Below are 72089 nucleotides of genomic sequence, written 5' to 3' on the forward strand. Positions count from 1 at the left end.
TCGAACTGCTAGGTTGGCAGAAGCTAGGGCTGACAGCGGAAGCTCATGCTGCTCCCCGGAATCGAACCTGCGACCTTTCGATCAACAAGCTCAGTAGCTCAGTGCTTTAACCCACTGCGCCACCGGGGGCTCATAATGCATATCAATTTTAATGCAATTTACTCTGACTTTCACACTGTCTTTTTAATATATTTAGAGATGCTTAAATAAAAATCCAACCTGCAGCTTGTCAACTGTTATATTTAGTAAATGATTTCATGCCCCAACATTACCCCCACCCCCTTTAACTTATTTATTTTTATTTATTATAGTATTTATTTATATCCCCCTTTTTCTCTCGATATGGAGATTCAAAGCAGCTCACAAAAAGTGTTTCAATTCAACTTAAAATATACAAATATTAAAACAGAATTCAGCAACAATAATACTAAAACAATCCAGGTTAAAACCATAAAAGCAGATAAAATCACATCACAAAATCACAGCCCGCCTACATAAATGAGAGGGAACCAAAGCTGTTACCAAAGCTGTAGTGTGTACTTTTCCCATATATGAAAGGAACTAGCATAAAAGAAACAGGTCAGTGGAGAAAGAACCATGCCACTATTACATTATCCTGCCTTCTGTTTCCTGACAAGTCCAAAGGACTCAAATGTAGTGAGAACATGACCTAGGAAAAGAGACACAGAAGCAAATCTGCAAGGATGTGAGGTGGCTGTTGTATAAAACGTCTGGACAATTGAAGTTCATGTAGACCAGAAACAAGTAGTAAATCTGAAACAACTATTTCTATTCCCTATTCCCTAGAAGCATAAGCGCAAGGGAAGCATAAGCGCAAGAAGGAAATAATATAGTTTAAAATCCTTAATTCTATTTTCAATTTATTCCTCACTTTTTGCCAGAGTTGATAGGGATAAAGTTAGAAAAACCAACGCACATAATAATATGAAATACATTTGGAAGACAACAGTTTTGGGAAGGCTGATCTACCTGGATCAGTGATGTATGTAAACGATATTCACCTTTCCATCAGAGCCCTGGGGATTGTGAAATTTAAAAACCTTCAAAATTAATCCAAGAACAAAATTGGACTAGTAGGGCAAGCACACTTATGCTTGATCCAGATTCTTGTAGTGCATTGGCTATGTAGCAGTAGGATTACATTTCACGTTGGCTGCAATAACAGTTATAGGAAGACCAAGCATGCAGGTTGAAAATGCTCCTAAAATGACACTGACTTGAAGTGGCAGCTGTGGACAGAAGTGCTCCAGTTCAGCTTAGGCTAATATGGCATTTGTTTTATATAGAAAGATCATGATAAACCATTGCCTGAGTAATATGGAGACTGGATTTCTGCATTGTGTTTTATGTGACTTTTAAAAAAACATTCAGAAACTTAAACGAGAAGAAAATCCAGTCAATAAAAAAGTTGAATTTTTGAGCAAAATGACTTTAAAAATATCAGTGCCCCTAATCTCTTTTGGGTCTCAAATGCAGCTTACCACACCAGCATCTGGATCAGTTGAGAATTCCCTTCTGCAAATCCTGACATTATGTTGGGAAGAAAATGTGAAAAGGCTGTTTGCTGCTATTTATGTCTATATTGTTGTACTCAGCTCCTGGAATTCCATTTGACTCCCTATCGTGACAACAACTAAAGTCTTTTTAAAAATATATAAATGTTAAGACTCCTTGGCCTCGCCAATACCTGATTTTATTGTACCAGCTTTTAAAAATAACCATACACATAAATAAATAGAAAATTTGCATTTTAATGTCACATTGAATTTTAGTACATTTCAATCCAAGAAAAAAAGGAAACTGACAGACACAGTAATGAGTACAGGATTATACATATGTGTATTACAATATGCCTTGTTATAATACAATTATGGCTGAATGGTAAAAACAACTTGAGAACTGATGGAATCCAAACTCATCTGAGTAGCTGTCAGGAATAGAGCACTAAATGCATTTCCAAAATAAGCACTAATGTTTACTTTCAACACCTTAAAAACAGCATTAGACATTGGCCTTAAAAAAAGTAAACACCAAGCTAGCTAAATAAGTGGAGAGTTGGGTAAAGAAACATTTTTCCCCAGGGTTTCATATGATAAAGGGATATATTATTTCTACAATATACATGGCTAAAATCCATGTTGAATGTCAAACTTGTAATATCCATTAACAACCTCTTCTAGGGAACTGTGTTCTAGAAGATGTTTTTTCTGCACGAAAGCAAGCAACGTAGGATAATCTTATGCAAAAATATTTTTCAAACTGTTTTAATTTGACTGAAAACTATAGGCATGGCATCATTATAAAAAGTCTAAATATATCAGAAGCTCTCAACATTTCCAGCTACACTGATTTTATAAGTGTTTAAAGGAGAAACAAAAGGACAAAGAAAAATGGTCAATTAGCTAAGCCTCGTGTTCAAACTACTTACAGTGATTTTTCAATGGCAAATGCCCATGCTGATTGGGTGACTTAATAAATCTGAATACCTTTGTGATTATTTTGTATTCAAGCACACCAAAATGATCCAGGCTTGCAATCTTCATTTTAAGCATTCTGCATTTCTTTCCCAATCTTGTAGCTAAGGATCTTATTCCAGTCAATCTTTGTGCGAGTAACTGGCAGTTGTCGGCGTAAGGCCTTGAAAGTAGTGTCCGACATAGTTTGATAATTTTCACTTATAGCAGTCTGTTCACAGTAAAAGAGAGAAGACACATATTAAGAAAACATGGTTTGATAAAGAGTATAAACAAAACAAAAAGTGTATTCAATTATGCCAGGACAGTTATTTTTTAACAGAACTAGGATAAAGCTCTTTCTTCTCAAAATCTTATATATGTAAGATGTGGAGGGGTGCAAGAAAGAGGAGTGAAAAGAAAGTCAGTCTGCATTTGCAGAAAATTCAACAGTGCAATATTAGATTTATGTTCCCAACTGCATTGTCTGTTACTATCGAAGAAAACCAGTTTCATGTCTATATCAGAAAAAAATGCTTCAGGTGACAATAAGTGTAACATGATTGACCAGAAATCTTAAGACTCTTCAACTTTCACTTACAGCAGGCATCAAATGGAGACAAGGTTTTTGTATTTTCTTAGTGAAAATTAGGCAGACATGGGTCACTAAAATGCATTATTGTTCATAATAAAGGTGTTACATATGCATCAAAATGAATTGGGTTCATCACGCACCTTATAAAATAACAGTGACTGAAAGGGGCATCCAACAAGTGCTGGCTTTTAGCTCAAGAAGAGGAACCAGAACACTGTTTGAATTAACAGGCTGTACTTAAGAGTATGATATGACCAAAAACTACATTTTGAAATTTCTTAAGCTATACTTCTGTTCCAGAAATTTGTGTTAAAACTAATGCTGCTTTCACTTTACTATAGGTTTAGTATTCATATGCCATTTCTCAGCTTATTCTGCTCTGCAAATAACTCTGATAGCACTCCAAAGAACTTCACGAAAAAGATATCCCAAATTGCTTCTGAAGGTCTGTAAACCCCAGAGTTCATCTTAAAACAACCCCACAATCCCCCCTCCCCAGAAAAAATCTGACAGAACTCAGAATCATAAATCTGGGTTTTTTTTTTATTTTAGAATCAAGCAGCCAAATAGAATTATATGGGGCATCTGCACCTATAATTGCTCTTCTCAATCATAAAAATAAACATGACTTATTGCATAAATTCTTCCTATTTTTTAAAAGAGAGTCTCATGGTAAATCACCAGTTTAGATAAAAGGTACTGCATCTTTGTACTCATAAAGCCTATTCTAGGAAATTCTTTTTTTTAAAAAGGCTGCATTTGCATTGGATGCAAATCTAGCAATTTTTTTTTTCAACTGTGTTGTGACCACTCGGGCTTCAGCATTTTGACACATGTCTATCACCCATTTTTGGATTCTTTTAAACACATATTATACAAGAAATAGAATGTGTGCGCACGCACACACATATTACAAGCTTATCATATACCTGGTATTCGTTTTCCGCAGCCTCTACAATCTTTACAAATTCCTTTGCTGTTTGGGCTTCATTCTGAAAGAAATGCATTTTTAAAATCTCATGTACCATACTACTGAGATGGCTCTATTTAAAGTCAAAAGCCACTTGAGGTATGATAATTATGAGCAATTACAGAGACTTTTCACTGTTCATAGCTCTGTCCAAAACACATTTTCAGAGAGATTTACAATCGATTTTTAGTGATCTTAAGGAACAGAGAAAGTACAAATGATTTGTTTTTATTTTCCCCTCTATTTTCAACTTTTTTTTTGGAGATATTCTTCCACCATTTAACCATGTCAAATGGAACACAGCAGACAGACTTTGTTCTCAACAAGTCAAAGGAAAGGGGAACACAAATCAGAAGTAGCTGTGGTTCTGGTTTCCCTGTTCATTAAGAACACCGCCACGCAGTCTGCCTTTTCTTCACTACTGAGTGAAAGGATCCAGCAGACATTAAGGCTTGACTTTATAGCTCATAGAGTCATATCCCTATTTGATTCACTCGCTAATGAGCATAGTCTTAAAATGAAAGGGCAATGAGACTTATGACAGATCAGATATTAGGATCACATTCTTTGGTCTATCAAGCAAAACCCTGATTTTGCATTTTGCATCTATATCAGTGGTTCTCAACCTGTGGGTCCCTAAGTGTTTTGGCCTACAACTCCCAGAAATCCCAGCCAGTTTACCAGCTGTTAGGATTTCTAGGAGTTTAACACCAAAACATATGGGGACACACAGGCTGAAAACCATTGGTCTATATTATTGTTATGTTTATGTTTATTTATACCCTGTTCATTATTTTCACAAGGAGACAAAAAGAGACTTGCATTAAAAGCATTTCAATACAATTTTAAATCTACAAATATACAAACAATAAAACAGAATTATTTAAGCATATGCATCATCAGAAAAGTGTAGTGACAAAACAATTGTGGTGACCTTCAACATAAGAAGCATCACAACTGATCACAGTACTTTAGCATAACTTTCTAATCGTTTGTTTTTGGGAACTTGAGTCAGCTTTCCCTCACAACTCCTAAAGCAGCAAGGATTTTATCAACCAGACTATCTAGACTTCAAAAACTATAGATTTCAATTATTTTTCCCATTTTCTGACCTTTTGACTTCCAAAGCAAATTGAGAAGAAAGCTTCCTTCAGTTCACAGCATCCTTGTCTAGATCCGCATCAAAATGAAGCCATCTGAGAAGGCTTTCTTTCAGTTTTACCCATTCTCACTGCACAGGAATTTAGTTCTCCAACTAAATTCCTGTGCAAAATCTTTACACATATTCCCAGATACACCTTGTGCAAAAATAACCTTGTATAAGTTATCTAGTTCCACATGAAATATTACCATTTTTTCCTTATCAGCTGCAATTTTTTTCCAAAAAGCAAATTATTTTTGAATGAAGGTAGACTTCAAAACTAGATGTAATATGGCACAAAAATTGTTGTGTCTCCGACATACTATAAGTAAGTCTTTTTAAAGTTCTAGAAAACGTAATGCACATTTCTACCAAATCATACTTGAAAAATATGAAAATATCTGTAAAAGTTAACTAATTGCAGGTGTCTCCCATGTCATTGCTGTAATTTTTTTTTTAAAGTACAACTATGGACACTAAAGGTTTTTTAAAAATCCATGCAAAACAGTGAGTCACAAAAAACCACTGACAGCACTAGCTAGAGAAAGGCTTCATTCTCTAAACTGCAAATTAGATATTGGTCTTACTGACAATTCTACTCCCACCCCAAGGAAGTGCTGGCAACATTTTAGGGGGAGGGGGGAACCAGTTTAAAGCTGCACTTAAATGAAAACAAGAAAGAAGAATTTACAACAGTGAAGCTTTCTGAAGAACACAATGACTCGTCGTTTACACCTGTAACTTTATCAATTTTCCAAAACACTGAAACACATTTTCCAGCAACTATTTGGATTTTTTTTTCATTTGGGAGTTGCAGTTGCTGGGATTTAGAGTTAGCCTACAATCAAAGAGCATTCTGAACCCCACCAATGATAAAATTGGGCCAAACTTCCCACACAGAACCTTCATGATCAACAGAAGATACGGTGTTTTCTGATGGTCTTTGGTGACCCCTCTGAAACCCCCTCATGACCCCCCAGGGTGAGAAACACTGCTTTACAAAATTGATGAACACCTTAATTGAGAGATAAACTGAGGATCTGTAAAATGATGAGAGGCTACAGTAGGCTATGCCTACTCATCTGCATAGTGTGTTGTGTAGTATGTGGCAAAATCAAAGTTTGCTTTTTGGAGTGTTTTTTTTTTTTCAAATATTTTTGAGCCATGCTTGCTTGAATCCATAAATGTAAGACCTGTGGATAATGTGGGCCAAACGTATACCAAAGTTTCCCAGTAATTAGTTATGGATGTCGTCATGTTTTTTATATTGAACTTTAACATGTAGCAATACACTCCATATTTTAATCAGACTGTGAACTAACTGAAGATAGCAGTAATGTGAAATATCAGCTGGTACTAGCTTTATAAACATTCTTCAGTGAATAGTATTTGGATATTCAGGGAAGAAAAAGTGGCAAATGAGGCTCTGATAAAAACACATTATCAACCAGCCTGTGGGTTATGGAATAAGTAAAAACCACAAAAACTGAATGCTAATGTCAAATTAAGCGTTTTATTTCTGCAACTACTTTAATTACAAATGACTGCAGCACTTCATAAACTAACAAATTATAGCAGCATAAAAATGTAGGTATATATACATACATAAACACATACAGACAGTACATATTGCCAAAACAGACTAATATGACCCCCTCCTTTGACAAACCTAAGTAAAAATGCTTCCTACAAAAAAAAGAAGAAAGGATACTCACAGTAATTGTTAAAGAATCCTGTATATCTTTATGACTCACTAGCTGAACATTTCCGTCTTCATAATAATGAACCTGTATACAAAGAATTAATAATGATAGCAAATCTTCACACACAGAAAATATTACCGTGGACCAGTTAATAGTGTTATGCTCCATTTAAAATCCAGATAGATTAACATTAATTGAATTCAAGATGTCAACAGTTCCAACGCTCAGCATAAGAGTTTTTGTTTATTTGAACATCACAGACACTAGAATTAGCTGGTTCTTTGCTTTCCCTTCCTGTTTTGATTTTTCATTATTTTTTAGAAGTGTGTGTGTATGTTGGGGGGTATATCTTAGCCCAAAGTGTATCATTTCAAGGATCGTTGATGGGGGATTTTTCTGCAAAACGTTATACCCACATAATGGAATGTAAGGTAAAGCTTTCCCCTGACATTAAGTCTAGTCGTGTCCAACTCTGGGGGGTGGTGCTCATCTCCATTTCTAAGCCAAAGAGCCAGCATTGTCCATAGACACCTCCAAGGTCATGTGACCAGGATGACTGATGGAGCACTGTTACCTTCCCGCAGAAGCGGTACCTATTGATCTATTCACATCTGCATGTTTTTGAACTTCTAGGTTGGCAAAAGCCGGGGCTAACAGCAGGAGCTCACCCCGCTCCCCAGATTCGAACCGCCAACCTTTTGGTCAGCAAGTTCAGCAGCTCAGCAGTTTAACCAACTGCGCTACAATGGAATGTACCTTCCAGGATTTCCTTAAATCATAGGAGCTGCCAACAAAACAAAACAAATTATAATTTATATTTTATAAAGGATCCATGCCTAGTTCTTCTTAAGGACCAGTGTCTTCCAAATAAACTTGTGAGGCAGTTTAAACAATATTTATAGCCTCTTATTTGAATTTGTTTCGATGTAGAGCTTGAACTAAAAAACACCCACCCACTCATAAGTGTTGTGAGAAATAATAATTATAATGATATTATTATGATAAATGAAGCAAATTACCTGAATTTTCAAGATACCAGCCACCTGAGTAGTTGAAGGGGTGATTGTAAACTTCCATTCTGATCGCCAACGACCATTCCTTAAAAAGAGAAAGTTCCAGATAAACAAACAAAAAAGAATTGAGACTCATATCCTAAATGTTTATAACTTTGAAATATTCACTGTTTTGGTTAAAAGAAAAAAGAAAGAAGGTGTTTTCTAGAAAAATATTAGTACATTTTCTAATCTAACAATTATGTAAATCCAGAACACTTTGAAAATGTAAATTGTTTATAACACTACATGTGTCAAACTAATTTATAAAGCAAACTAGTATAATGCAATTTAATAGGGTACCACTCCTGTATCCTGTTAACCCCTTTGAGTCCCCACAGGGAGAAAGGCGGGGTATAAATGAAGTTAATAATAATATGTTACAGGATTTCCTGCAGATACATGAAATCACATGTAATGGCAAACATTTGATTTTCACACTGGAAAGAAAATCGAGTGTTAAATATTATTCCTCCATTCCTGCTCACCTACTGCCCACGGAGGGGAGAGTAACTGATGTTCTCCTGTTTTGTCACCTGAGATAAAAAGAAGCAGCTTCCCATCTTTCTCCCTGGTGATGAAGCCCCTGTTGTTTCATCTGAGTGGGGGTGGCAGCTTCCCATCCTCCCTTGTGGCAAAGCAATAGTGGTAGCAGTGATTCTTCCTGCTCCCCACCCAGCCCACAGCTATGGTATGAATGAGCACACAACAGCCTTGGGCTTCTGAAGTTAGCAAGGGTGGCAATTCTGCCTACTTCCTCCTCTCCACAAATCTGAGGCTTTTGAACACACATTCACATAACAACCTTGGGCTTGACAAGGAAGTTGGCAAGGGAGGGGGGTAATTATTTTTACTTCCCACACATGCTTAAGGTTGTTGTGTGAAAAACAAATAAGTGAAACCATGGATGTGGGGGGTCTTACCATATACTTAAACCACATCTTTGCTACTAAAATTAGTAGGGACTATACAACTCCTGCCTTTTTAGATCTCACTCTTTCAAAGCTTGCAAAGCACAGACATGTTTCATTAATTTGGTGAGGGGTCAGCTTTTTTATCTATTCTTGGCTACAAAGCTCAATTTGGGCTGGTTGCAACCAGGCACATGGTCTGACTCCAAAGGCTTGCCTGCTGAAAGAGTGGCCCCTGCCCTGAATTGGTTTTGAATTAGTGAAAAAGCTTTTTTAGCTTTATCACTCATTCAAAAGTGATATATTGTGTGTTATGTATATATTTCATTTGTCAAAATGCCTTTGCAAGCTAAAACCCGAGTTCCATTTTCCAACTTTCTGACAAGAGCTCTGGTCCCCAACCCCTCATATAAATGGAGGCTTCCTGTAATGCAAAAGTTAATTTTCCACATATACACATTTTGGAGACATCATTAAGAAACTTCTCAAACATCCATAATATTTTTCTTATTGAAAGGTAAATTCTATGGCAGGAATCAAATAAGTGTCCATTCAATGAATGAAATAACATTCAATGACAGAATAGTTCCTCCACATTGCTATGCACTGTTTTCCTAAAAAGTCATTCAATGCTGAGTTGATTTCAGGGCTAGACATAAAACCTGAACAGACAAGAGGAGATAAGGGAAAAGTTCCACCACATGAGTAAAGTCTGCTTAAGTAATATTCAACATCACCCAGTAGTTTTAACATGAACTATTTTCTCATCAATATCCACTACAGTGAGTGGAATAAAGTGAAATGAATAAAAAGGAACTGATTTACAAGTAACCAATATGGCAATGCATACTAAACCGCTTTGAGTCCCCCAGGGGTGAGAAAGGCGGTATATAAATACTGTAAATAAATACTCACCAAAAGTTTTTTGCTTGAAATTGATGGCTTTCTATGCATACAATAATTGTTTGATGTCCGTCAATTGTTTTTCCATATACCTTAATCAGAAAAGAAAGGTTGTTCTAAATCCACACCTTCAATGCAAGACTGAAAAGTAGTATACTGCTCCCATTTTGGAAAATAATATACATTAGCCTCTAGGCATGACCACTGCTTCTACTTTTAAAACATAATATGTAAATTAATAAGTTATAATTCCTATTGTGGGGGGGGGGTTTTGTCCAAAAAGAAAAAGTCAGGAACAACTTTACAGCATCTGCAATATTTTTTCAAGTTAATGTCAACAGGAGGAAAGACCGAACTACCAGCTAACAAAGTTGGGGAAAAAGACAAACTTTTTTTTATTGCACTTGTAACTTAAAATTGTTTCTAGCTATCAGTGAATCAGCTGCCTTAAAATTAATGTTTCACTGTAATTTTAGCTTAGAAAAGAGTTAATGGTGGCAAGATAGAGATGGTTGCCAACATTTTTTTAATTGCCATCTATGACTTGGCAAACCTATTTGTGAATACTTGGAGATGTATACAATCAGTCTACAGGACAGTTATTAGTGAATTACTGGTGCATTTTGTAGTATTGTTAAACCAATGGTATTTTGAAGCTGTGCACTGTCTGCTTGGCTTGCAGACAAAGGCCTTATTGACAGGTATTATGACCAGGTCTTGTGTCATGAGTAATACACAAATAAAGACTAAACACATGCCCATATTTTTTTGAGTCTAGTGCATCATCGATTGTAATGTACAACTTGATTTTGAGGTGTACATTACCAAAACATGGATTTGCCGTTGATTTTTGCATCTTTTCTGAGCAGGGTGCAAAGAGAAGCAATGCCCTTCTGCCTGCAGCCTCAGCTTGGGCAGAAAGGGGGGAGGGGCTCTCAGGTCAAGGCGAAGCCAGCTTGGGCAGGAAGGGAGGGTTGAGTGCTGCTTCTCCCAAGGGAACTCGCCAGTCTCAGCTTGGTGGAGAAGTGCAGCTTCCCAATTGGCTTCCTTCACATCCTGAATGAGGCCAGTTGGGAAGCTGCGCCCCTCCATCAAATCAAGGTTGGCAAGATCCCTAGTCTCCATCTGCCAGGGATATAGGCAAGCATTACATTACATGTGCAACTGTAATGCGCCATCGAACATAACACGTATTTTGGTTAAATAATTGAGTAAAAAATATGTGTATTTCATATGATAATTCAAATCCTCCTCCTAAGAATGATTTTCACCCACACATTTTCAAGAGTCTGCAACACTTACTGTGCAGACGCCACTTGGATAGTGTTCTTTCACGTATGCCTTCATTGCGGTCTCTATGGAGTTTCTCCATGACTCAATTGCATTTTCAACTTCGTGGGGTTTTGGATCAGTAGCCTCCTTTCTTAAATGGTCAAACTTAAAAGAGATCTTGTTTTTTGGATCCAAAAATTTTCCATTACCCATGTCACCATGTTCTGTTATTAAGACCTGGAAAGAAAGAAAAAAAGAAAGATCATACAGAACATGAACATAGTCAAATGAAACATAAATAAATAAAAATAAAATGGAGAAACAGTGTTATACATCAATGCTTTTGGAATAAAGATGCAGCAGAATAGCCACAAAACAATTGGAAAGCAACTAACGAATGACCCTGTACCTATGGAAAAAAACCAGAATACTTTAGATGCTATCAATAGACATGTCAGATGAAAAAGTCAGATGTTTTTGAAATCACTGCAAAAGTGAATTGAATAAAAATAAGAGTAATGTGAAATATGGTATTTATGGATATGATTTAATGTACACTAATGTGTAGCCAATATGGTACCACAGTGAGAGCAGTGTATGGAGTGGGGAAAATTCTGCAAAATTTGCAGAAGTACAAACATGTTTTAAACATCTAAGGAAACAGAACCTCAAGAATTGAACATGCTCAGTCGCCATGGAACTGTGACTGCCGATTGGAGGGCAAGTAGTGAACAGGAACAAGGAATAAAGCATCTAATAAAAAGCATGAATGGCTTGCACTTGTGGAATTCTCCACTCTGCAATGCTGTGTTAATTTCCCACGTGTTACTTAATTTTAAAAAATAGTACATAAAGAGACAAATTTCTGGGTACCTTAAAAACTGCTTAGAATTTTCTTCTTTCATTCATAGAATGAAGCATACCAGAATGAATGGAACTTAGTTTTTCTCTTTGTGAAAGGTATAATTCACAAAGTGGTGTCATGAGTAGCAGTTGGTGGTTTTAGAGCCCTGGAACACGACAAGCTGCCACACTCCTTGCTGTTTTCTGGTACTAAGAACAGATCTGCATCAATTCTCTTATCTGACACTGTGGCTGAATTCATCTATTCCCCATGATCCTCAGGTGACAACAACCAGAAGTGATAGGAAAATGTAGTCCTGACTCAACTACTCTTCGTTTTGCTCCATCCCACTATCAGAAATCAAAGAAGATACAGAGCCATGCCAATAACAATGCAGAGCAGCCAGCTGACAGCTGCACTTGCTTAACACCAATGATGCTGATAATCAGCTCATATACCTTTCCTTCCAGTCTCACACCATACAACTAGAATAAAATTTTGAAATTTCATAGATGTGATTTTGTGTGACAAGTAAAATTAGAAACAAAACTTAATGCACCAGCAAACTGAACATTGGAGTAGTTTTCAATTACAGACTGAATGAACAAAGCTCTTTTTGAATGGGAGGAGGGAGTGACACAGAAAGTGACATTGCAAAACAGCATATAAATAAATAACAGAGAACCAGAGCTATATGGCAATGATCATGATAGAATAACAGACCTTCAAGAATTTCCTTTTACAAAGACACAAAAATAAGCATGTCCACCTAATTAGAAACACTGCAAAAATTAAATAATGTATCTATGGAATGCTATGGAATCACTCCATCACTAAAACTGCTGATGAGAGTGTTGAGAGTACTGTTATCACTTTAATTGCCATCGCTCTATTCTACAGAATCTTACATTTTGACAAGATAACAGCATTTGGAGTTCTCTGGTGTAGTTTAAGGGAAAATACCTGAACACAGAAACACATAAAGAGCTTTCATACTGCTATGACTGTATATTACAGGAGGCATTGTTGCAATCTCTGGGCATTGAATGTTTGCCTTTTATGTTTGGAATCTGCCCTGAGTCGCTCCGGGGAGATAGAGCGTAATATAAATTTATTATTATTATTATTATTATTATTATTATTATTATTATTATTATTCTCCCCCAAGTGAACAATTATTATTTGAAAAATAGCAGGTTCTAGATTAGCTACTTACAATAGTTAGGCAGTTAAAAGCATCTTCCAGCCTGAGCCCTCCAATCTGGATTTACCAGGTAACTGCTATGGCAAGCAACCAGAATCTGTTCTCTTGTGGAATGTGATGCACTAGAGTGACATTTCCACTCTCCTCCTGCAAGCAATCTCTGATGGAAAAGAATTATGACAAGAATCCTATTCTTGGCTGTCATGCTGAGATTGTTTTTGGGAGATGGAGGCATTCATTAGTCAGCCACATCCCAAATGATAGGAAAACAGATTCATGTCACTTGCAGCTCCTGATGTCCAGTAAGTGCAGACTGAAGGAGACTTTAACTATCCCTAATTTACTAAATATGAAGTGCTCACAAATACAAACAAGTCACATATTTGTAAATTCTAGATTCACAAATATGATTCTGAGTCCATAATCCCCATCGACTGTTTAGATGCATTCTACTGTGTCCCTACATTAAAATTAAATTCACTAAAAGTATACAACGTTGCTTTGAACTTAAGTATTTCTAGTCATACCTGTTCATCATAGCCTTCCAATTTTACTGGTGTAAACTGGTCCAAGTTGTACTGTGCAAAGGCACTAAAAAAGTAAAAATAAGAGGCATCAGATGAGAACAATACTCTGGAGACGTGCTTTCCTACACATTAACAAAATACCTGCACCCATTTGTTTATAGGCTGTGAGAAACTGTCTTTACCACTATTCATGTCTCATGCGAGGAATAAAACTTGAATGGTAATTTAATTCAGGTTCCTATATCAATGGGTGTATGTGGGTATGTACTGAAAAAATAAACAACCCAGTTTTGAACAGGGATTAATTTCTAGAGCCCTAAGCAAAAATCACTTTGAGAAAGTAATAGGTCCCCGTGCTGTTGAAAACTGTCCACAAATGGTTCAGTTAAGTATTAGCACACCAAAAGAAGTCAAGAATCAAGCAATACTTACTGAGCTGCTCCTTCCCTGAGAAGATTATCATTATTAAGCAACAATCGGACATCTGAAAAATACTGAGCATTAGTACATGTCAAGCATACTTTACATAATCAGCAAATATATTTTATCAAAAGATAAAGGTATATATAAAAACCTTATATATGGACCAATCACACTAAACTAAATACTTGCTACTGAACACTTATTTTGATAAAAGTGCCTTTTCGGTTTCCAAGATAGTGGCATCAAACTCAAAAGTTCCTGAAATCTTTCCAGAACTAGCCATAACTATGCACTTGTAGCCTAGGAATGCACAAAGAATGACTGAGGTGATGCAGGTTGGTTTTCTTCAGGCTTATACTTGAATGAGAAGCCATTGTAGACAATGACTCAGAATTAGGATGCCATGCATCAGCTATATTGCCTGCACAGGCAATAATTGCTATCTTGTGTGATAAATTCCCATAAGTGAATTTTTCAGTGTACACAATAAGCTGCTTAACATGACTACTTTTGTGACTACTTTTTAGAAGACAAGTCAGAATTCACTGTTCAAAAAGGAGATGACTGTGCAGAGAATTCACATGCAACTGACCCTAAAACGACAGAAGTTAAAGCACTTATTTCTATCCATTCTGTGCTAATTTTATCTCCAAGACATTGTTTATGATGATGAACTCCATTTTAATCTAAACATTTTAGTACAATTTCATGGAAGAAAATGCAAACAAAGGTACCTTCCTCTATTATGCAAGGAAAACCAACTAATAATTTTCTGGAATTTGGGATGCAATTTTTAGAGCTTGCCACAATGTTCCAAAACCATATCTTGTTTAATTTTTTGATTGAATATATATGAGAGTATTTAAAATTATGTTGGTGGAAGTCATGCTGAATGAGACAGACTGCATCCCAATAAAATCTAATAAAGGAGTGGGTGGTTATTGGCTTAAAGATGCATAATTATCATTTTAGTATCTTCTCTTCATAATATTATGTCATAAGATGTTAAAAGTATCCAATGAATGATCCATTTTGAGGGAAACCAAGGAACAGGAATATATCTGCACTTTCACTTTTGTAGAAGTTAAATTAGAATCTCTTTCCAACTTAATGGTTGCCATTTTATCTAATTAAAATAACCTTGGTTTTACTAAATGAATTGTATATTTACAGATTTTATTGTGCCATATTAATACTCATATGTATTTGAGCTTTAAAATGAGGTCCATTGACTGAATCAATACATTTGATTTAACCTACCACTATAGTTTCTCCAGACCTTTAAGATGTTCTGATTATACTCTGCTCTCAGTTTGATGGTCTACAGCAGTGGTAGTGAATCTATGGCACTCTTGACAGAAGCGGCATGCAGCATCCTCTCTTCTGGCATGCGCACCTCCCCCCCCCCCCCCCCCCACTCCTTGCAGTTTGGGCACATTCTCTTAAAGGTTTGCCACTGGCCTATACGATATTACTTCAACTAACTGAAGAAAAGAAGAACAAAGAGTGTTTCAAATGATGGACCCAATTTCAAAGCAGTATATTTCATGATGGAAACATGAAAGATACCATTACACAAAAGTTACAAACGGTTTAATGAGTTATCAAGTTTTACTAGCCATTTTGAGTCTAAACAAATCTAAAAAATAAATAACTCCACTGAGAATATCTCATTAGACCTTATGTTTGTGGGATTGCCATTTAGAGAATGACTGAGGCTAGAGGTCATTTGTATGCTGGGAGAGGCATCTAGCAGTAATCATCAGAAACTCTATGTAGAGTTTCATTCATGGACAGTTCACGTTGCAGAGACATAATGATTTCAAACCAGATCCATCTTTTTTAAAACACAATCTATATCTAACTAATCCTAATTACCTGTTCAACATGAGGCTAAATCCCCCAGCATATTTGAAAATACGGTTTATGAAAAACTGCATAATTTTATTTTAAAGAAGCTGATGTACATTAGTCATCTTTCTGAGATTTTCTAAAGCTAAAAATAAGAACACAAAGTATGTGGAACCAAGCCTATGGCCACATCTACTTTTATCACTTAAACTGGTATAAAGAGGGGGGAGGGATCAACCCCAGGGCAGCCACATGTGCTAATCTGGGATAATGAAGGACTATTCCCCAACTTTGGGCCTGTGGGAAAAGTTGAGCCAGGTCCAAAATGGAATTGACCACAACTCTCCCCACTAGCTTTCCTGTGTTTCCTGGACTTGGGTGGTCTGGGGATATGAGATGGCAGGCTCCTTCCTCCATGTTGTGGCAGTCTCCAGTTGCAACACAGGTTCTACCTTCCCACAATTGTGTGAGATGATGTCAGCAGGGTCAAAGGGATACTTTGGGAAGGGAGGGGGACCAGAGATGCCCCACTCCCCTGGTTGAAGTCTCTGTGGGTAGGACCTATGGAACCAAAGGGGGGGGGGGGAGGATGACAGAGTAGCTGTCCAGTGGTGCTGAACTGCAATGCCAGGGGGTGTCCTAGATTATTATGGATAAGTGTAGATCTGACCTATGCTATGTAACAAAGGAAAATTGCTAAGAATATTGCATATCTTTTAAAGATAAAATAGATCCCCATTAAGCAGTATAGAGTGCTCTGCTATATCTTGAAATTTTAACTTGGGACTTTAAATAGATTGAAATTCTCAATCACAACACACCATTTCAAAATGAAAAAAAAAAAACATTAGAAAATTCTTCTCCTTTTTATCTCCCCAAAATGTACCTAAATTAATTAAGATCCAAGTTAAAAGTAGCAAAAATACTCACCATTAAACACCTCATTGAATTCCCCTGGAGGCGCATGAATGATGAATTTTGCTGCTATACGCACCTAAAATACAAAAATAGTAGTATCTCTTTCAGTCCTTGTAACCCAGTTTATAAAGGAGGAAATCTTATATAATTCTTTAAAATGTCAGAGGTCCAAATGAAAGAAATAAACTTTGCTTTTGAGCATTTAATACCCTAAATGATATTTTAATTTCATTATAAAGTCCAAAGCTTTGTGCTAAGAAATATAGTTGGTTATGTTTTTAAAAAGCAGTCCAAAATGAACTATCTAGGGCAAGTTCAAGTAGAATGCTCTTTGGGATAAGAAAACTATCAGTCTACTAAGACCAAATCATCTGACACAACAAATACAATTCCTTGCTAAAACAAATAGCAGCTTCAGAGGAGGAATTCCTTTCAGGATTGCAACCAGGTAGCTGTATCAAGTTCCAATTTTACAAGTATTTTGATCTTAATCCCCATGGCTGATGCTATTTTTTAATCATTAAACGGTTCTGGCATAGAATCATGTCAAATACATACTGTAATAATCAATACGGTGATCTACAGGTTAACATTTCAAACCTCTAATGCAATGAAGCATTTAATATTGGGTTTATTTTTGTCCTTAGATTACATTTCTAAGGATCCATATTAAATGCTAAACCAAACACACAAAGCACTATACATAATTATTTAAACCACAGTGATACAATGTTCATGTCCTATCCTACCATTATAAATAGCTGAGACAAAATGTTCTCAAGCATGGTATCAGGAACAAAAACTTACTAATTCTATTGGGCATAGATACAAACGAGACCTAGCGCTCCAGCCAGTCAAAGAAGCATTTAAAAACATCTCAAAATAATACCAAAAAAATGAATGCCTATACATCAATATATGTCTCAAGCAAATTGAACTAATGCCTTGCTATTTTTAAATATTAGGCTGGTTTTGACTTGTGAAAGTAACATCTGTTGTGAAATGGCAATAGGAAAAATTACAATGAAGGGAGGAAGAATTACAAATGAAGAACACGGCAGAAAGCTGTGAGGCTGCCACATCACCTCAGTGGTTCTCAACCTAGGGGTCTTTTGGCAATTTCAGAAGGGTCATGGCAGCACCTCCTTGGGCCCCTCCCCCTCCTGCAGACCCCATGCGCCATCTACAGGGCGGCAAAAAGGCCCCAAGAGGCCTAGGCCTTCTCCCGGCGTTGGCAAGAGTGCGAGGGTGAGGGCTAGGAGTGCATGCCCAGGGGCCAGTGGAGGGAGCGTATTTCCTGCACTGGCCCTCTTTCCTGCGCTCTTGCCAATACCAGGAGAGGGATGCTCTTTGGCATTGGCAAGCATGGGGGGAAGAGTGGTGGTGCAAGAATTGTGCACTCTCCAATGGCCTCTGGGCACGCGCTCCCTGCACCTGCTCTTTCCCCTGCGCTCCTGACAATGCCGGAGAGTGTCCCTCTCCCAGTGTTGGTAAGTGCGCAGGGGAAGAGGGCTGGTGAAAGGAGCACGTGCCCAGGGTCTGTGCAGGGAGCACATGCCCTGCACCTGCCCTCTTCCCCGGTGCACTTGCCAACATCAAAGGAGGAGGGCCACTGCAAGTGCATGGGGGAAGAGCCCGCCATCAGGGTGTTCCCTGCCTTAAGGGTAAGCCTGGGGGTTCTGGTGCCATGGCTCCACCAGGCGACAGTGCCTCCCTTCTAGGCTGCACCTCTATAGGGACCGGCAAGGAGGCCTCTCCCAGCAGCTGTGCCTCCAAGCCGCGGGAGAGAGCCCAGTGGTTTTGATGTCAGAGCAGAAGCAACTGAAGATACTGCAAATCCCATCATCTGTTTAACATCCTCCCCCAAACCCCTCCATTATTCTTGGTCATGGGAGTTCTGTATGCCAAATTTCATTCAATTCCATTGTTGGTAGAGCTCAGAATGCTCTATGATGGCAGGTGAACTATAAATCCACACAACTGCAGTTCCCAAGGGTCTATTTCCCCAAACTCCACCAGTGTTCAAATTTTGAGAATATTGAGTATTTGTGCCAAGTTTGGTCCAGATCCATAGTTGTTTGGGTTCACAGTGCTCTCCGGATGTAGTTGAACTACATTACCCATAAATCACTGTCAGCTCTTCCCAACCCCCTCCAGTATTTTCTGTTGGTCATGGGGTTCTATGTGCCAAGTTTAGACCAGGTCTGTTATTCGTGGGGGTCCCAATGGTCTGTGGAAGTCAGAGCTGAATTGGTTGCAGGTACTGCAAATCCCATCATCCGTTGTCCATACTTCCCCAAACATACTGTTCTTGTGATTAACCACTATGCTTTAATTATGTTCAATTTATAACAATGAAAATACATCCTGCATATCAGATATTTACATTACGATTAACAACAGTAGCAGTTATCAAGAAGCAACAGAAATGTGGTTGGGGGTCACCACAACACGAGGAACTATATTTAGGGGTCATGGCATTAGAAAGGTTGAGAACCACTGCCTTAGGTAGAAAGGTTTTCACTTGTGACAGTTATGCGACTCTTTAGTGACAGCACTATGACACAAGCTGGCATGGACAGGGCTACACACAACATTTAGTAAAACTGCAATCAGGTTCTATCGCTGCTTTCCCTTACCCTTCTATTTCTCTCCTGCCCATATTCTGCCTCAAGCTGGCTTTTTTTGCAGATCAGAACTGAGCTCTATAAAGTGTTTATTCACAAAGGCATTCAGAAGATGAAAACAAAAGCAAAAGGGCTTTTCAAAAATTCATTGAATGATATGCATTATCAATTTTAGGCTTTATTGCTTTTAATTTGTAGTTAAACAGGTCAAAACCTGAAAAGTGCAATTTGCAATAACCAAGGTTGCGGCTCTAAACATTAATCTTTCGGAGTAGGCCCAATTATTGGAATGAAACATCACTTTGGGTAAATATGTTCAGATGCAAAATAAGTTAAGGAACAAGATTAAAAATATTAAACAATACAGTGCCTTAAATTTATATAGGAATAGCAGTTAAAACATTTCTGGTATTTTTTTAAAGAAAAAGAAAAAAGCCCTATCTCCTTTTCTATGCAATGAGGCTCTACCAAAAGGATACTATTACTATCCTACCTCCTCTTAAATAGTAACAACAGGTAGGTAAAATGTTTCTAAAGTTATATATGAAATGGCATGAAATGAAATGAGATAGTTCTTATAACCAGTAGTCTTCCTGTTCATGACCACAACGGAAACTCATCTGGTTATGGCAAAATCTCCCAGCATGTTCATGCCTATATAAGGCAAAGAGAATGTGCACTCCAACACCATTATCAGTTCTTAAAGTTAAACTACAGTAAGATAGATCTGAATTACCAAAGGTACACTTATTTAAATAGTTACAGCCTATAAAATGGCCTTAACTAGAAAAAAAGGAAATATTTAAAGAAAACATAAATAAAGCAGATCATATTAACTACTAATTTCTAATTATTAATTCATATCTTGCTAATAATATGTTATATATGATATGTTAGGCTTGGAAATAACTTGACAGCACATAGCAACTAACAATTTGATACAAACATTGACTATCTAGCAATTAAACAACTTGCCTAACCCACCTTGAACACTAGATATCATGGAAATAGATCTGCATATGACTTTGAACAGAAGACCCGAGGCAAATTTCACAAAACACATAAAGGCTTGTGAACTCTTGGCTTTGTGCTCTCAATCTCTTTCCAAATGCTGGTGTTCCTCCCACTGGCAGAATGAGAAGCAACTCTGCCAAGAGAAAGCATCCCTGGGATGAGTTTTATAGGGATGAGTTGGGAAAGCACAGCATCTCCTTCCTGTCTGCTGTTTCTTTGTATTAAACACCTCATTTTACATGTTCCACGCATTTCACTGAGACACACGAACTGCACTTTGTCTTATAGATTGTGACACAAATCACATCTAGTTAGGAAATGAGAGTCAATGTGATACCATGACATGACATTCACTTTAGAATCATATACAACCCGAAGAGCCATCTAGTCTAACTCCCTGCCAGTGCAGTCATCCACCACTAAGACAACCCTGAAAGGCAGGAACTCAACCTGTTTAAAAATTTCTATTGATGCTATCTAATGAATAGCAGAAAATATGCGCTCAGTTCTACATGACAGACTTTCAGGTCTTTGAAGATAGCTACTATATCACTTCTTCATCTTCACTTTTACAGACTAAATATGCCCAATTCTCAAACATTCCTCATAAAATTTGGCTTCTAGACCTTTTGCTATTCTGATTGTTCTCCCTTGGACATGTTCCAGTTTGTCAATATCTTTCTTCAAATGTGCTGCCAAGAACGAGACTCAGTATTCCAGGTACAGTCTGACCACAGCATAAGGAGTGCCATTATCCGTCAATTTGGGAACATAGTGGCACTTCAGTTCTGTAACCATACCAATGGCTGGAATATGGGAATACTTGTCAGAGTGGAACATGAATCAAAGCATTTACACATGTATGAAAAAGTATAAATGTACAGAATGTGGAGTAACAGAACAGAGATCTTTGCACACATTAAAAAAATGTACACAGGGGGAAGACTATAAATGCAGGCAATGTGGAAAGCACTTCAATGATAATGGATCATGTCTTAAACATCAAACAATAAAAATGCATGACTATGGAAAAAGTTTCAGCTGGAGAATGATCTTATTTTACATGATCCCACAAAGGGGAGAACCTACATAAAATACATGAAATGTGGAAACTATTGTAGCCAGTGTGGAACTCTATCTACACATCAAAGAAGTTATATAGGGAAGAAATTATACATGTGTGGCATGTGAAAAGACTTTTAGTCATGAAAGACACAGGGAGAACACTTTAATGAAGAACAGCATTCAAAAGGACCTAGATCAGTGGTGGAGAACCTATGGGATGCATGCCAGAAAGGGGTCCACAGTGCCCTCTCTCCTGGCACGTGCGTCATCATCCCCCCCCCCCCCCCCAATATCTGACATAGATAAACTAGAAAATTTAGCGTAAATAAATAAAATGTAATTCAACAGAGTGAAATGTAAACTTCAACTTTTAGGCCACAAAAATCAAATGCATAGATACCAGATGCATTTGTACTACATGTAAAAATGTCGTAATGATTATTGTGGATTCTAAGTTGAACATGAAATAGCACTGTGTTGCTACATCAAAGGAGATAATTACTATGCTATTCTGCATCAACAAAAACATAGTTTCCAAGTCAAACTAAGTAACAGTCCCAGTATATTTCATGCTGATTAGATCTCATCTGGAGTACTGTGCTCACTTCTGGGTACCTCGTTTTAAAATGGGCATAGAAAAGTTGGAGCAGGTCCAGAGAAGGGCAACAAGGATGATAAGACATGGAAAACAAAACATACGAGGAAAGGTTGAAGGATTTGGACTTAAACAGTTTGGCAAAAATAAGCCTGAGAGATGAGATGATTGCACTCCTTAAATTCCACAAGGGCTGTCACGCGGGCGGGGGGAGGGGGGGTTCTGGTACTATAGAGTGTAGGGCCAGATCAAATGGTCTGAAATTACCAGTGAGTAGATTTTCACTGGACATTTGAAAAAAACTTCCTGACAGTAAGAGTGGTTCTTCAGCAATGAAACCAACTGCTTAGAGCAGTGGTTCTCAACTTATGGATCCTCAGGTGTTTTGGCCTACAATTCATAGAAATCCCAGCCAGTTTACCAGCTGTTAGGATTTCTGGGAGTTGAAGGCCAAAACATCTGGGGACCACAGGCTGAGAACCAGTGGTTTAGAGAGATGGTGAGGTCTCCTTCTTTGGACAACTTCGAAATGAAGGTGCTACCTGCTAGGGATGCTTTAATTGGAGGTGCAAGACATCATTTATACCAGGATGAAAAATAGCAAAAGCAACAAAAGTTTGTGCTAGAATCCATTATAAAAGGCAGCCTTCTGGAACTAAACCAGCTATTCTACAACACAATGGCTCTTAAGATTGTACTGCCCAAGGCTTTCATGGCCGGAATCACTGGGTTGTTGTAGGTTTTTTTCGGGCTATATGGCCATGTTCTAGAGGCATTCTCTCCTGACATTCCGCCTGCATCAATGGCAAGCACCCTCAGAGGTAGTGAGGTCTTAAGATTCTCCTTACTTCTCCTTACTCTTCCTTTTTAATAAATCACTATTTCGAACATTACCCCTCAAAAGACAAATTTATCATTTTGGGGAAAAACATGTAGTCAGGAAGTGAAAAGAAGACCAACATAATTCAACCTAGTGAGCTAAGTTTCAATACCTTTCAAATGTGTATTAATACTAAATTCAATGGGATTGTGCATTTATGTATATGTTTTTTAATGTTTCTGTATGACCTTTAAGATAAAACATTTTTTAAAACATTCTTTAAAATTTAACATATTCGAATCCGGTTTTAAAACAGTTATAATAAAAATTTCAAATACTGCATGCCATGCAAAAGTGCACTATTTTGTCCTTCCGCTGGAATGGGACAAACCTAGCTTCATTGGCTAGGAAATTCCACAATCGAGGCACTATTACAGAAAAAGCCCTGTTATCTACCAACTAAACTTCATAAAGTGTGGGGAACAGGGCCTTCTTTGAAGATCCCAAACTTCTAGCATGGTCAAATAATAATAATAATAGTAACAACAACAACTTTATTTATACCCACCATCTCCCCAATGGGGACTCAGGGTGGCTAACATGAGGCCAAGCCCTTCTAAAAATACAATACATATGGGAGGAGGTAGTCTTTGAGATATCCTGGTCCTGGGTTATTTGGGGTTTTTTTTGTAGGTCAACACAAGTATCTTGAAACACTTTGAACTAGGAAATAAACTAGAAACCAGTGTGGTTCTTGTAAGACTGATATTATATGGTGTCTAAAATGACACCAGACTGGCTGCTGCATTTTGCATTCACTGCAGTTTTCAAACACTTTTCAAGGACAGCCCCACATACAGTGCATTGCAGTACTCTAATTGGTAACTAAAGGAACAAGACTATGGTTAGACCAGTCTTTCTCAGGAAACGGCACGGCCAGCCCAACAGGTGAATCTGGGCAAAGGAGCTCCTGGCTACTGCAGCAACCTAGCTTTCCTGAAGAAGTACTAGGTTCAGGAGCGTCCTCAAGATATAAATCTAGCTTTTCAGAATGAGTCCAACAGGCTGTGATTCCAATTTCAGGTTGGTTGTGTAACTGAGCAGTAGCACTTCCACCTTGTCTGTCAGTCCTTTACTGCATCCAGACAACAATTCAGAACTGCCACAGACTGGCATCAGTTCTAACTGGGGCTAGCTATAGGGATCATACCATGCCCCTATTAAAGCAGCTCCACTGGCTTCCAACAAATTTCCAGGCCCAATTCAAAGTGCAGCTTATCACCTATAAAGCTTTATATGCTTCAGTCCCAACCTATCTTCGAGGCCGCATATCCTTCTATGAGCCGTTGCGGGGTCTAACATCTGACAGGGAGGCTCTTCTCTTGGCCCCAGCACTGTCCCAAATACAGTTGGTGGGGACAAGAGAGAGGGCCTTCTCGATGGCAGCCCCCTAGAGGTTAGCCCCTCTCTCCAAGTTTTCTAATCCTGTCTAAAAACATGGCTTTTTAAACAAGCCTTTGATCTTGAGTAGATTTTAAGGGTTAGTCTGAGGACTTAGTGTTTGCTTCACTTTGACTCATTAATTGGAAACAAGCTTTATCTGCAGTCATGACTGTTTTATGAATTTTCATATATTATGTGATTTTTATGTGTGTTTGCGGTTGTAATCTTATGTTACTATTGTTTTAATATCTATGTATTGTTTATTTTATGTGCAGCACTTCGGAGTGCTTTGTGAGCCACCCCAAGTCTCTCCGGGGAGATGGTGGCAGGGTACAAATAAAATTTATTTATTTATTTATCTATTATAATAAGTAAGAGATAGAGCGGTATTACCAGCACACCCAGTAGTTTCATACAGATGTTGAAAAGCATAGAGGACAGTATGGACATCTGTGAAACTCCACAGGCTAATGATCAGAAAGCTAAACAATAGTCTCCTAGCATCAACCTTTGAGACTATTCAGTCAAGAAGGTCAGGAACTGGATCCTCTGAAAATGCCAGTCACAGATACAGGCAAAACATAAGGAGATAATGCTGCTAAAACATGGCCATGCAGCCCAGAAACCACACAACATCCCGGTGATTCTGGCCATGAAAGCCATCGACGAAGACAGGAACTAATGCAAGATAGTGCCCCCGACTTCTATATCAGTCAAAAGGCTCAGAAGGGTATCATAGCCAGGTATTGAATGCCACTGAAGGACCAACAGAAATGCACTCCTTCTGTTCAACTGCTAATGTAAGTCATCCACCAATGCAATCAAGGCTGCTTCTGTCCCATAACTAGGCCAGAAATCAGATTGGAATTGATCTGGGGTCCATTTCGTTCAAGAAAGCCTGGAATTGTATGGCCACCACTTGCTTTAGAACCCTACTTGGAAAGGAGATCAGAAAATGGCTGATAGTGAGGTCCAATAAAAGCCTCAGAATTGCATTTTTAGAGATGTTGGAACATAGTGCTCTTTCAACTAATCATTGCAACCTTCACCATCCAACTAGCTGATCTTTCTCTGACAACTTTAATTACCAGGATAGTCATGGGTTTAACAGCCAAGTGGTTAGTTTCAACTCTTCAAGTAATTGTCCACATTGTCATGTTGAACAAACTGAGGCCTATTCCCCAAAACCAGTCCAATACAATTGTACACCCTGACTCTACCTTCATAATAAGAGTCCACATGAGAATAAATCTGAGCAATTTTCTCCATATACCATGTAGCAAATTTGTCACAACACTTTTCTAAGGGCACCTCCTCAGCAGTCTGAGGTCTAAGATGTTAGCTATGTGCTAGAAGACAATAGAGGCCTAAATACACTAAAACACCAGATCCTGCCTAGTTTTAGCTGTTCAGGGTCAGCCCTAGTTAGTACTAGGATGGGAAACCATCAACAAATACCAGGTGAAGTAGGATATATTTTAGAGGAAGGAACTAGCAAAACCACCTCTAACTATTCCTTGCTTAAGAAATTTCTATAAAAAGTCATCATAAATAAAAAAGGCAACATATACGCACATTATAAGAAGCATTTTTAGATGATATTTTGCCCTGGTAGCAACAAAATATCTAAAATGGGCCTTAACCCATATTCAGTCACAAATTCATCCTGAGTTTCCCTCCACTGTTGCTCTAGTCACCCAAACATTTCAGTGCCCTGAGCTCCACAGAAAACTAAGGAGCCTATGCTCTGCAACTATATATAGGATGCATGTGAACTGTGTCATTTTTAAAGGTAGGATACATGAGATGTTACTGCCATAGATTTCACAGCTGCTATAGCCCATTCTGCTAAAGGACAAGAAGTCACAGCCACTGACATAACTCTAAAAGTACAGGGACCTTCTCACATTTAATCTGGAAAGTTTACATTGCAAACACCCACACCAGCAATATGGTAGAACATAATATTTATATCAGCTTCTTTTCCTCCCCTTTAACACTCACTACAGCCAACTTAAAATATTCCAATTTTAATGTTACACAAACAACCAATACACAGGAGTCTTGACATTTTACCTGTTCTTGTAACCAAACAGTTCACTCCAGCCAGCAAACTGGAAATAAATTCTGAAAAGGATCATATAGCAGCCGCAGCCCTAACCCTAACATGCAATTAAATTCCTGGGAATTCTGAATCTATTCCAGTAAGAATCTAACTGTTGTAGTCTTTGAACTTGGCTAATAGTTTTCAAAGTACATTTCTAGACATCTTGGGAGTTTTAATGAGTTCAACATGTGTGGTTTTATTTATTTATTTATTTATTACTGGTGCTTTTACCCCGCCCTTCTCAACCCCTGGAGGGGGACTCAGGGCGGCTTACAAAAAAGGCAGAATTCGATGCCTATACATAATAATACAGAGTATACAAAAATATAAAAGAACGATATACAAATGCAATTAAAACGATTATCATAATAAAACATCCGCACTGGTACCTAAGACATTGTATAAACATCATATAAACATCATATAAAAGTCATTCTTATAATCAGCGTTTCGATTCCAGAGTTCCATAAAACCAATCCGTTAGTCATTTCCTAGCCATCAGTGGAGTTCTTCTTTATTTACCCGCTTGTCCAAATGCCTGGTCCCAGATCCATGTTTTTAGTTTTTTCCTGAAGGAAAGGAGCGTAGTTGCAGATCTGATTTCCCCGGGGAGAGAGTTCCATAGGCGGGGGGCCACCGCTGAGAAGGCCCTGCTCCTCGTCCCCGCCAATCTCACCTGTGATAGAGGCGGGGTCGAGAGCAGGGCCTCCCCAGAAGATCTTAGGCTCCGGGGTGGGACGTAGAGGGAAATCCGTTCGGACAGATACACTGGGCCGGAACCGTATAGGGTTTTATAGGTCAAAACCAGCACCTTGAATTGTGCTCGGAACTGGATTGGCAGCCAGTGGAGCTGACACAACAGGGGGCTGGTATGCTCCCTGTATGACGCCCCGGTGAGCAATCTGGCTGCCTCTCGCTGGACTAGTTGGAGTTTCCGAGCAGTCTTCAAAGGCTACCCCACGTAGAGTGCGTTGCAGTAATCTAATCGGGATGTGACAAGAGCGTGGACCACCGTGGCCAAGTCCGACTTCCCAAGGTACGGGCGCAGCTGGCGCACAAGTTTTAATTGTGCAAAAGCTCTCCCGGCCACCGCTGAGACCTGGGCTTCCAGGCTCAGCGATGAGTCCAGGATCACTCCCAAGCTGCGAACCTGCGTCTTCAGGGGGAGTGTAACCCCGTCTAACACAGGCTGTAACCCTATACCCTGTTCGGCCTTCCGACTGACCAGTAGGACCTCTGTCTTGTCTGGATTCAATTTCAATTTGTTAGCTCTCATCCAGTCCGATACAGCGGCTAAACACCGGTTCAAGGTCTGGACAGCCTCCTTGGTGACAGGTGAGAAGGAGTGACAGATTTGGACGTCATCTGCATAGAGATAGCATCTTAGTCCGAAACTCCGAATGATCTCTCCCAGCGGCTTCATGTAGATGTTAAATAACATCGGGGACAAGATAGAACCCTGTAGGACTCCACACAACAACGGTTGTGGGGCCGAACAGGTGTCACCCAATAACACCTTCTGGGTCCGTCCCTCAAGGAAGGATCGGAGCCACTGCAGAGCAGTGCCTCCGAGCCCCATATCCATGAGGCGGCCCAGAAGGATACCGTGATCGACGGTATCGAAGGCCGCTGAGAGGTCCAGCAGAACTAACAGGGACACACTCCCCCTGTCCAGTTCCCTGCGCAGATCATCTACCAAGGAGACCAAGGCTGTCTCAGTTCCATGTCCCGGCCTAAAGCCAGACTGTGCCGAGTCTAGATAATCAGTGTCTACCAGAAACCCCTGGAGTTGTGTTGCCACCACACGTTCCATGACTTTGCCCAAACAGGGGAGATTGGAAACTGGCCGATAGTTGTCGAATTGAGTGGGATCCAGTGATGGCTTCTTCAACAGCGGTTTTATAATAGCTTGTTTCAAGCTCGCTGGAAATTTTCCTTCCTGTAAGGAGGCATTAACCATCACCTTCACCCACTCTGCCAAACCCCCTCTGGCTTCCTTGACCAGCCAGGATGGGCAAGGGTCTAGGATGCATGTAGTGGGTCGCACCTCTCCAAGGATCCTGTCCACATCCTCAAGCTGAACCAATTGAAACGAATCCAACAAACCTGGACAAGCAGATGCTCTCGTTACATCCCCAGAGACTGCCGTTAACATGACGTCAAAACCTGACCGAATCCGCTCAATTTTATCCGCGAAGAATCGAGCAAATGCTTCACAGCGAGCCACCGAGTTGTCTGAGGCCTCGCTTTTTGGCGGGTGTAACAGACCCCTGACAACTCGGAAAAGCTCAGCTGGACGATTTTTCGCAGATGCAATATTGGCTGCCAGAGATGTTTTTTGTGCCGCCGCTATTGCCACTTCGTAAGACCTTAAAAAGGTCTTCAGAAGTGTTTGAGCTGGTTTGGTGGGGTTCCGGCGCCACACGCACTCTAGCCTCCTCTTTTTTCGCTTCATCGCTGCCAGCTCCTTAGTGAACCAAGAGGCTGGTTTAGCTCAGCTATTCGAGAGGGGGCGTTCCGGAGCGATTGTATCAATGGCCCTGGTCAACTCACTATTCCAGCGGGAGACCAGGACATCGACAGGATCGCTAGCCAAGGAGGTGGGAGAATCCCCAAGAGCCATCAGGAGTCCATTTGGATCCATAAGTCTCCTGGGGCGGACCGTTCTAATGGGTCCACCACCCCTGCGGAGGTTGGGAGGCGCAGTTAGTCTAAACCTGATCAAGTGGTGATCGGTCCATGGCAATGGAGCAATGGTCAGCTCCTCCACCCCGTCACCCCCATCCCATCCTTGAGAAAATACCAAATCCAATGTGTGCCCGGCACTATGGGTGGGACCAGATATTAGTTGGGACAGGCCCATGGTTGCCATGGCGGCCATGAAGTCCTGAGCCGCACCGGAAAGAGAGGCCTCGGCATGGACATTGAAATCTCCCAGGACTAAAAGCCGTTGGGAGCTCAACGCCATGTCCGAGACCACTCCTGCTAGCTCAGGTAGGGAGACTGTAGTGCAGCGGGATTTTATGGATTTAATCTGATTTGTTTTAATACTAATGTTTAATGCTGTCTTAATATTTGCATATTTAAAATTGTATGCTGATTTTTTTTATGTTAAGCCACTTTGAGTCTCTTGTGGGAGAGATAAAATGGATGTGGGACTAGGCCTTCGGGTAATTATGTTAACAATGACAATGATGATGATTGGAAATGGTTAAGCTATGGATAAGCTTGATGGAGAGTCTCCGATTACAGAATTCGGCTAGAGATGGCCAAAAGGCTAATATTTTTAAGCATACTTTAATTGTATTGATTTAATGTTTTAACTGTATGTAATTATTGGTTTTATGTTTCTAAGTGTATATGGAGGCATCAAATCGTTGCTGGCTAGAAGCCGCCCTGAGTCCCCGCTTCGGGCTTGAGAAGACCGGGTACAAATATTTGAAATAAAATAAATAAAGTGGGGTATAAATAAATATAATAATAATGTGTGTAATGTGTCTTCAAGTAGAATTTATGTGACCCCCATGAATTTTATAGATTTCCCAAGGGAAAACTAATGATAAATCCAACATCCTAGAATTCTGCTTACCTACTATTAGCAAACTTTCTTTTAAATGTGAACATTTAAAGGCACAAGCTTATTATGTACAGAACAGTAATGTTAAGAAACCACAGTCTTCATTAATAGCAGATCTGCAAGGATTCCCACAGACAAACCAAAGTGGAAAGACTCTTCAAAGTGTGAGACATGGGAAGTATATTATACTAGTAACATGTTATGTAAAATGAACTATGAATGCCTCTGTTTTGACCACATCCACTTTTTAACAATAGTCAGCTGCAGCCAACTCAAAAATATCACTGATATCTTTTGACATCTAAAGTGTTGATATTTGCAACAACAAAAAACTTTATGGAAGTCTACATTCTTCACTGCTTGGGGTACAAGGTATCCTGCATACAAACTAACACTCACCCATTATATTACAAAACAGACCTGTGGCTCTATCACGCCTACTAACTATAGATGGGTGATGACTAACCAGATTCAAGCTGCAGGAAAAAATATTCCAAGTCAAAATTACATTAAGAGATGTTCCACAGTGGAATATGTTGCCTGGGAGTGTGATGGAGTCTCCTGCTTTTAAGGCTTTTAAACAGAGGCTGGATGGCCATATTTCAAGAGTACTTTAAATGTATGTTCATGCATGGCAGAGCGGTATTGGACTGATTAGCCTTTGTGGTCTTTCACCACTCTATGATTCAACAAGTGAGTGTAAGTTGTCCTTAGTCATGATGGGTGTGGGGAGAATCAACATGCTTTAGGTGGCTTTAATTCTGAAGATTTGGGGTCCCTTCCAGACAGGTCCTATATCCCAGAATCTGATCCCAGATATTCTGTGTATCCCAGATTATCTAGCAGTAGGGACTCACATAATCTAATTTAAAGCAAAAAAAAAAAACTGGAATCATATCCTGGGATATAGGGCTTGTCTAGAAGGGCCTTTGGTGTTGCAATTTACCATTCTGAAATGTTTTTTTTTCATAATTCTAATTCTTCTTTCAATTCCACACAAACAGATTAAATTATTTCCATCCATAAACAATGTTCCAGTATTTTAATGTTTATTTTAAAATCAATGACAAGTGTGAGAGAGAAAAGAAAATATTTTTAGCAATACAAATTAGACGCCACAATTTCCTCCCACAGACTTTGATCACTATGGAAGCAAGCTAAAGATTTACGGAATTTTAAAGTTTCTGATATATTTTTCAGGACATGGTTGCCTTCAACTACCGAAAATGGTAAACTCAAACTAGATGCATTTATGTTGCAGATTCTTTAAAATGAATTTTGTACACAGAAGTGGCATTAAGTTACTTGCATTCTTACAAGCAAATGGAAAAAGTTTCAAACTTTCATTCTGATTTAAAGGACTTGTAAAAACAATGGCTTGGTAGTGCATACAAAATTACAACTACAGCCCAGTTACTAGTGAAGGTGTCAATGATGCGTATACCACACTAAACGCATGCAACACATCTGTATGAAAGACCTCAATTCAACATGTCTATGGTTGCTTCCATAGGACCTGGAACCTTTATTAAGTAGGGTCCAGGACTTGCGCTGAATACAGGAGAGAAGATATTGGAATAGGGTCAATTTGCAATCCTCCAAACCATTAATTAAAAAAGAAAAAGAAAAATCAACCAATCAGAAGAACTGATGGTGCAGGAAATTCATGATACATGAAATTACCCAGAGCAGAGTTCCTGATTTAGAAGAAGAGACAACGTTCCTCAAATTCTTCCACTAAGTTTCCCCTAAAGTATTGCTTAATATGTTTGCATTTCCCTCTTTAGTTTTGAGTAAAGATAACATCTTGGATTCTAAAACAGTGAAAGTATGTTCACAGAAGAGAAAGAACTCTCAGACATATAGCTGTTTACTTCTTATGGAAAAGCTGTAAAGGCTGGATGTGTTTCTGAACAGTGTGGCTGAGGTATGGGAGGCTGTTGGGGGAAGACCATGATAGTCCCCATGACTTGAGGCAACGTTTCCTCCCTCAGAAGCCCACTATGATCCATGTCAACAATTCTCAGCACAGCCATCCAAACACAGAGGTGTTCAATGGCTGTGGGCAAGTATAGGAAGGAAAATTCCTTCTGCACATTTATCTACGAACTCAAGCCAAAATCTTTAAACTACGTTTAAAGCAATACAATAATTGTTATTTGCCACAGAATTTCACATTTTATTCTTAAGGTATTCTTTCTTTAGGATTCTGGAGGAGAACAATTCATAGTAAACAGACAGTAAAAAATTCTATTGTCCAGAGCTTTTAACTTTCAGATCAAACTTTTATGGGAGCAAATGTTACAATAAATGCTTCTACTAATTTTGTGAGATGTGAGAAGATGGATATAAAGTTTTTAGTATTTTCATTCTATTCTAGGCAGAAGGTAGGAAAATATACATGCTATCAAGAAGAAATTCTATTCTTACATGAAACATTAACCAAGGTTCTCTCTTGCTAATTATTCTTGTGTGTTTCCCTACAGAAATTCTGAGGAATCCACAGATAGTACCTATTACAGAGTCACTGCAATTTTTTGGTTTATGTTTATACAGACCACTTATTCATATTTGTTCAAATATTTAAATCTCAGCTTAGCAATCACAAACTGGACATATTCACACACACAAGTTTCTCTCACTATTTTCTTCAGCACGGACCCTCACAAACTATTTGCAGATAAAAAGAATCTGATTCATGATAATAGTAGATTTAGAACTTCTGGAGGGTGGCTGTTTGCTAGAATCAAAAACAAGGCCGAATCAAGAGAGATGAGGAAATGCTTGTATGGTAAAGATCCAGATACTCTGAGGCACCAGGTCATGTCTGATCTGGAGATTAAGCAGAGTGCCTGCAAGACTGCCAAGGAATACCAGGTGCTGTAGGCCATATTTCAGAAGTGGCTCCACAATAGAAAGAGTAGCAGAGGTTGGTGTTCCTTTTAAGTTCTCCTGGAGCTGACTAAGCTCTTGCCTTCTGTCACTTTACTTGAAGAAAGAGACAGCTATCTTTGTACATGAGTTAAGATACAATACTTATAACAACCTAAGTTCTTGTGGGTCAATTTTTAAAATTAAAATTATAGGTTTATACATGAGTGTAAGTATTACTGAGGTTCAGTTAGCTAAAACTTCGGATTGCTGAAAGAGACCTATAAGTGTGTACTTACTCTGCTGCATGTAAGTATACAGGGCAAATGCATGATTTAAAAATTATTATTATTATGAAATACTATTTCACGGAATTTATCCTCTGTAAGTTCACTCATTGGTACAGCAAAGCACATTGTCACCAAATTGCTAATAAGGATTCTGCTGGTCAAAGGAAGGGACTAGACTCACAGAATCATAGAACACACCATAAGGGCCATCTAGACGAACCCTCCCGCCACACAGGAACAAACTACAAACAGATGGCCATCTAGCTTCTGTTTAAAAATCTTCAGAGAAGACTCCATCATACCCAAGGCAACATATTACACCGTTGAACACCTCTGACTGACAGGAAGTTCTTCCTAGCGTCTAGAATACATTGCTTTGTGTTCTAGTTTCTGGAGAAGCAGAAAACAACCTCAACACCCCCCCCCCCCCCAATATGACATCCTTTTAAATATTAAACATGGTAACATGTCCCCCCTCAACTTTCTTTTCTCCAAGCTACATATCACTGCTCTGTAAGCCAATTTTCCAGACCATTTTGACAACTCAACTCTGGATACATTCCAGCTTGTTAATATCACTGGACACAGTATTTCAGGTGAGGTCTGACCAGTGCAGATTGTTTGACAAAGAACTGAAACAGATCTAGTATGGAACAAACTATACAGCATGCACACAATTACCAGCACTGTGAGTCACTTGAGTTATTTTAGCTCTGAATATTTTTTCCTTCTTCAAGTGCATTAGAATTTTCATTGTAATAACATGTGAAGTATATAACTTTTTAAACAAACACCCACACATTGTTCTAGCAGCTAGCTTAGTCCTGAAAATTACCTGCATGATGAGAGCTGACAGTATACTACAAAAAGGAGGCAAACTCTGACTCATTACTGTATATTTACACCAACAACTACTAGCTCCTTAACTGCAAAGACAAATGAAACCAGGATCAAATGAAGGGCACACCTACACTGCAGAATTAATGCAGTTTAATTCCACTTTAACTGCCATGACTCGATCCTATGAACCTATGGCAGTTCTAGTTTTACAAGGCCTTTAATCTTTTCTGCTTGAAGATTACTGGTGCTCTACCAAACTACAAATCCCAGGATTCAAAGGATTGAGCCATGGCCACTAAAATGACTCTTCAGCTTGGCCCTTTCTCATGAATGCAATTTTCCTGCTTCTTGGAAGGGGGTTGGACTGGATTGCCCACGAGGTCTCTTCCCTTTCTATGATTCTATAAGAGAAGTAAACAAAATCCTCTCACACTTACTCTTTCTCAAGTCACCATATAAAACTGAAAAATGGATACATCAAAAATGTAAATGTTCTACAGTGGAACTGAGTAATAACAAACAGACATTTATAATGATGATCATTTTTAAATGGATGGGAATCATGCCACTCTGTAGATATTGTTCAACTTCAGCTATCAGCAGCACAGGTTAAGCTTCCCACATTTGGAATTTTGAAATGCAAAATACACCAGAATCCAAAATCCAATATGAGTGGCTGAGATTATGACACTCTGGTTTCTCATTGTTCAATGTACACTATTATTTAAAATGTAAAAAATTACTTTCAGGCTATGTGTATTTGGTATATATAAAACATCCCTTAATTTCATGTCTAGACTTGGGTCTCGTCTCAAAAGTATCAAATTATACATGCATATAAATAAAATGTATATTTAGACTTTGGACCCATCTCCAGGATCTGTCATTATATGCAACTATGGATATTCCGAAATCTTTAAAATCCCAAATCCAAACCACTTCCAGCCCCAAGCATTTCGAATAAGTGCAAAAGTCAGCTTGATCACACCAACACAGCCAAAAGTGAGCTGCCAAAATCCAAACCTTGCTTTCAAAGTAAAAAAAGAAAACCCACCAAGGATGTTCTTTTACCTAGGACTTATAAACTTCCCATTTCTGAAACATGAAAACTGCAAACACAATGATAAGTGCCATTTGCAAAACATGATTAACAGAAATTCACTTTAAAAAATAGTGCAGCTACAAAACATCTTAGGAGTATTCTTCATTCCCCTTAATATAATGTAAGCATGTGATAGTCATCTGCTGCAAACATGTGCACGTTGCAAGGAAACTAGTCAGGGAAATGGGGCCAACAGTATAATTGGTGAAAAACACTAGTTTGTCACCAGGTAATATGTACATTGAGAATCAGTGTGGTGTAGTATAAGACTAGGACTCTAGGGACCAGAGTTCGAAACCCCACTTAGGCATGGAAACCCACTAGATGATCTTAAACAGATCCCTCAGAAGGCACTGGCAAAACCCACATGATAGTTTTTGCTAAGAGTTGCCATTAGTCAGAAACAACTTGGAGGCACACAATAACATGTGAATCACCCCACCCCAAGTCAGATTGGGAAATAACTTTGAGCAAATTAAGATACATCCATGACTGAGGAATGCAAATTTTAATGCACGAGTGGAGGTTATTAAAATCCATTGAACTATTCAGGTATGGAGGAAGACGCAAAACAAGCCATTAGATTTCTCAATCTAGCCAGAAGGCAGACTCTATCGCAAGTGATAAATTTGGAGCCAAATCATATAGGGTACATCTGCACTGTAAATTTAATGCTGTTTGACAACACGTTAACTAGTTGTTCAATGCTATGGAATAACTTGACAAGGTCTTTAGAGTTCTCTACAAAATAGTTTCACCAAACTACACTTCCCATTATTCAATAACATTGAGCCATGGCACTTAAAGTGGTGTCAAATTTCATTAATTCTACAGATTAGATGCATCCTCAGAGGATCAAGCTTGAAATGTAGCTTCAAAATGAACATATATTATACCATGTATTCATCTTCTGTAACAATTAACCGGAAATAAACCTCTTTGTCAAGGATTCATTAACCTTTTACACATCCATGAGGTGTTTATCATCACTTAAAGAGAGGGGAAAGATTTAAGAGACAAAAAAATATCATCACCATGTAAAAATTGTTTTGGACCCCATGGATGATGACATGAGGGGCAATCAAATGATATTCACTAAATGTTGATATGCTATCTATACAGGCAGAGGATACCTTATTTAGAAATGTTAAATGCTCCAAAATCTATTATAACATGGGCATCTAAGTCATCTTTCTTAACATGGAATTTATTTATTTATTTATTTATATACCGCTTTTCTCAGCCCTCAGGCAACTCAAAGCAGTGGATACTTTCATGCCTGAAAGTATCCAAAATATTGTGCATAAAATTACCTTCATGCTGTGTGCAAGACGTATAGAAAATATACATAAATGTGGTATTTAGAGGTGGGTCCCATCTCCGATCCTCATTATGTGTAAATATTCCAAAATCAGGAGGGGAAATAAAAAATCTTAAATACTTTTAGTCCCAAGCATTTCAGATAAGGGCAATGCTTATCTATTCTTTTTCTCTCTCTTTTCTTTCACCAGAGCTGAAGTGGCACGGCTGCCCTGCCCAAAACACACCCGAAGACTGGAGGGGACTGCAGGTTAGAGGGAACCAGTCTTGGTTGGCCGATTATTATTATGTATACTGTATTTTTTGTTGGAAATGACAACCTTCTTCAAGCCTTCTCTAATAATGTTTATCTATGATTCTGTTGCTTACTGTTTCCTGAATGTATGTTCTGGTATGCAGCTTCCTTTATGTTTCAATGAAAAGTTGTAAAAGGGGCTGCAGACCATATGCTCTTTTTCTCTCTCCTTTTGACTATGTGAGGTATTGATAGCTATTTTGTTACAAGAGAGATGCTCTGGCGGGATGACACAAAGAATTATCTCAAACATATTTGAAACGGGACTGATAAGTTTTGTACCTGTGCATACTGAACACATGAAGGTTGTGAGCAAACCAAATGTTATTTTTATCAAAGTCTACTTCATTTTTCACTCTTGAGTGCATGATATAAAACAAGCTGTTTTATGGGAGAGTGTATATATTTTGGGCACTGAAACCCACTTCTCAAACTCTGCAGTTTTTGTGAGCTGGTAAAATCTCTGTTTTTCTAAAAGAGCAGATATAATAGGTTATTCAGTCTAACAACTGAATAATTATATTTGGTTGTATGCTATTCTCCAAAAGGCGCTTTCCAAAAGGTTATGAATGCCATTTTCCAAAAATGTTTCCACTGTGAGCCGCCCCAAGTTCCTTCAGGAGGAGGGGCCAGGATATAAATAAATTGGATTATGATTATTATTTGGTCACATGACAAAAATATACTAGTTTGACACCACTTTAAACTGATATGACTCAATGTTATCTGGGGAGAGCAAGTTGAGCTTCCCCTGTCAGCTCCAGCTCCCCATGCGGGGACATGAGAAAAGGATGGTAAATCATCACACATCTGGGCAGATGGCTAATTCTCTCACACCATAAGCGACTTGCAGTTTCTCAAGTTGCTCCCGACAGGAGAAAAAATGTCATCAAGCTCTGGCATTCGCAAGCCCTGTGAGAGCTGTGGTGTCCTGGCATTGGATAAATCCTAGAATATTACAGATTGAGCCCTGGAAATTGAAGCGGTCTCAAACTGTAATGATTCTGCAGTGTGACTACATCACTTAGGGGAAGAAAATAGGTGCCTCAACAAACTACGAATCCCAGGATGCATCTACACCAGGCAATTCCTGTTAGAAATTGGGGTGCTGAAGTCCAAAACACCTGGAAGGCCAAAATTTGCAGAAGCCAGATCTATATATTGAGGGCCCTTCCTGACAGGCCCTATATCCCAGGATCTCATACCAGGTTTTCTGCTTAAAACTGTATTATACGAGTCTCCACTGCCAGATAATATGGAAAAAACAGAAAACCTGGGATCAGATCCTGAGAGATAGGGCCTTTCTGGAAGGGGCCTGAGTCCCCTTTGGGAAGATAAAGCCGGGTATAAATAAATATAATAATAATAATGCACTGTGGATTGAGTGCAGTGTGACTGCACTTTCCCTACCAAAGCTCAATGCTATGGGGTTCTGGGATTTGGAGTGAGGCGCTCTTGAGCAGAGAAGGCTCGAGGCCTTGTGAAACTAGAACTCCCAGGATCTTCCTACATTGAGCCCTGGCAGTTCAAAGGCGACCTAGAGTGCCTCTGCCCCGCCAGGACACTCTCGCCTACTTCAGGCCAGAGGAAAGCAGGGGCTGGCTGGAGGCGCCAATGGAGGCAGCAGCAGAAAAGGAGAACAGAAGAGGAAGAGGAGGAGGAGGAAGCGGGCTGCTGGCTCGTCCCCCAGACACCAGATCGGCCCCAGCCTATTTTCAGCGCTCGGACCGTACAAGGAGCGGCGAGAGGCCTAGGCGGCAAGAGGGCGCCAGGAGGGCCCCCTTCCTCTTCCTCCTCTGGCCCCTATGCCTGCCCTCTCCAGGAAGCTCCCTCAGGCTCCTCGCCTTCTTGGGCTTCCCTCGGCCTCCCGCCTCTCTCTCCCTTCCTCTGGGCCCCCCTCACCTTCTCCTCGTCGGAGAGCTGGTCCTCCAGGTCCGCCATCTTCGTTTCTGACCCTCGAGGAGAAGAAGGAGAGGCGGCGGGAGGAGGAAGAGAAGGAGGAAGAGCCGCAACAGCAGCCAAGGCCCAGCCGCCCGCCTCCGCCCCGCGCTCGAGCAGCAGCAGCAGCAGCGGCAGCAGCGGCAGCAGGAAGGGCGGGGCTCCGGATGCCACCGAGGGAGGGAAAGGGGCGGGGGCGCGCGCCGCAGGAGCCGGCGGAGGAGCCAATAGAAAGCCGGAGCGCGAGCATGCGCACACATGCAGAGTGAAGCCTTTTCCAGGAGTAAGGGCGGATACGAGGCAGGTTCCAGTCTTTTTTTGGGAAAGGCTTCCTTCCTGCACTCACTAATATTCTGGGTTATATGGCTATGTGGAAGAATCTTCCACACAGCCATATAACCCAGAATATCAAGGCAGAAAATCCCACAATATCTGCTTTGAACTGGGTTTTCTGAGTCCACACTGCCATATATTCTGGGTTTATTTATTTATTTATTTACGACATTCATATTCCACTCTTTTCACTCTTAAGGAAGGACATGAGAGAAGCCTCCCACAAGGATGATAAAAACATCAAATCATCCGGGCGTCCTCGCAGACGGCCAATTCTCTCACAACAGAAGCGACTTGCAGTCACTCCTGACACGACAAAAAAAGAAAACCCTTAAGGGGACTCAGAGTGGCTTATTTGTACATACAATATATTCTATTATTAGCATTACTCAATATTAGTAATATATATTACTGTATTGTACGATAGCACTATACTGCAATATTATTAGTAATATTACTTCTATATAAATAAAAATGTAATTTTCGTTTGTGGGATTAACAGAACTCAAAAACCACTGGACGAATTGACACCAAATTTGGACACAAGACACCTAACATACCCAATGTATGTCCCTCACTTAAAAAAAATTGATTTTGTCATTTGGGAGTTGTAGTTGCTGGGATTTATAGTTTACCTACAATCAAAGAGCATTTTGAACCCCACAAACGATAGAATCGGGGCAAACTTCCCACACAGAACCCCCATGACCAACAGAAAATACTAAAGGCCATCCAATCCAACTCCCTTCATCAGGGCAAGAAAACGTAATCAAAGTCCTGCCATCCAGCCATAGAGATAGATAGATAGATAGAGAGTTGTAGCTGCTGAGATTTATAGTTCACCTACAATCAAATAGCATGATAGAATTGAACCAACCGGGGCATACAGGACTCCTGTGACCAACAGAAGACTCTAGAAGGGTTTGGTGAGCATTGACCTTGAGTTTGGTAGTTATCATTCACCTCCATCCAGAGACTACCATGGACTCAAACAATGATGGCTCTGGACCAAACTTGGTACGAATATTCCATATGCCCAAATATGAACACAGATGGAGTTTGGGGAAAATAGACCTTGACATTTGGGAGTTGTAGTTACTGGGATTCATAGTTCACCTACAATCAAAGAGCGTTCTGAACCCTACCAACGACAGAATCGGGGCAAACTTCCCACACAGAATCCCCATGACCAACAGAAAATACTCAAAGCCATCTAGTCCAACTCCCTTCACCAGGACAAGGAAATGTAATCAAAGCCCTCCTGACAAAGAGCCATCCAGCCATAGATAGAGATAGATAGGATTCACACACACACAGATATAGTATCATAGATTTGAAAGGGACCCCTAAAGAAGGACAATTGTATGTTGCATGTTCCAGAGTAGGCAAACCAGACACTCTCCACATCAACACTGACAAAGAAACAGCAAGAAATACTGTTTACCCACAAGCATAAAGGAATTATATATATTAGAAACCAACACTTTCTCATTACCTTATTTTCCAGATCAACAGACTGGGCCCAGCAATGTGTGGCAGGGGACAGCTAGTATATTATATTATTAGCATTGCACAATATTAGTATTATATATTACTATATTGTACGATACCACTACACTACAATATTATTAGTAATACATGTAATATATAATTACTTAATATTATATTGTATTACAATATTATGACCAATAGCATATGCGCATATAAAATATTATTAGCATAGCACAAGATTAGATCTTCTGGGGATGCTCTTCTCTTGCCCCACCCCTGTCTCAGACGCGGCTGGTGGGGACGAGAGGGGGGGGCATTCTCGGTGGTGGCCCCAAATCTCTGGAATTCCCTCCCCAGGGAGATTAGGCTGGCACCCTCCCTAGCCGCATACCACAAGGAATTGAAAACGTGGATGTTTCTTTGTGCATTTGATTGAGTCATGATCTGAACCCATCCTTGAATTCCTATATCACATTATTATATTATATCTATATATATATAAATGCTCTGTGCATAATGAGTTCCTTAAAAACAAAACAAAAACTACAGGGCCAAATGACCCCACATTTGGCAACAAAACTCCTCATGATCCAAGGAGTGATCATCACTGAAAAATCCCACGAAACACCTTTAAATTCAAAAAAGGAAGAAGACAACACACCTCCCCTACCCCCCTCACACTGAGGACACAGAATGAGGGTTCCGAAGCAGCAGCGGCTGCAATGTTTGCTGCTGCCTGCATGTCTCCTTCCCTTCCTCCCTTTCTTTCCTTCCTTTTTCTCCTTCCCTCACCAGCTTCATCCTCCTTTATTAAATCTACAGTGTAGATGCACCCAAAATCAAACCTTCCACACTGCCATGTAAAATCCAGATTATCTACTTAGGACTGGATTATATGGCAGTGTAGACACTCACACAGATGGATGTTGGTGTGATGTGTGTGTGTAATACTTTATATATTACTATTATATATATTGCTATATCATATATATTACATTATATATATTATTGTTATATACAGCACTATATAATATAATGTTACTACTATATATTACTATATTAAATAGACTCATAGAATAGACTTAGAAGGGACTCTGCCATGGTATTGGGGGAAAACAGACAGGAAGAAAGGAGAGAAGAAAGGAGGGAGGGGAAAAGGGAAGGAAGGAAGGAGAGAAGGAAGGAAGGGGAAAAAAGAGGTATTGAAAGAAGGAAGGAAGGAGAAAAGGAAAGAAAAAGTGAAAGAAGGATGGAAACAGGGAGGGAAGAAAGGAGACAAAGGAAGAAGTAGAGAAAGGAGGAGGGAAGAAAGGAAAGAGAGAAGGAAGGATGAAACCAAAGAGCGAAAGAAGGAATGAAAGAAAGAGGTTCATCTGACATGAACCCCATATCTCTTGCTCCAGGTGGCAGATATTTTTTATGTTCTCCACAAACGCCCCATCTGTATGTTTTCCACAAACGCCCCATCACTTTTTCTCCCATGTTCCAGCACTACTTCCAATTTTAATTTTACATTTGGCCTTCCCACAGTTTTAATCGTGTGGTTTTATTGTTAATGTTGCGTTATTTTATTGTCCATGTTTTATTTTAATTGCTGTTGTTATTATTGCATGTATTGTTGTATTTGGGCTCGGCCTCATATAAGCCGCACCGAGTCCCTTGGGGAGATGGTAGCGGGGTACAAATAAAGTGTTGTTGTTGTTGTTGTTGTTGTTGTTGTTGTTGTTGTTGTTATTTATTAGGAGCATTGCAGACCAGAGCAGGTGACTGCTGCTCAAGACTCAGAACCAGCTGAACTCCCTGTCACATTGCTAAGAAAATATCAGGACTTTGCAGAAGTCTTTCTTAACAAGGAGGTTGATAATTTCCCAACATACTGACCATATGACTGTATAATTGACCTGGTACCCTCATTCTGCAGTGATTTACCTAAGATCCACGCTCGACAAGCATATGCTAAAACCAGAAGGGCCAGGGCAGAGAAACAACTCAACAGGATGAAGACAAGCCACTGAAATTGACTGCGATTTGGCCAAAAAGGATACAAGTGTAAATAATTTGCTTCAAAATGTACAAGCATAACGGTATGGAGAAAGGCAAGATATCTTATACAGTTCTGACAGCCATTCAAACCTCCTGCTCCCTCCTCTGATTGGCCAAAAAAGAGGCTGACAGGATTTATGCCACGAATATTGGCTGGGGATTGGTCAGGAAAAGGGCTTTTGGGACTCCCCCAGGAAGAAAATACTAGGGATATGTTGATGAACTTTTAATTAGCTCAGCTGTCCAATTCTGTGCCAAACAATGATACAGGGCTCAGGAAGCAAAGGTACAACAATCAGGGGTCAATCCTGGGTAATCAAAAGTTAGGTTGTCAAATAAAAGTGTTAATGAATGCACATATGTTTAAGTCTTTGGGGGAATCACACAAGCATTTCTGAGCTAATCTGGCTGGCATGGGAGATTGTCTACCTTTACATATAAACAATTAATCTGATTCTTATCTGGCATGGGAAACAGCCAAGGGGATTTGTCCCACCTTTCTATTCTTAGGGGATTATTTTAGCAGGGTCATGGAGGATGGCTTTCCCTAGGCTACATTTTGTACATTTTTTAAACAGTTCTTATACAGTGTATATAGAAAATATATACAGTGTATAGTTAAAAGATAGAAGTTACACAAAATCATAAAGTTGATACAGTTTATTGAAGGGTTAGATACAATAAAGTTCTTGTGGGTTTTTTCGGGCTATATGGCCATGTTCTAGAGGCATTTCTCCTGACGTTTCGCCTGCATCTATGGCAGGCATCCTCAGAGGGTGAGGTCTGGAGCTGGGAAAAAGGGGGTTTATATATCTGTTGATGAACTGTTGATGATCCACAGATATATAAACCCCCTTTTTCCCAGCTCCAGACCTCACCCTCTGAGGATGCCTGCCATAGATGCAGGCGAAACGTCAGGAGAAATGCCTCTAGAACATGGCCATATAGCCCGAAAAAACCCACAAGAACTGAGTGATTCCGGCCATGAAAGCCTTCGACAATATATAGATACAATAAAGTTTAGGGGTTACTGCTGGTTTGGGTTCAATCTTCTGATGCTTTGAGCTTCTATAATTCCACTCTTCTGGGGTTCGTTCATCTGTTCAACAGGCCTTCAAGAAATTAAAGGGACTGTTAATATTGGAACCAGTTTTTTAAAAAACAAAGATCCACTGACCCCTCCATGGGACAGAACTACTCAATTTGAGGAAAATAATTATTGGCAATCAAGGCAGCAATTGAGTTATGGAAACACCTACCAGAGGGACCATATATCCAATAGAAGACAATGTGACTGGAACCTCCAATTCCTCCATATATCATGGAAGTTACATGAGGAATATATACTCTTTTTTTTTTTTGCTTTGATGTTTTATTTCTGCAGCAGCATCCAGATATATGGAATAGAATCAACATAGGTAAAGGTAAAGGTAGTCCCCTGACATTAAGTCCAGTCATGTCTGACTCTGGGGTGTGGTGCTCATCTCCATTTCTAAGCCGAAGAGCCGGCGTTGTCCGTAGACACCTCCAAGGTCATGTGGCCAGCATGACTGCATGGAGCGCTGTTACCTTCCTGCCGGAGCAGTACCTATTGATCTACTCACATTTGCATGTTTTCGAACTGCTAGGTTGGCAGAAGCTAGGGCTGACAGTGGAAGTTCACGCCGCTCCCCGGAATCGAACCTGCGACCTTTCGATCAACAAGCTCAGCAGCTCAGTGCTTTAACCCACTGCGCCACCGGGGGCTCCAGAATCAACATACTCTCCCTCAAAGGTATGTCCTATTGGCAATTAACTATATGGTATGGGTGACAATAATAATAACAATAACAATAACTTTATTTTTATATCCTGTCTCTATCTCCCCGAAGGGACTCGAGGCGGCTTACATAGGGCCAGACCCAACAATACAGTTAAAACATAGCACATTAAAATATAAAACAACAATACAAAACAAAGCAAAATAAGAACAACAACATTATAACAAAATATAAAACAATGATAAAACCAACTACCAATAGCAAAGTTGAATGGATACACTTATGGTTGGGATCAAAGAACCAGTAACTTGTTTTAAGGGATGGAGTATTGTAAGTTCTAAATAACACATACTTTAGACATTTTCCAGCGATTTTTTAAATTGTTCATTTTTCCTGCTCATTCTTTGCATATATTTTTATTTTGTTGTGGATGAATTGTTAAAAAGAGAGGACAAGAGAGGACAAGGCAGAGATATTGATGTCTCCCTTATTTCCAGATTGCTGAAAGAACATAAAACGGCATGAACCAAAGAGAGCAAATCTCATTATGCCTATGATAGGAATTGAGACATTTATTCACAAGAGTAGTTTAGGACAAAAGCCAAGAGGGTGCCAAATTGAAAGGTCAGATGATGCTTATTTCACTTCTGCCAGCTTTAGCTGCCAGACAAAAGAATCAAGTGAATACTGAAAGGAATCATCATAGCAATCCTTCTGAGACAACTCTTTCCTCTCTGAAATGAGTAATGATTTCTAAGGCATTTTGGAGGGATTTTAAAGGAATTCTGTGCAGAAATGTTCAAGTTTTATGCCATTCTCAACTTATATGGTGTTTTTATCTGTTCAAAAATTCTAGTCAGAATCAAAGAAATCCTCTTTATTACACGAGAGCTTCAACTTAAATTGAAACTTCAAGATGAACAAGGTAGATTTCTAATTGTGAAACTTAATTGGAATGGCAAGATATAAATAGGCATCTATACCCAAATAATGAAAAGTTATGAAAATGTATTCACAAAGATATCATAATTGGACTTGCAAACTGTGATTTTCATGGACGATTAGAGTGGTAGACTGTAATTCGGATCAATGTTCCAGCAAGGGAATTAAGGAAGATTATAAAGAACTTTAAAATAGAATACTTTGGGTTAATAGATGGTTGTTGATATTTGTATCCAAACACTGGACACAATTATATCTTTTTCTCAAAATGTCACAAATATTTGTCTAGAATAGACATGTTTTGGATTTCTTTAGCCAGTTTAATAAAGAGGCTGGATGTTTCAGCAAAACATTTTTCAGATAATAATACCATCACAGTGACTCTGAAAAAGGATCACACACACAGTTTTGATTGAGACTTAATATTTACTTTTGAAGACTGAAATTAACAATAGTGTAAAAAAGCATGGAGAGAGTTTTTGAATTGAATTTTAAATATGGGGATGGGTGCTGCATATCTTGGAGCTACCAATTTCCAGCAACAGCATCCCTCTGGCTAGCTAAACCAGGAAATCCCAGTTGAGTGGTCCCCACAAGGGTCTGTCTCCAGGGGCAAACCAAGAACTGGGCACTTGGAAGTCCCTGAACAGACTCAGAAGTGGAATGGGCTGAACACGAGACAACTTGGCAAATGGAACTACCTAAAAGAATCCTCTGCCTTGTGTAACTGTGCAGCAGAACAAACAACTCTGCACCTGTATGCTTGTCCACAATGCCCTGCCTCACTTACAGAGGAAGAATTGTTTAAAGCTATAGACCAGGGGTCCTCAGACTAAGGCCTGGAGGCCGGATACGGCCCTCCAAGGTCATTTACCTGGCCCTCGCTCAAAGTCAACCTAAGTCTGAAATGACTTGAAAGCACACAACAACAACAATCCGATCTCATCAGCCAAAAGCAGGCCCATACTTCCCAGTAAAATACTAATAAGTTTATATTTGTTAAAATTGTTCTTCATTTTAATTATTTTATTGTTTTTAAGTGTTTTTTGCACTACAAATAAGATATGTGCAGTGTGTATAGGAATTCATTCATGGTTTTTTTTTTCCAAATTATAATCTGGCCCTCCAACAGTTTGAGGGACTGCGACTTGGCCCTCTGTTTAAAAAGTTTGAGGACCCCTGCTATAAACAATGCAGTTGCTGTTGCCCAGTTTTGGTCAAAAATAATTTAGCCAGTTGTGCTCCTACTTTTCTCAGTTTTATCATTATGTATGCAATGCTTTTAACATGAAATAAATAACCTATTTCAAGTACCAGAGAGAATGAGATTTGGCACAAATATTATTTGGCCTATGAAGGCAATATATTTAATGGCAATATATAGGGACAATATATTTAATTTGCCACAACACAAACTGTAATTGAGATTCAAAAGAGAAACAAAAGGAAACTAGGTATGGATGTCCCCTTTCATCTTTGCTCTTTATTTTGGTGCTGGAGACTTTATTGAGAGACATCAGACAAGATGAGAAAATCTGTGACTTAAAGCTAAAAAACCCCAGCATAAGCTGATTGCTCATCTGGATGATTTAATGACAATGATTCAAATCAATTGGACTCAATTAAAGCTCTTTTGGGACAAATTCTGGATTTGAAGTCAATTATGAGAAAACAAAACCATTTACCAAAAATGTGACATCAGAAGACAAACTAATTGCTCTCTCTAATTTCAAAGAGGAGGGAAAGGGGGGATTAAATATTTGGGAGCTAAAACCAAGAAAAATTACAATGTTTTATTTCAAAATAAATATGAAAAGTCTGGAAAAATGAAATATGGGGAAATAGTGGTAAATTTATCCCTTATAAGGATTATCACAGGAAATGTTTCCCCAATTCTTCTGTCCGTCCATCCCCCCCAAAAAAACAATTTCTATCATGAGAAATGAAATATCTTTATACAGTGGTATAATGGCAGGCAAGAAAACCTAGAATAAAATTCAAAATATTATATGATGCTAAGGCAGGCATGGGCAAACTTTCTAACTTGGAGGCCTCATTGTGGGCTGGAGCAGGGTGGACAGGCCAGGAGGGAGGGGGTTCTCTCCAAGCCGTTTCCTGCCCTTTCCTCCCCCTTCTTCTTCTCTTTCAGAGGCAGAAAGTGAAGGAAAGACAAGAAACATTAGGATCCCAAAAGGGTTAGCCTTGGTCAGGATGAGATGATGGATGGGAGAGAAAAAAGGTATCCATTAGACCCCATATTGCCTACTCCTGATATAAAATCATAGAATCCTAGAACTGGAAGAGACCCCCAAGGGCCATCCAGTCCAAACCCCCTGCCATGAGGAAGGACCCATCAAAACAGTGCTGATAGACAGCCTCAACAGAAAACCCTCCAGAGGAGACTCCACCACACTCCAAGGCAGCCTATGCTACTCTCCAACAGCTCTTACTCTCAGGAAGTTCTTCCTAATCTTTTCAGTTGAATATCTTTCCCTGTCATTTGAAACCATTGCTCCCTTGTGTCCTGATCTCTAGAGCAGCTGAAAGTCAGTTTTCCCCCTCCTCCTCAATGGAATACCCTTTTAAATCTTGAATCATGGTTCTCATGTTCCCTTTCTACCTTCTCTTCTCCCAGCTAAACATCCCCCAGGAGGAAAGGAAAAAGAGAAGGAAGGAGGGAAGGAAGATAGGAAGAGGAGGATGGAAGGAATGGTGAAAAGGAATAGAGGAAGGGAAGGGAATGGAGGGAGGGGGAGGGATGGAAGGGAGGGAGGAAAGAGAGAAGGAAAGACAAGAGGGAAGGAAGGAGAAAGACGGAAGGAAGAGGGAAGGAAGGACAGAAGAGTGGAAGGGAAGGAGGGAGGGAGGGAAGGAGGAAGGAAGGAAGGAAGCAAAGAAAGAAAGAAAGAAAGAAAGAAAGAAAGAAAGATGGTAAGAGAGAGGACGGCATGAGAAAAGAGCCCAAGGGGCTGCATTGGGTCCCTGGGCCTGGGTTTGCCCATACCTGTGTTAAGGAAATGGGTGGTCTGCAATTTCCTAATATTATGCTGTACAGTCAGCCATCCATATCCAAGGATTCCACGTCCATGGATTCCATCATCTGCTTCTTGGAAATATATATGTTTTTATTACAAAAAGGAAACTTTTTGCAGTTCATTTAAGGGACACTGATTTTTACTATTGCAATGTACATACTCCAGCAAAGGATCACCGCCTTGTCGGGGCGCTGGAGCTTGAGCACCTCAATGATGTCATGAGCGAAACCGTGAAGGGCCACCCAAGACGGGACGGTCGTGGCAGAGAGGTCAGACCAAGCGTGATCCCTGGGGAAGGCAATGGCAAACCACTCCAGTATCCTTGCCAAGAAAACTAAATGGACCAGTACAACCAGAGATATGTCGGTATGCCATTGGAAGATGGGACTCCCAGGTCGGAAGATGGCCAAAATGCTACTGGGGAGGAGCAGAGGATAAGTTCAACTAGCCCCAGATGTGATGACGCAGCTAGCTCAAAGCCGAAAGGAAGGCTAGCGGCCGACGGTACTGGAGGCGAACGACGAATCCGATGCTCTAAAGATCAACACACCATAGGAACCTGGAATGTAAGATCTATGAGCCAGGGCAAATTGGATGTTGTTATTGGTGAGATGTCAAGACTAAAGATAGACATTCTGGGGGTCAGCGAACTGAAATGGACTGGAATGGGCCACTTCACATCAGATGACCACCAGATTTACTACTGTGGACAAGAGGAACATCGAAGAAATGGAGTAGCCTTCATAATTAATAAGAAATTCGCTAAAGCGGTGCTTGGATACAACCCAAAAAATGACAGAATGATCTCAATTCGAGTGCAAGGAAAGCCTTTCAACATCACAGTGATCCAAATATACGCCCCAACCACAGCTGCTGAAGAAGCAGAAGTAGATCAGTTCTATGAGGATCTGCAGGACCTACTGGATAATACACCAAAAAGAGACATTATTTTCATTACAGGAGACTGGAATGCCAAGGTGGGAAGTCAAATGACAAGTGGGATCACAGGCAAGCATGGTCTGGGAGAACAAAATGAAGCGGGACGCAGGCTGATAGAATTCTGCCAGGAAAACTCGCTGTGTATAACGAATACTCTCTTCCAACAACCTAAAAGACGGCTTTATACATGGACCTCACCAGATGGTCAACACCGAAATCAGATTGACTACATCCTTTGCAGCCAAAGGTGGCGGACATCCATCCAGTCGGTGAAAACAAGACCTGGGGCTGACTGTAGCTCAGATCACGAACTTCTTATAGCCCAATTTAGAATAAAACTAAAGAGATCAGGGAAAATACACAGACCAGTTAGATATGATCTCACTAACATTCCTAGCGAATATACAGTGGAAGTGAAGAACAGATTTGAAGGACTAGATTTAGTAAACAGAGTCCCAGAAGAACTATGGACAGAAGTCCGCGACATTGTTCAGGAGGCGGCAACAAAGTACGTTCCAAAGAAAAAGAAAACCAAGAAGGCAAAATGGTTGTCTGCTGAGACACTGGAAGTAGCCCAAGAAAGGAGGAAAGCAAAAGGAAACAGTGAAAAGGGGAGATATGTCCAGTTAAATGCGCAATTCCAGAGGTTAGCCAGAAGAGATAAGGAACTATTTTTAAATAAGCAATGCATGGAAGTGGAAGAAGACAACAGAATAGGAAGGACAAGAGACCTCTTCCAGAAAATTAGAAACATTGGAGGTAAATTTCAGGCAAAAATTGGTATGATAAGAAACAAAGATGGCAGGGATCTAACAGAAGCTGAAGAGATCAAGAGAAGGTGGCGAGACTATACAGAAGATCTGTATAGGAAGGATAACAATATCGAGGATAGCTTTGACGGTGTGGTGAATGAATTAGAACCAGACATCCTGAGGAGTGAGGTTGAATGGGCCTTAAGAAGCATTGCTAACAACAAGGCAGCAGGAGATGATGGGATCCCAGCTGAACTGTTTAAAATCTTAAAAGATGATGCTGTCAAGGTGATGCATGCCATTTGCCAGCAAATATGGAAAACACAAGAATGGCCATCAGACTGGAAAAAATCAACTTATATCCCCATACCAAAAAAGGGAAATGCGAAAGACTGCTCAAACTTCCGTACAGTGGCCCTTATTTCTCATGCCAGTAAGGTAATGCTCAAGATCCTGCAAGGAAGACTCCAGCAATACATGGAGCGAGAGTTGCCAGATGTTCAAGCTGGGTTTAGAAAAGGCAGAGGAACGAGAGACCAGATTGCCAATATCCGCTGGATAATGGAGAAAGGCAGGGAGTTTCAGAAAAACATCTACTTCTGCTTCATTGACTATTCTAAAGCCTTTGACTGTGTGGATCATAATAAATTGTGGCAAGTTCTTGGTGGGATGGGCATCCCAAGCCACCTTGTCTCTCTCCTGAGGAATCTGTACAAGGACCAAGTAGCAACAGTCAGAACTGACCACGGAACAACAGACTGGTTCAAGATTGGGAAAGGCGTACGGCAAGGCTGCATACTCTCACCCAACCTTTTTAACTTGTATGCAGAACACATCATGCGATGTGCGGGGCTGGATGAATGCAAAGCTGGGGTGAAAATTGCTGGAAGAAACATTAACAACCTCAGATATGCAGATGACACCACTCTGATGGCCGAAAGCGAGGAGGAGCTGAGGAGCCTTCTAATCAAGGTGAAAGAAGAAAGCGCAAAAGCCGGGTTGCAGCTAAACGTCAAAAAAACCAAGATTATGGCAACAAGAATGATTGACAACTGGAAAATAGAGGGAGAAACCGTGGAGGCCGTGACAGACTTTGTGTTTCTAGGTGCAAAGATTACTGCAGATGCAGACTGTAGCCAGGAAATCAGAAGACGCTTACTTCTTGGGAGGAGAGCAATGTCCAGTCTTGATAAAATAGTGAAGAGTAGAGACATCAGACTGGCAACAAAGATCCGCCTAGTCAAAGCCATGGTATTCCCTGTAGTAACCTACGGATGTGAGAGCTGGACCTTAGGGAAGGCTGAGCGAAGGAAGATCGATGCTTTTGAGCTGTGGTGTTGGAGGAAAGTGCTGAGAGTGCCTTGGACTGCGAGAAGATCCAACCAGTCCATCCTCCAGGAAATAAAGCCCGACTGCTCACTGGAGGGAAAGATACTGGAGACAAAGTTGAAGTACTTTGGCCACATCATGAGGAGACAGGAAAGCCTAGAGAAGACAATTATGCTGGGGAAAGTGGAAGGCAAAAGGAAGAGGGGCCGACCAAGGGCAAGATGGATGGATGGCATCCTTGAGGTGACTGGACTGACCCTGAGGGAGCTGGGGGTGGTGGCGGCCGACAGGGAGCTCTGGCGTGGGCTGGTCCATGAGGTCACGAAGAGTCGGAGACGACTGAACGAATGAACAACAACAACAATGTACATAATGTAACTTTTGCACTCACGGTGTCTGGTGGGGGATGATGGGGATTCTGGAACCTAAACTCAGCAAATATCAAGAGCCCTCTGTATTACAAAAGTTGTTGTATTGTGTGGCTGAAGGAACAGATTTTGATAGATTAGGTTAGAGACTTTTGTATGACAGAAATAGAAAAATCTTTCTAAAATAATATTATTCTTCACCACATGAAACCTTCCTTGGAAACTAATGGGTTAAAAACTAGACATGGCTTTTCAACAATGATCTTTTGTACTTGGAAGGAGGAGAGATTAAATCAAAAGGGATGCTTTTTAAGGAAGGCAAAGATCTCAGTTGATTTGTTTATATGCAGAGATTTAATCAAGATAAGCAGGAACTAACCCTAGCGGTTGGAGAAAATTAGTTTTATTCAGAATTTTGTAAGGATGATGATCATATGATTAAAAAAAATGTAGAGACCTTTTCAAACTAGAGACGATGAAGCTGTAAAGGATTATATGATAAAGTGGGCTCAACATTTTGGACATCACATTCAAATGTGTGTTTTGGGGAAATTGTAGAGCACAGACATAACATTTACCCTGTGTACCCATTTAAAAGGAAGTGTGTATAAAATGATATTATTATTTAGATGGTATCTAACCACAAACAAATTGCCAAAAATGTCTAAGAAACCAATGTTCAGGCTTGTCAAGATAAGAAGAGCTCCTGTTTTCATATGCAGTTAACTATTTATTTATTTATTTATTTATTGTGTCAGAAGCGAGTTGAGGGTACAGTTAAAATGCATTTAAAAGCACAAAGTAAAAAAAAAGAAGTTGGCATTATGCCAAATGTCCTTTGACCAGAAGCTGACCACTTGGAGTGCCTCTGGCATCACTGTGAGAAGGTCCTCCATTGTGCATGTGGCAAGGCTCAGGTTGCATTGTAGTAGGTGGTCTGTAGTTTGCTCTTCTCCACACTCGCATGTCATGGACTCCACTTTGTAGCCCCATTTCTTAAGATTGGCACTGCATCTTGTGGTGCCAGAGCGCAGCCTGTTCAGTACCTTCCAGGTCATCTACTCTTCTGTGTGCCCAGGAGGGAGCTTCTCATCTGGTCTCAGCCACTGATTGGGGTGCTGAGTTTTAGCCTGCCACTTTTGGACTCTCGCTTGCAGAGGTGTTCCTGCAAGTATCTCTGTAGATCTTAGGAAGCTGTTTCTTGATTTGAGCCATTGGCATGAACTAGTAAGAAACTTAAAAGCATAGATGTGGTAAGTAATTTTGGAGAGTTACAGTTCAACGACATTAGAGACACAATTAATACTCCTGTTTTAATAGGAGATCCATTGTTTTGAGCCTGACTCTTTTCATATATTGTGTGTGATCTATCTAGCAATGAAATACGGTTCTACTTAAGTTTAGTAGTTAAGAATATCGATACTGTAAACTATCCAGATGTTGTTTTGAGGAGACTCTGAAATATTATAACCAAACTTTGTCCCCTGTAAACTGCCATATAATCCACATTATTTGCTTTGAAATGGATTATCTGAGTCTACACTACCATATAATCCAGTTCAAAGCAGATAATGTAGATTTCATACAGCTGTGTAGAAAGGGCCTGATCGTAAAGTTTTTATCTGATTAGTATTGATTTTTTAAAAAAAGAAATGCTTTCCATTGGAAAGTCAGTGTGTGGGGAATGGAATGGGATGAGCATATGCCTAACCCTTTTATGTACATGACTAATAGAAGAGGAGGTGCCTTCCCAAGGTAATTCCTCCAAGTGCCAGGAATGCACTATCAAGTTATTACTACCTCTGGGAGCACAGCAGGAGAGTAAAACCAAATTAATCTTCTCCTTTAATCCACTTCATGGCAACGCACCAATTCCTTCTCCATGCCAAGATCAGATCAGGTGAGTGGAGTCTGCTTTGCCTTGTCACTGCTGGAATTGGTTCTTTAGCATGTGTTTCTCCTCTTGAAAAAAGCAACCTGTCCTCTTGAAAGATGAATTCATAAGGCATGCACACATTTGCACAAACACAGATACTACCATCTGAAGTGATGCAAATTCATCCATGATCTAAATGGACAAATAAACAAAACATGGAAGAGACCAAATTGGGGATATGACAAGGAATTAGAGCAGGGAAGCATCCAAATTAACCTGCATGTTAAACGTGTTAAAAGCATCTAGTCTGGATGAATGCACAGTGCCTATTTGACCAAGCTATGCAGAGTTTGTTGGAGCATGTAAAATTAGTTGGTGAGTGAATTAATAATTGTAAAATGCAAAGTGGATTGGTTGGGCTCTGCTCGAGGAGCTAGCTGAGCCTGAGAATTTTGGTAAAAGTTACATGTTTACGTTTTCTATGCTGGAGCTTGGCAAGACTTTGTATATTTTTGCTTCTGAGCTGCTGGAAGAAGATCCTTCACATGGACACCCAAGGACCATTAGATTCTCTCCCAAAGGACATTGTGTGAGTCAATGCAAATGTTCACATGACTGTATATATGTTGCAATGCATAATAAAGAGTAAACACCTTATTCTTTCCTGATCATCTGTGTGGCATATCCTTCCTCTAACAGGACAATGTGTATTGATAAAGACATGAACTATACATGATTTTCATTCCACCACAGAGATGTGAATGAGAATGAATTAAATCAAAACAACAACGAGGATAGTTATATAAAAGAATGCAGGAAAGGAAACTGAAAGATACAGAGGCAATAGCAGACTGAAGAAAATGAGATTAGATAAAAAAGTAGGCTGAATGTGGCATTGAAAATTCATTAATGAGGCAAACATACGCGGAGAAGATTGTACAAAAGGTCATTTCCAAAAGGGTTACACACACAAATCAAATTGATTTCAGTGATAGAAAACACACCCATGCAACTAAAAGGAATAAACCAGGCTTTCTAGAAAATACAGAGTAAAAAAGGTGCAGACAATATCCATTGAAAGCAGGCTTACTGTGGGAATGGGTTGGAAAACATGTGATAAAAAGAGAACTGATCTAACTTCAGTTTTTAAAATGGTACAGATTTGTCCTATGCAAATAGTATGACGGTAGCAGAGAGGAAACCAGAAGCATTGTCACAAAGGGAGTGGCACTCCTATCATTCTAATGGAGCGGCAAGCTTAAGGAATGTACTTGGTGGCCCTGTTGAACCTCATAGAAAACACCGTATATACTCGAGTATAAGCTGACCCGAATATAAGCCGAGGCACATAATTTTACTACAAAAAACTGAGAAAACAGATTGACTCGAATATAAGCCGAGGGTGGGAAATGCAGCAGCTACTGGTAAATTGCAAAATAAAAACAGATACCAATTAAATTACATTAATTGAGGAGTCAGTAGGTTATATATTTTTGAATACTTACAAAAATGGTAATTTAAGATAAGACTGCCCAACTCTGATTAAATGATTATTTACCTTCTTCAATGTAAATGTGCTTACGTAGCCTTTCAATAATAATAAAGAGAGTAACATAATAAATGTAATAATAACAATAATAAAAAGAGTAAAATAATGAATGTAGCAATGACAACAAAAAGGTCTGAAAAACTAGGCTTATACTCGAGTATATACAGTACTTCTTAGGAATAGAGAGGATTTCTTCCAGGTAGAAAAGGGTGTAGAATTACTGTCCTGGCTCAATGTTATGGAATTATGTCGGTATAAAATTACAATATCTTTGGTTTTCCCTATCAAAGAGTGCAGGTACCTACCCAAACTACAACTCCCAGGATTTCATGGCATTGAGCCATGGCAGTCAAAGTGTTGTCAAACTGCATTCATTCTACAGTGTAAGTGCACTTAAGATCCAAAGGCAGCTTTACACTTTTTTCCATGCAGATCAACACAATGTAAGGTCATTTGTTTAGTTTGTCAGCAGAGAACGGCAATGTTCATGTTTTTAAATGTTTCCCAGACATTAAAAAAGACGCAGGAATAAGTGGATTTTGTTTACTTTTGCTTATTTCTCAGAACAGTAGGTAGCTATTGCCCTCCTGTCATGATTCACTGTCAATTTTTATGCCTGCTGTGACAAAGAGCAAAACTATGTATGTCTCCTTTGAGATTCACACTATACAAACCTTCATACAAAAATTGACTGGCACAATCTGGGGATCACAACCAGACATAGTGAAGACATCTGCCCTTGAATTTTGCTACTCTGTTTCTGAGTACGCATGCCCAGTATAGAATAAACATTAAAAACCATGTTAAAACGGTGGGTGTGGCTTTTAATGAGACATGCCGCATTATCACATGATGTCTACGCCCAACATCACTGGAGAAATTATACTGCTTAGCCAGTACGGCACCATCTCTTTCTTTCCATCTTGCTTTTTTTCTTAAAGAAGCTTGTTTTCTAATTATTTTTCTTTTTCCTTAATGAAACTTGTGGCTGATTCTGGATGAGAAACTCCCTCCTGGGCACACAGAAGACTGGGTGACTTGGAAGCCACTAAACAGACCGCGATCTGGTACCATGAAATGCAGAGCCAATGTTAAGAAATGGGGCTATAACGTGGAGTCCACGACATGCAAGTGTGGAAAAGAGCCATCCACAGACCACTTATTACAATGCAGCCTGAGCCTTGCCACATGCACAATGGAGGACCTTCTCACAGTGACATCAGAGGCGCTCCAAGTGGCCATCTTCTGGTTAAAGGACATTTAGCATAATGTCAAATTTTTAACTTTGTAGTTCTGTATACATTATAAATGTATTCTCAATTTGCTTCTGACATCTATATAAATAAAAATGTGGTGTTTGTTAGTAGGATTAACATAACTCAAAAACCACTGGACGAATTGACACAAAATTTGGACACAGTACACCTATCATGCCAACAAGTGACCATCACTCATAAAAACACTGAAAAACACAGCAGAAGATAGTTAAAAAACCAAACAAAGCAAATAGAAGCTACAGTGAATGCGTAAAACGACTCCCCCCGGGCAAAACACACACACACACACATACACACAATAGCATATCCACAGCTCCCAGCATCCCCTACACCAGGCCCTTTAGGAGAGCAGGATGATCCAAATGCACTGGTTCCAAGCTGTAAGCTTTCTTCTCCTTGGCCTTCTTTGAGAGCATCCCAATCCCTGCATATTTCCAATTTCCTATTCCTGGACTGCAACTCCCAGGAATCATCCAGATAGATAAGATAGATAGATTAGATAGCGATAGGTAGGTAGATTGATCAGGAGGACTGCTGGGAGTTGCAGTCCAAGAATAAGTAGGGAAGGAAGGAAGGGGAGAAAGAGGAAGGGATAGAAAAAGGGGAGAAAGGAAGGGAAGAAGAAGAGAAGGTAGGAAAGAGGGAAGGAAGGAAGGAGAGAAAGAAAGGAGGAGAGAAAGAGGGAGGGAAGGTTGGCCACAACAATGCGTGGCAGGTACAGCTAGTGATAAATAAATAAATAAACATCTTTTTAGGTTCTTGTGGGTTTTTTCGGGCTATAGGGCCATGTTCTAAAGGCATTTCTCCTGACGTTTCGCCTGCATCTATGGCAAGCATCCTCAGAGCTAATGAGGTCTGTTGGAAATAGGACAATGGGTTTATATATCTGTGGAATGGCTGGGGTGGGGCAAAGAGCTCTTCTCTGCTAGAGCTAGATGTGAATGTTTCAACTGACCACCTTTATTAGCATTTGAAGGCCTGCCTGAGCCTGGGAAAATCTTTTTTGTACTTGTGCACTTAGTATGCAGACTTTAAAACTGCATCTTTGCAAGTTCTGTTAATGTGACTGATTTGAACATCTAACATAAATGGCCCATGCTCACCATCTAACAACCTTCCTTCTTGAGAGATGTGGGTGCAGGTTTATGGGTGCATTGTTTGGAATCAGGAACTGCTTTTAGCCTGATAGGAATCAGTAAGTAGGAGCCTTAGAGCTACTCTAGATGGCACTGTTGTATTTATTTTCATTTCCGCCTGGGCTGAGAAGGAACCGGTTTTTGAAAGCTTAATGAGTTTCCTTTTGAAAACAAACATGCTGTTTCAACAGAGGGTCAGTGTACATTGTTCTGGGTTTTGGCTTTTATGTTTATAGCTATGTAATCAATATGTTGGGAGAGTAATTAATTTTTAACTTCAATCCAATTGTAGATCAAATGCCACTGGAGTGACTGGGCGGAAGGGTGACTCCTTTTGAAGAAGTGATACATTAGTTGGGGGAAGGAAAAGAAAGCGTAACTGCTGGCTATGAGTGTTATACATGACCTTGTGCTGTGAAACCACCCCCCCCCCCCTTCTTAAACACTTGAGGAACTTTGAATTAATAGATATATTAACAGATTGTTGAAAGTTGAAAGCAACAGTATTTATGGCCAGGTTGTGTAAAAGAGACATTTATTTTCTTTGGCAAAAGTATTGTTTTGTCCTCCAAGCCTGCTTTCCAGCTCTATAATGACATCCGTTTCCTAGAATTATGTCATTCTTATTGAAGGAAAACCTGCAAAGCAGAACATCATGCTGAGTGTTATAAACTCTTTGAATTCTTGTTTTTCAAACACCTTTCCTCCTGGTCCACCCAATTCATTTATTTTGAATCCACCTGACATTTTGTATTATCAAGATTGTGGTTGCGCTCCTGTGCCTGTGTTCTTTCTAGAAAAGTGGCTATTTATGTTATTTTGAAACTATTCTGATGTGGATTTATAGTCGTCTACTATGGCTAGATCTACACTGCCCTATATCCCAAGATCTGATCCCAGATTATCTGATTTGAGCTGGATTATATGAGTCTACACTGCCAGATAATATGGAATAAGAAGATAATCTAGGATCAGATCCTGGGATATAGGGCAGTGTAGATCCAGCCAATGATTCTGTCCCACTAACTATTATTTTGTCTCACTGTTCTATCATCCCAGTTTTTCTGTCTTCAAGATAAAACTGGGATTCAAATAGTGTATTGTCAAGGAATATCAGTTTCCGTAGGCTGCATTTCAGAAAAAGGCAGTGACAAACCAGAAAACCCTATGAAATTCATGAGGTCACCCTATTGACGGGCAACCTGAGAGAACATACATACATCCCAACTGTCTTTCTCCCAAGTATTTTTCTTTCTGAAATAGCTGTGGTGGTCTTGAGGATGTTTTTGGCATTTCCCTAGTTTATTGTGATGGGAGACTTCAAGAGAAATAAGGTCCAGATGAACTCATTTAATGCCTTTTATGGCAATCATGGGTCAGTCTCCATTGAGATCTGGTCCAACTCATTGTAAGGATTTGGTTTTGGATCTGGTTTTCTATGTTGACTGGGGGAATGATGTTTCTCTGAATGTAGAAGAACTTTGCACAATTCTGTTGTGATACCTGATAGGGTTTATAACTGGAGCCTCTACAAAGAAGGGGGAACAATTAAGATAATTAGAGTTTATGAATAAGCAGTTCTACCTACCATTGCCATTCTATACAGCACTGTTTTGGGTGGCTATAGGGGTATCATATTCTAGACCTTGGGAAGAAAACTATAGAAAATATAGTATTTTCCATAATATTTTGTGGTCAAAATCTTTAATGTTTGGATATCTTGGATATCACAGTTGCCGTTTCTACGCCCCCTGCTTATCTGAATGTTTGTCAGTTTGTATAACCTGAGGATGTGGACAGGGTACCTTAAAAGGCCAAATCTATTACCTATGTGCTTGACATGTGCTTTTCTTAGGTCATAAAAATGGCCAGAGTGGGTTGGTTTTACGGGCAGCTCATTGCATGCAATTTCTTATAAAAATAGCTAAGTGAATAAGGATTGTGGTTAATACTACATCATGCATTAAAGAAGCAATAATATGACATTTGTCATATCAAATGATTCTGCAATCCACTATATCGGTTTCCAGGTTGTCTCCTATATTCTATTCTTAGCAAGGTGCTGAAATGTGTTGTGCTATCTTTATTCCAGGGGAATAAAGCTGCTTTCTGTTCTTGTTATGAGTTGTTATGGGACTGTTTGAGTTGTCTTGGTGGATGGTAGGAGCTAGATAGAAATGGTATTGATTTTGTTGTATTTTTTAGTAGTGTTTGATATGATTAACAATGATAACCTTAGAAGTCGCATATCCGGGATGGGATTTGAATGCAAAGTTTTGGCTCTGATTCTTCTTAGGGCCCTTCCAGACAGGCCCAAAATGCAGGACCTGTCTCGCTTTTACCAGGGGCGTCCAAGTGATGCTTCACGTAAAAGCGAAATAATGTGGAGTAAACTGAGGTTTCCCTGGGGGTTTCCCAAGGTTTCCCTGGTTTACTTCGCATTAATTAAACACCTCAACAAATCTGGACCTTACTGAAAGGTCTGGGTTTGTTAGGGTGCTGAGCCTGTGGGGAATGACTACTGGGACTGCTTCCACAGTTCTGGGGGAGTCCCCACAACCATCCCTCTTCTTCGGGCTCCACTCCCCACCCCTCCAGTCCCCTCATTTTGGTCTCCAAACCTACTCCTTCAGTTCTCCTGGCAGGAGAAAATGGTGCATCAGGAGGTGGAGGCAAGGGGAGAAGGGATGGCTTCATGACAGGAGAGATAGTGTGGGGACCCACATGGGGGCTTTTTTTGGGGGGGGGGTCCATGCCATCTCGATTTGACTCCAGTAGGCATGCAGTTACCTCCCTCCTGGATAAGCTTGGGGTCTGGGTTAGGGATGGGAACTAAAACCTGTACTGAAGTGGATTACTTTAACCTGTTTTGATGCAGGTTTTAGCTATGCGTGGAAGGTCCCTTAGAGAGGCAAATTTCAGAAAGTAATGCTGGGATATTCCTCCTTGACAGTTTGGTCATGGCCTACAAATTTCCACAAGATTCCATCTTGTATTCCCTGCTATTTAAGGTATACACCTTTGAGAATGTTTGCATGCATTTGGAGGTTTGAGATCAACAGTATACTGATGACATCCAACACTGTCTCTCTTTTCTACATCTAATGAGTCCATTGTAGTTTCCGATCAGTTTCTGTTGTCAACAATACCCTGGATGAAAATCCTTTACATGGTGTCAGTGATATTCCCTTAATCTGGAATGGCATCAGAGGTCTCACAACAATTTACTCTTGCTGGCCATTGATTAACATCATCACTGTGGATTTTTTTCCCCTCAATTTCATTGCATTTCAAGGAAATCTAACCAGGTAGCTGCCTGCTATAGCACAGAATAAAGCAATTTATCTGAAGTTGAGAGGAAGTTGAGTGGTAAGAAACTGCCCTTTAGTGTGGCCATGACTTTGATGATAGCAGGGATGTCAGTAAGCCCTTCTTACCCAGGTGTACAACAGGGTCTGCTGCTGCTTCTGGGACTGATTTTGTCAAGAAGCTTTTAGCCGGCATGTGGAGACAGTGATATTTAAAGACCTGCTAGAGAAGGAAGCACAATGTATGCAGCCATGAAGAGCCCACACTCATCCCTCCTGAAGACTAAATTGTGAAATGACTCCAATGTAGTTCTCCTTTTTGAAATAGGATAGGTGAATTGTCTGATTTTCTAACTGTAGTCGTCCTTGATCTGTTAAAATGTTGATTCAGAGAACATTTGGGAAAACCACGGTGTAGTCAGTCCTTTGTCTTCGTGCAATTTCTGCAATGACATTTTTGCTTAAGTTTGTATTGTTGTTTACTTATGTTCTGATTTGATATTGCTGCTACACTAACTTGTGAATGGAAACGTTAAAAACAGTACTAGGTAGAGGAGAGGATTTTGTTTTGGCTGTGGCCTGCCAGTGTGGCTTTTACTGCAAGAAATTCACTGTGGGGAAAGGTGAAAGCAGTGGGCTTTCTCCTCTGTGTTGTTCTTAAAGGTACAGTCCTCTTTGAGGCTGGATGCACATTTGCATTGCTTTATTCATGCTTCAGATAGGAAGGAACATTCTTCAAATGCTTTGACAGCTGCATGACAGAATTATGGCAGGGGAAGCTTTTCCCGATCTGTAATGCCTTCAGATTGAAGGCATTGTTAACTGACAGAATTCACTGCTACAAAATGCAGCAATGTGCACTAGCTTAGCTGTTTTTAAAAGGGGAGCGTGGAAGAGTAAGTTACTATGGCTTTTACTTACAATAAATACATCTTTCTAGGTTTAGAGGCAGAGTGGGTCTGAATATAAACTGCTAGGGAACTATAGTGGGAGAGGTCCACTGGCGTCACAGTCTGCTTCTCCAGAGTAATCTACATGCTATAATAAACACATTATTGAATTTAACTGTCTTTCATACTACAAACCACTTCATCACTTCATCACATTTACTAAATTCCACTGCGTGCTACACTTAAAATCTGGGAAGCCATTCTTGTCAGCACATTAGTTTGGCTTCAAGTGTAGGATAGAGCATTCTTTGTGTATTTTAAGCATGGGGGTCAGCATTCTTTTAAAACATTTCATGAGGTAATGGGGAAGTGTATTTTTTTGAAATCATCCAGATGTTTGGCCATTTCTGAAATGTGATGGCATTAGTTGCTCCCAAGTTTACAATGAAACATCTCCCCAATTTGTGGGAGGGAAATTGTGGGAGGAGCTAAAAGTACCCTTGTTAGGGAAAGTATTACCTTTTGCTCACCGAGTTTTTACTTTGCAGAACAATGTATTTTTTTAAAAAAATAGCCTTTCTGAATCCTTCCCTTCCCTTTCTTCCATGATATATCTGTGCCTTGTGTTGCATTGGAAAGCTGGGAGGGAAGGATTATTATTATTATTATTATTATTATTATTATTATTATTATTATTAATATTATTAGAAACACAACAAAACAAGTCCATGGCAAACAAGGTCACTCTGCTGGCTGTTGTATTTGATCACACATCGGACACTTCCCAAGTGTCTAAAACTGTGTGATGTATCGGTGAATAATGCGTGCAGATCCCAGTAAGATGGCCTTTTGCAGCTGGCAGATGGTAATTCTGTCAGCGCCAATTGTGTTTAAGTGCAGGCCAAGGTCTTTAGGCACTGCGTCCAGTGTGCCGATCACTGGAACCACCTTTACTAGTTTTTACTGTGTTATGGTGTAATGTTTTGTTGTTATTGTTTTATGTTTTTGTTTTGCTTTGAGTTGTATTTGTTATGCTGTTGTTGTGTTGAGGCCTTGACCTTTGCAAACTGCATCGAGTCCTTCGGGAGATGCTAGCGGGGTACAAATAAAGTTTAATAATAATAATAATAATAATAATAATAGCTTGTGTCAGAGTCATTATTATTATTATTATTATTTTTATTATTATGCCATGTCTCAATGCTTCACAGTCCTGGGAGTCATAGTTTTCCAAGGTCCATACCCTTCTCATGGTGCATTTACACTATGGAATGAATGCCCTTGGACCCCACTTTAAATACCATAGCTCCATACTATGTGTTCCTGGGAGTTATTGTTTCTCAACGTCCATACCCTTCTCTGGAGAGAGCATCACCACTCTCCCCCCTTTTCCTTCTTCCTTGCTTCCAGGATTGAAGACACATAACAGCTGACATTTCAAAGAGAGGAGGCTTTTTGCCCACAAAGAAGCAGGGAGGGATGGTGGGCTGTGCCTAGTGATTAAAGTGTGATGGCAAATCTACTGAAGGAATGCTGAGTACCATGGAGTACTACAGATACATTTAATAGTGTCACGAAGGTAGGAAAATCATCTGTTTCATTTAAAAACTGAGTAAGACTGAGCAGAACACTTCCCTGCTTCAATGTGATGAAGTGGAAAGCAAAATATGCATGGGGTGAGCACTTGCTGATAGGGGAGGTTTATACCTCTCCTTGGAGCCCTTCGTTGACAGGATGGAGCTGATCACATCATCCTGGAATACCCCATTCAGTAGCTGTATTGATCTCCATTGCTTCAGATGGCTAACTGAAGCAATGGAGTTTCAGGGCCCATGGCAAATCTATGTCTTTGACACAGGATCTCTGTCTGTGTGCCGCCAATCTTCCATATCCAAGCATTCTGTATCTAGAGATTCAACTATCCATAGCTTGAAAATATTTCCAGTAGCCCCTCCCCATTTTTTTCTCAAAAAGCAAACCTTAATTTTGACATTTTCTATAAGGGGCACATTTTACTACACCACTGTATATAATGAGACTTGAGCATCCACAGATTTTGGTATTCACAGGCAGGCAAACCCAAGCAGATACCAAGGACCCGCTGTATTTATTGCAGCATGGCAAAGCATAAGGTGCCCAAATACAGAGGGAAGGAATTGCTCTGAAAACAGAATTATTAAAAACAGAGGGATTAAAAACAGGTGAGTCTTTTTTGTATCAGATGCAGTATTATGAATGGTTTTGGGAATCACAATTGTGTAATGCACAATTTGGCAGTTATTCCGTCATTAGCTGAAATGGCAGAGTACTATAGTATATAACAACAACAACAACAATATTTCCAACCTGTCCTCTCTCCCCGAGGGGACTCAGGGAGGCTTCCAAAACAAGACAATCATTCACTGTCTCATACAATATAAAATAACATCTTAAATGGACATTTAAATAATATTAAAAATAGATAAAAACAATCCTCAACAAGCAAATGAACTATGGCCTCATTGAATACACTGAGCAGTTAAGTTCTGTTTAAAAATAGGAGCATGAAATATAAGAATATAAAATGGCAAGTGGCACTACAAATAGATGGGCACAAAGAGGGTGATCAGTTGGATAGGGGCCATGAAATATTACTCAGCTTTCTCTTCATAAGCTAATGTACGCAGGTATGTTTTAATAGCATTTTAAAGGAGAGGAGTGAAGGAGCAGTTCTAATCTCCTTAAGGAGGGAGTTCCAGAGAGAAGGAGCAACCATGGAAAAGGCTCTCTCTCTCTCTCTCTCGTCCCCACCAGCTGCGCTTAGGATGGGGGTGGGACCGAGAGGAGGGTCCTCTCTGAAGATCACAATGGCCATATAGGTTTATAAGTGGAGATGCGGTTCTTGAAATAGTCAGGTCTCAAACCATCTAGGGCTTTGTAGATAATGACCAGCACTTTGTATTTTGCCTGGAAGCAGACAGGAAGCAAATGGAGCTGCTACAACATTGGAATAGTACGCTCTGTGTGCGGTGCTCTGGTTAGTAACCTGAAAGGGTAAAAGAATTATAATTTCTCCCACAAAATCAGAAAAATTCAGGAGCAGCAAGAGATTAGGTCTCAATATTCACCATTAAAAAGGAGATGGAGAACAAATCTCTACAAATGCCATTGGAGGGAAACACCCAATGAGTTTACTTACTTACTTACTAACTAACTAACTATATTTATATCCTGCCTTTCTCAACCCAAAAGGGGACTAAAGGCAGCTTACAGATAGGAAACAATTTAATGCCTTAAAAACAATGTACAATTAAAATAAATATTTTGATTAAAATTAAGATCAAAACTGAATGCATTGAAACATTTTAAAAACATTACAATCACTATTAAAATCACGCTATCTGAGTTCAAGTTGCAGAAGACACAAACTTCAGAAAATGTAACCTGACGCAAAATTTTGCAAATCCTGCTATTGCTGCTCAAAAAGAGCAAGTGTGAAAATGCAGCAACACAAATGTAGACTTTCAGATGAATGTTCAGATATGCTCATTCAAGGCTGAAAAAGCTACAATGATTTAAACAGCTCTAAACTGAAAACTGATCTTTTGGAAACCCGACATGTATTAAATTTAAGGGAACTGACAACAGAAGGTGTAAGCTCTTAAGAAACAGGAAACTACCACCTAAACAAAGGTCAATTGACCTGAACGTTCTGCTGACCCTGCAGTTACTTTTAATTGATCAACCTGATTAAGTTCAGTGGTACACCAATATTTTATACTATCACTTTTTAAAGCTCGCCTTTTTGGGGGCAACAAGGAATAACAAGGCACATATTAAAAATATAATCATTTGTGTGTTTTAGACATTAATAATAACAATATAATAATAAAATTTATTTATATTCTGCCACCATCTCCCAAAAGGGACTCAGGGTGGCTTACAAGTGTAGTATATAACATAAATGGTACATAAGTATAAAAACAATACCACATAAAAGTTATAAAAACAACCACTATCAACACATAAAATAAAATAAAAACACAGTTTAAAAAACAGACCATCTGTAGTTAAAACTTTTGATTTGTCCCTGCAGGAGTTTATAATGGTTATGGGCAACTTTAAAGAGTGTTCATAATGAGTGAACATGTATAGCAAACAACTCTTTCTATTTAAAAAGTTATTTTCATGGCATTTTGAGTGTAATTTTCAATTATTCCATTCTCCAGTCAAGCCTACATTTTTAAAAGGTGAGAAAACAAGAACAATAAATGAGTTCCTGCTTTTTATATCATTAACTTAAATCACTTTTGAGACCATGTATTGAATTACATGATGAATTTCTTCACAGCAGTAGTCAAAAGGTTCTTCTTACCAGCAAATTCAAGACACACCTGTCTAAGCTGCAAGACTTCAGTTTCTGAAATGCCAGTTTTTGTAAATTCATTCATAATATAGGAAAATGAGCTTCTACAATTGGCTTTTTACTAAAATATTATATATGTGATGGCAGCTCTATCTTGTTCAGTTAAGAGGGATGGCTATGAAAGTTACACACTATGTGATCAAGAAGAAAAAAATATTAAAGAAATGCACTGATGGAAGATTAATTAAAGGAAGAGCCATTTGAAGATTAACCTACAATTTTAAGAAGTGAAGTGGAAGTTACACTCAAAGCACTTGGGAGAAATAAATCAGCCGTAAAAGTTGGCATATCAATAGAGTCGTTTCAAGTTACAGAGATATAATCCTCTCAAATTAAAATCTGCCAACAGATGTGGAAAACAAAACAGTGGCCTACAGATTAGAACTGTTCGAAGTACTTTCTAATAATCAAGAAACAGGGAACCAGGGATTGAAAGTACCATTAGACTGTGGATTAATCTTCTATACAAGCTAAGGTATACTTTGTATTTTCAGGTGCAAAGATTACTGCAGATGCAGACTGCAGCCAGGAAATCAGAAGATGTTTACTTCTTGGGAGAAGACCAATGACCAACCTCGATAAAATAGTGAAGAGTAGAGACATCACACTGGCAATGAAGATCTTCATAAAGCAATGGTATTCCCCGTAGTAACCCATGGATGTAAGAGCTGGACCATAAGGAAGGCTGAGCGAAAGAAGTTCGACGCTTTTGAACTGTGGTGTTGGAGGAAAATTAGGAGAGTGCCTTGGACCACAAGAAGATCAAGCCAGTCCATACTCCAGGAAATAATGTGTGACTACTCACTGAAGGGAAGAATATTAGAGGCAAAGATGAAGTGCTTTGGCCACATAATGAGAAGACAGGATAGCCTGGAGAAGACAATGAGGCTGGGGAAAATGGAAGGAAAAAGGAAGAGTGCAAGGGCAAGATGGATGGATGTTATCCTTGAAGTGACTAGCTTGACCTTGAAGGAGATGGGGGTGGCAATGGCTGACAGGGAGGTCTGATGTGGGCTGGTCCATGAGGTGAATGAATAAACAAAAACAAGCTAAGAGATTTTCAAAATTTCACAATACAAACTTTCACCATATATGGAGTGAGAAATATAATATATTCAATCTATGTTCAGAAAAGGAAAAGGCACTAGGGATCATATTGTAAGCATACATTGAACAAGCTTTCCACCTTTTAAAATATGTATTTTAAATCTAGGAATTAATTCCTTTTTATTCTGTAATAATTCTTATTAATTAATTAATTGTAATTATAATTTTATACATACAAAATCCAATAACAAAGAATATCCATTCTCTGTGTTTCTTTTCTGACAATTATTGTTTCATTTCATAATTATTAGTAAAAAAATGATAGGGGTGTGAACAATTAATTGCTTTGAGTATGAAATAGACTAGGTGTGCCACTGCTTAGGATTTCAATGTTTTAAATTATCTACAGTAACAGTAACAATTTTGCTTATCTGAACAGATTCAGACAGCAGAGGGCACTTTGATATCAAAGATCTCAATTCCCCAAGAGAAAAGCAATTTCAGAATAGACACAAAATGAAAATAGGTAAGAAAGAATAATTATAAATTGGTATGTTGTGTGAACTGAGCCAGTAATGAAGATCAACTGCCTTGCAAGAATAGTTAGGCAGATTTCCCTCATTTGCAACTAGATTGCTATGGTAGAATGTAGTAGGATTTACCTGGAATAATGTACTGGTGCCTTTCCCTTTTTTTCTTTCTAATTATTATAGGGAATACTATTGTATCTGTTTTATCAGATGATCAGTTAATCCTGAATGTACAGCAATGATGTGGCATGCAGCCTCAGGTCATTTGGGTCAATATTCATGTTGATAAATGATTTTAGTATTCAAGGCCCCTAATCCAAAATACTTTGTTTAATTCAGAAATTCAAAATACTATGTTTAATTCAGACATTTAAGAAAGACAGCAGAAAAGGCTTTGTGAATAAATCGATAGGATGCCAAAAACCCAACTTGCTTTTATACCTTGAGCAGGTATCTCAAAGAAGTTACTTACTTAGGTGATCCCTTGTAGCCCGAGGATGATGGTCCTCCAAGTTCAGTGTCTTGGTGGTGGGTCCGTAGGTGGCTGTGGAACCCTATTCTTGATCCGCATGTTCTCCTGCAGTGAGGACATCAGTTTCCAGGGGGAAGGTGGTCCTGGTCAGAATTTGCTTGATGCACCTTCCTCTTGGCATGTTTCTTCTTTTCGCCCTCCATTCATTCTTTTTCAAATTATGCAGCACTTCTGGTCACAGCTGACCTCCAGTTAGAGCGCTCAAGGGCCAGGGCCTCCCAGTCTTCAGTGTCTATGCTATAGTTGGCTTTAAGCCCATCATTAAATCTCTTTTCTTGTCCACCAACATTACATTTCCTGTTCTTGAGTTGGGAGTAGAGTAACTGCTTTGGGAGATGGTGATAGGGCATTCAGACAACGTGGCCAGTCCAGTGGAGTTGATGGCATAGGAGCATCACATCAATGCTGGTGGTTTTTGCTTTTTCTAGCACACTGACATTTGTCTGCCTATCTTCCCAAGAGATTTGCAGGATTTTTCGGAGGCAACGCTGATGGAATTGTTCCAGGAGTTGAGTGTGATGTCTGTAGAAAGTCCATGTTTTGCAGGCATATAACAAGGTTGGGAGGACAATAGCTTTATAAACAAGCACTTTGGTATCCCTACAGATGTCTCAAATAAGACTTTAGGTGCAATGCAGCTATTTTTCCCTTCTCTACATACATTCTTCCTTCTGTTTTCTTTTTCTACAGCAGTGCTATTCAAACTGTTATTCCCCACAGGGTCTGCTGCTGATCTGTGAGCAACCAATTTTCAGTTAATGGAAAGTTTTCAGAAAATGAATGGTTGTATCCAATGGGCACATGTTGTTTCTTTGCACATTAAAAAGAAAAATGCTGGCACACATTTTATAAAATTTACAAATTTCATCCCACTGCATCCAAAAATATTCCAAGACTGTAGAAGCAGAGGAAAATGTAAAATTCTCAAAGCTCCCAGCAACTTGTCAATTGAACAATTCAGGCTCTTGCTATAAATTAAAATTTCATCAAGATTTTCTTTAACAGTCTCTAGATTCCCAACCTGTTGAGTTCAATAGGAATTAGTCCCTAGAAATGTAGGACAGCAGCCTACATTTCCTTCTTAGTGTTTTGTTTAATTTGAAGGGCACCTCTTCTGTCACCTTGCACTCATTTCCGAGCTTCAATCAATTTTATTCTATCATCCCTTTCTCCAGATTTGTCCCACAAGGAATTTCCTCAGTGAATTTAATCTTACTGCAAAGGCCCTTTCTTCTTTGTAACAGCTGTCTCAGAGGTCGTTCACAGAAGGCATGTTGCTGTAGATAGCATGCCCCTTATTTATGTCCTCATGCTTTTAGATTACACTGTAACACGATTTTTGTTCCTGGGTTATAATTGTCATTTCCCAATTGGCTCTGTCATAAAAACATGGAAAATGTTTATTAAACTGCAAAAACTTTGTTTTTGCATGAAATCCAGCAGCACATATTGCTATGGTGTTGGTTTTGCCTTTTAAAGCCCTAAATGGTTTGGGTCCAGGTTACCTAAAGGATCACCTTCTCCCATACAATCTGCCCCAAACACTTCAGTCTCTTAGAGGGCTTCTGCTCCAATCAGCCAGAACTGGACTGGCAACTAGCAACCAGAGGACCTTTTCATCAGCTGCCCCATGACTGTGGAACAACCTGCTGGAAGAACTCCGACAGCTAAATGAGCTGTTGATATTTAAAAACCATGTAAAGACCTATCTGTTCCAGCAGACCTACCTAGGCAGTCTTTAAACATGCATTTTAAGTGCCCTTTCTTTGATTTCTGTTTTGTGCATTTTAGTGTGTTTATTTGTAGTGTTTTTGTCGTGCTTGTGTATTTTAATTGCTTTGCAACCCGCCTCGAACCATGAGGAAAGCTGGATAATAATAATAATAATAATAATAATAATAATAATAATGGTGGTGGTGGTGGTGGTGGTGGTGATTGGCACACTGGATACAGTGCCTAAAGAGCTTGACCTGCACTTAAACACAATTGGCGCTGACAAAATTACCATCTACCAGCTGCATAAGGCCACGTTACTGGGATCTGCATGCATTATTTGCCGATACATCACACAGTCCTAGACACTTGGGAAGTGTCTGATGTGTGATCCAATACAACAGCCAGCATATAGTGATCTTGTTTGCTGTGTACTAATTGTGTTATGTTTCTAATAATAATAATATTATGTCAACAGACTTTACCTGCCCAGAAAATCAGGAGACAGAGGGCTTCTACAAGTGAAACAAATGGTAGAAGAAGAGAAACATGCACTGGCAGATTATGTGAAAGGCAGTCAAGAACCAACATTGAGGGAAGTCAGTAGTAGTAAACTGCTTAAAGTGCAAAAGACAAAGAGTGAATACCGTAAAAACACAATGCAGAGCAGAAAAGAAAACGGGCGAAAGAAGGTGCTCCGTGGACAGTTCCTGAGAAAAATTGAGATCCAAATTGACAAAGAAAAATATGTCTGTGGCTCACAAGTGGAACTTTAAAAAAGGAGATGGAGGGCCTGATTCTGGAAGCCCAAGAACAAGCCATTAGAACAAATGCCATCAAAGCCAGAATTGAAAAGTTGATTACAAATCCCAAATGTAGACTCTGCAAGGAAGCAGATGAAACAATAAATCACATTCTCAGCTGCTGCAAGATTGCACAGACAGACTACAAGCAGAGGCATAACACCATTGCACAGATGATTAGTTGGAACTTGTGCTACAAATACCATCTGCCTGCGACAAAGAACTGGTGGGATCACAAGCCGGAAAAAGTTACAGAGAATGAACACACCAAACTCCTCTGGGACTTTCGGAGTCAGATAGAGTTTTGTAGCATAATACTCCTGACCTCACAATCGTGTTAAAAAACAAAGTATGGATCGTCGATGTCACGATCCCAGGTGACAGCAAGATTGCAGAGAAACAACTGGAAAAGCTGACATGATATGAGGATTTAAAGATCGAACTGCAAAGACTCTGGCACAAGCCAGTAAAGGTGATCCCAGTGGTGATCGGCACACTGGGTGCAGTGCCTAAAGACCTTGGCCTGCACGTAAACACAATCGGTGCTGACAAAGTTACCATCTGCCAGCTGCAGAAGGCCACCTTACTGGGATCTGCACGCATTATTTGCCGATACATCACATAGTCTTAGACACTTGGGAAGTGTCTGACGTGTGATCCAATACAACAGCCAGCAGAGTGTCTGCTGTGGACTCATCTTGTTGTGGTTCTAATAATAATAATAATAATAATAATAATAATAATAATAATAACAACAGCAACAACCAAAACAACAACAGATACTTTTTGCCTTCCAACCATAAACTAATATATGGCCCCTGCACTTTATCTCTTTCTTGCCCTATAGATATAGTGTTCTAATTGACATTGCCCTTCTAGCCCAAAGTATCATCTGGCTCTTGCACTTTTTCCACCTGCCCTGTTCCTGCAACCACAACTTTATTGCACAAGCCCCTGCCTGCTCAAGCCTAGTACACTTTCAAACTAGGAACAGAACATTTGTCACATAGTGTTGTTTTTTGTTTTGTTTTTTTGCTTTTTTATCCATGGGAGAAAGAAAGATTCAAATCTTCACTTTTCTCCATTTTAGAAATCAAGAGACAAGTATTGAAAATGATACTTTGCAATCCCTGTGACTACTTGGGAAATAACAATAGACAGCCTTCAAAACAGGTGCATCTTAAGAGTAGGCATTGCAAAAAAAAAGATCAGTCCTATGTTTTCTATTCAAGAGTGGTAAGCAAGCTAGCAATTTCTTCTTGGCTGATATTAATGAACATGTGTACTTATGGGCCCTTTAACAGCAGAACGGTACGGAGATATGCACAGGGGAAGCTTC

General features: G+C 39.6%; 1 protein-coding gene across 1 annotated transcript; it reads right to left on the reverse strand.

Moving 5' to 3' along the window:
* Positions 1-1752: 1752 nt before the first annotated feature.
* CAPZA2 (capping actin protein of muscle Z-line subunit alpha 2) lies at positions 1753-38848 on the reverse strand. The gene is made up of 10 exons (XM_060777707.2): positions 38657-38848; positions 16801-16864; positions 14029-14080; positions 13597-13660; positions 11052-11258; positions 9762-9841; positions 7903-7981; positions 6896-6967; positions 3999-4061; positions 1753-2706 (listed from the first exon to the last, which is right to left on the reverse strand). Exons 1-10 carry the CDS (start codon positions 38693-38695, stop codon positions 2566-2568), a joined length of 861 nt encoding a protein of 286 aa, XP_060633690.1. The 5' UTR covers positions 38696-38848; the 3' UTR covers positions 1753-2565.
* Between the last annotated feature and the right edge of the window lie 33241 nt (positions 38849-72089).

This window comes from Anolis sagrei, chromosome 5 (genome assembly GCF_037176765.1).
Source record: "Anolis sagrei isolate rAnoSag1 chromosome 5, rAnoSag1.mat, whole genome shotgun sequence".
Lineage (NCBI taxonomy): Eukaryota > Metazoa > Chordata > Lepidosauria > Squamata > Dactyloidae > Anolis > Anolis sagrei.

What these genes read in the sequence shown, in the direction of transcription:
- CAPZA2 (XM_060777707.2), bottom strand. Translation starts at nt 38,695, where the DNA reads ATGGCGGACCTGGAGGACCAGCTCTCCGACGAGGAGAAG. An exon ending in TGGAAGGCTATGATGAACAG is followed by an intron (nt 11,259 to 13,596) that starts GTATGACTAGAA and finishes CTTTCTTTCCAG; the next exon opens with GTCTTAATAACAGAACATGG. An exon ending in TTTCAAGCAAAAAACTTTTG is followed by an intron (nt 7,982 to 9,761) that starts GTGAGTATTTAT and finishes TCTCTTTTTAAG; the next exon opens with GAATGGTCGTTGGCGATCAG.